The sequence below is a fragment of the Cetorhinus maximus genome, chromosome 7, assembly GCF_964194155.1.
Source record: "Cetorhinus maximus chromosome 7, sCetMax3.hap1.1, whole genome shotgun sequence".
NCBI lineage: Eukaryota > Metazoa > Chordata > Chondrichthyes > Lamniformes > Cetorhinidae > Cetorhinus > Cetorhinus maximus.
Genome location: NC_135885.1, coordinates 89,459,528 through 89,531,616, shown reverse-complemented (window position 1 = coordinate 89,531,616; position 72,089 = coordinate 89,459,528). Strand labels below are relative to the sequence as shown.

Genomic DNA, 72,089 nt, shown 5'->3' with positions numbered 1-72,089 from the left:
TTTTAATCCTATTTCTCTGTGAAGTACCTTGGGCTGCTTGTTTTTCCATTAAGGTGCTACTTCACTGCAAGTTTAGTTGGACCATCTCCAGCACTTGAACCTCTCCATACTTATTATGGACAACCATCTATATCAGGCAAATGTCACTAATCACATTATCAATTGCAAAGGTGATGTTATAAAGTACTTAGCATGATGACTATAGCAATGGGGACTATATTTTATGATTTTCCAAAATGATCAGGTGTACAGGAATTCGCAGTTCACACTTTGTTTAGTCAGGTTTTAAGGTTATTAATTTTAATTTCTATCTTCTATGAAGGAAACATTTCACTCACCAAATGGAAAGTCGTCTCATAATTCATGGATTTCAACAAATCTTTAGTACCTCACCACTAAGCTGTGTTAATTTGAGGTCCATGAGGAATCAATCCTATGTACTCACCCTTCCAGATTCCTCTACCACCATTCCTGGTTTTGTTTTATCTGATCAGTAGGGTGGACCTACCAGAGCTGGCACACAGGGATAAAGAGACAGGTGGGCATGGCACTTGGAATCTGCTGGACTGGCAGAATTAATGGGTGGAATTTTCCCAGATTTGCACTGTGTGGTAGTGGGTGGGTAAAATGATGTTTTACCCGCCAACCGCGATGATGGGTTTTCACACTGTTTCGTCTCAAGCCCGCCTCATTATTTATGCACTCCTGGGAAACAAGCCATTTCCATGGCGGGCAGGCTCTCATTCGCCCGCCAACCATCACCCAGCCGCCACATCATGTTGAGCGCCATGTTTGAAGCCCTGCCACAAACACAGCGCTTATTGCTTCCAGCTCACCACTGCTGCACAGAAGACATGGCCAGCAAAGGAAAAAACACCGCATCCCCCCACTTCAACAACCGGTCCCTCAAGCGACTGTTGGATGCCGTGGAGGCCCTCTGGGATGTCCTGTATCCTCACTCTGGCCACAGGATGGGCAGCAACGTGACCAATTCTGCTTGGTGGTCAGCACCAACGCCTTTCAGAAGAGGAGAGACACCCAGTGCCACAGGAGGATGAATGATCTCTTCCGTTCCACCAGGGTAAGTCACTCTTCTCATCACTCTCAACTCACACACTCACAAACCCAGCATACATCCACAGAGATCTCATTCACTGCCATGTCGAGGGGCATCACCATTCACTCTCTCTCACACACCTTCATTGTCTTCATCCTGTCCATGGGACCACTCACCACCCACACATGCCAGTCATACTTATCATCTGGCCTGGCTGGCCAGGACTTTGAAAACAGGGCCATCCAGCTGGCCGGTGGGGATCTGGACCGGTCCTGTGCTGACGGTGAGGTCAGTGGCGCTCAACCAAGTGAGGATCCAGCAGTGTAACATCCATCAGATAACCATGCTGTGAGTGATGAGTCCTATTTCACAGGCCACTGCCATGCACTAATTATCTCTCCTTGCTTTCTCAGGCACATTTGCCAAACAACCGACAGGGCCCATGACCCAAGGCCTCCAATCAAGCCCCAAAGAAACCTCTGAAGAGGAATCTGGAGGCACCCTCCCTAAAATCCCATCACAGCGCTCACCCACAACCTCCACCAGCACAGAGACACACACCTCGGTGGGACCTAGCTTTAGAGTAGCCCTGGGATCACAATCTGGTGAGCACATAGCACTGTCTGATCCACAGCAGGCGGTGACCGGGACTTCCCAGATCCCCAGCACTTGGAGGACTGCTGGAGGCCAGAACGTTGCTGAGTCCGAGTCAGAAGTTGAGCCTCTGGACTCGGTCATGTCACAGTTCCTGGAGCTGCAAAGGTAAGCTCGGGAATGCCAGGAGGGGATGTCCCCTGCACTCCTCAGATTGCAAGGCACGATGGAGGAGTCCGTCCGTCTTCAACGTGAGGTGATAATGCCAGCATTGCAATGCACCAAGGTCAACACTGTTAGGGTGGCAGCCACCATGGACACCTTGGTCCAAGACTTTGCTCCTGCACTGCTGCACGGGCTTAACTCCATTGCTGATGCCATAGTTGGCCTCCATCAGTGTGGAGGTGATGGGGCTGGCGGGCAGGTTGACCTCACTCCAGCTACCCCTGCTCCTCAAGGAGTCAGCCTGGGGCCCCTGGGCACCCATAGGGAGGAGGATCAGCAGGTGCACACTCCAGGCCCATCCATCCAGGTGACTCCAAGAGTGTCCGGCCAATCTGACTCCTCTCTTCCTGTGACCTCAGCAGTTCCAGCTCCACAGGCCAAGGAGGGTGCCACTGCCACACAGCAGGGCTCCAAAAGTAGGCCAGGGACCTCCAAGAGTAGGCCCTTCAGAGGACGCCCACCAAAGTCATCACAGACAGGGTGTCACAGTCAGCAGGCTACCTCCGCCTCTGCTGTGGATGTCCGGGGAGGAATAAGATACAGCGGCAGGGTTAGGACAGCTAAGGAGAATTAGTTGCACAGCCTGGGCAAGGGTGTTAATCACTTGTACATAATGTTCACTATTGTAAATAAACTCCCAAGAATGTCTCTCTGCCTGTAGCTCCTTGTTCTGATGAGCAGTGTTCTTGTCACTCAGATGTGAGACCTTTCTGCACAAGATAAAGGCAGGTGTCTCAGTCCAGGGCCTCTTCCCTGTGCTCTGTGCAGCCTTCAGACCACAGTGATGGTTCAGCCTCACTCCCTGGAAATGTTACTGATGCCTGCACCTCAGCAGTGCTGGTCATTGCTGCCAGAATGTAGTGGACAGGTGCCACAGAGTTCTCTCATTCTCTGGTGTGCTCTTAGCACCTGTAAGGAGGGGCTGTCCCCCATCTCTTCAGCATCTGTGACCAGTGATGCTATGCTCCAGCTCCTGAAGAGCTCAGGTGCTGAAGGTGAACAAAGCTTCAGAACTTCTAAAGTTTCATGGCTGCCTCGCTATGCTATGACCCTGATCACAGAGCGTAAGTGAGCTGCCCTCAGCCAGACAGGAGTCAGACTCTCTCAGAGGCTCTGTGAAGATTTATGGAGTGTCCTCATTGCATGTTGTCACCATCCTCCTGCAATCGAGCGACTATTAGGGCCTCCACCGCCTCTCCATGACAGGAGCATTCTCACAGAGGGTATTTGCGCTGCCTTAAGCCAGACTGGATTCAAATGCACACAAATGCCATGTGAGGATCTATGGCATCATCTCACTGCATGTCATCATCATCCTCCACAAATCCAGCAGCTATGAGGGCCTCCTGAGCGAGCCTACCTTGTCTAGCCAGTGCGAGGGCCTCATCCCCATTATCGTTGCCTCCAAAGACCTCCTCACCCTCATCCCCATTGACGTCCTTCTCATCAGAGGAAACGTGCAGCTCCTCCATCTCCTCCTTAGCCAGCTCGTCTCCCCATTGGAATGCCAGGTTGTAAAGGGCACAGCAGATGGCAAGGATGCATGACATTAGAATTCTTTGAGGAGTGTAACTGGCAGGATAGATTAAGGGGAACCGCTAGATGTAATATATTTGGATTTTCAAAAGGCGTTTGATAAGGTACCACATGTAAGGTACTTTAAAAGATAAGAGCCCATGGTGTTGAGGGTAGTATATTAGCATGGATAGAGAATTGGCTGACTAAAAGAAGACAGAGAGTTGGGGTAAGGGGGCATTTTCAGGATGGCAACCTGTAACTAGTGGAGTGCCACAGGGATCAGGGCTGGGGCCACAATTATTTACAATATATATTAATGACTTGGATGAGGGAAATTAATGTACTATCGCCAAGTTTGCGGATGATACAAAAATAGATGGGAAGGCAAGTGGTGAGGATGACACAAGGATTCTACAGAGGGATATGGACAGGTCAAGTGAGTGGGCTAAAAGGTGGCAGATGGAATATAATGTGGGAAAATGTGAGGTTATGCACTTTGGCAGGAAGAATAGAGGAGCTGAATATTATTTAAATGGAGAAAGACTGCAGAAGGCTGCAGCACAGAGGGACTTGGGAGTCCTTTTGCAAGAATCACAAAAAGATAACATGCAAGTTCAACAGTTAATAGGGAAGGCAAATGGAATGTTGGCCTTTATTTCAAAGAGAATGGAGTATAAAAATAGGGAAGTCTTGCTAAAACTATATAAGGCACTAGTTAGACCACACCTAGAATGCTGTGAACGGTTTTGGTCCTCTTGTCTAAGGAAAGATATACTGGCATTGGAGGCAGTCCAGAGAAGGTTCACTAGGTTGATCCTGGGTATGGAGGGATTTTCTTATGAGGAGGGGTTAAGTAGGTTAGGCCTGTACTCATTGGAGTTTAGAAGAATGAGAAGTGACTTTATTGAAACATATAAGATTCTTAGAGGGGTTGACAGGGTAGATACTAAGAGGTTGTTTCCCCTTGTGGGAGAGTCTAGGACCAGAGGGCATAATCTCAGAGAAAGGGGTCACCCATTTAAGACAGAGATGAGGAGGAATTTCTTCTCAGAGGGTAGTCAATCTGTGGAATTCTTTACCGCAGAGGGCTGTAGAAGCTGGGTCATTAAGTATATTCAAGGCGGAGATAGACAGATTTTTAATCAGTAAGGGAATCAAGCGCTATGGGGAAAAGGCAGGAAAGTGGAGTTGAGGATTATCAGTTCACCCATGATCTCACTGAATGGCGGAGCAGACTCGATGGGCTGAATGGCCCACTTCTGCTCCTACGTCTTATGGTCTTATGGTCTTATGGTCACCCTCTGCAAACTGTATTGCAGGGCTCCACCAGACTGGTCCAGGCACTGGAACCTCATCTTCAGCATCCCGATGGTCTGCTCCAGCAAGTTGCGAGCTGCAGCATGAGCCTCATTATAACTTCGCTCTGTTGCAGTCTGAGGCCGCTGCACAAGTGTCATTAGCCATGGCTGCTATGGGTAGCCCTTGTCCCCGAGGAGCCATCCCTGCAGCTTCTGTAGACCCTGGAAGACTCCAGAGATCTGTGACTGACTGAGGATGTAGGTGTCATGTACACTTCCTGGAAACCGTGCGCACACCTGCAGGATGTGTTTCTGGTGGCCGCATACCAGCTGCATGTTCAGTGGGTGGAATCGCTTGAGGTTGATGAAGTCCACTGAGTGTAGCGATAGAGACCTGAGCGCCACATGGGTGCAGTCAATCACACCCTGCACCTGTGGGAACCCCGAGATCAGGCCAAATCCAATGGTCCTTGCATCCTGGCTGTCCCGGTCACGGGCGAAATGCACAAAGTTGTGTGCCATGGAGAAGATGGCATCCGTGACCTCATGGATGCATTTGTGGGTGGCAGCTTGTGAGATCCCACAGAGGTCACCTGTGGAGCCATGAAAGGAGCCTCTGGCATGGAAATTGAGCGCCGCTGTCACTTTCACAGCCACTGGTAGTGGATGCCCTCCATGTCTTCTTTGTGCCAAGTCCTGCAGTAAGTGGCAGATGTGAACAATCAGGTCCCTAGACATGCGCAGTTGTCAGCGACACTGGTTCTTGGTCATCTGCAGGAATGACAGGTGACGTCTTTAGACCCTAGGTGTCGCAAGGTGCCGAGCAGCCACGGCTCGCTATTGCTCCTGGGCAGCGTGTGCAGAAGCCCCAGTAGCCCCTTCTTCCTGAGGTTGCTGCTCCTGCCTTTGTGTGGCAAAGTGCCTCAGTTGCTCTGTCCTCCATCTTCTCCACTCTGTAGGCCATCAGGCATACAGGTAGGTCACCAGGCTCCATGCTCCTGATGTGGTCCTCCTGCGGCATGAAAGAGAGAGAGACATGGTTAGCATGGGGGTACTTAACACCTCTCCTGGCCCTGTGCGACGGCCCCTTAACACTTCCCGGGGAGTGCCCCCGAACAACCCCTGACAACTGTTGCCTCCGACGCTGGGCATCAGTTGCCCCCAGACACCCCACCTGACAACAGTCACCTCTGCAGCTGGGCAGCAGTTGCCCCCGGACACCCCCCCTCAACAACAGCTGCCTCTGTAGCAGGGCGGCACTTCACCCCGACCCCCTGGCTCCCCTGAAGCCTGCAAAGCAACAGGCGACCCTGGCGAGCTCTGCAGAACGATGCTGTTCACTCACCTCCAGTTCACCCAAAGTGCAGGCCGCCAAGTGCACATCACCAGGGTGCTGTTGTGAAACACATCGATGTGCAGTGTTACAATGAGCTCCCTGACGGCCGTTGATGGGAAACGCAGCCCTCCGTTGGTGGACTGAGCGGACGATCGTGACCTGCCTTCCCGCCATCGTGAAACCGATGGTGCCGTATTGTCTGCGCATGTCACCTATCATGCCCGCTACCAGCGGGCACGGAAAATTCTGCCTAATGCCTTCCTTTCTGTTTTTTTTCCATCTGATCTTACTCTTCTGAATTGTTTCCTCCTTCCACTTGACTGCAACCCAGCCATGTCCCAACTGATTGTTCTGATCTTTTGTGTCAAAAACACAAACTTTTATAACTTGATTTTCAAAATAAATTCCTTCAATTGCATTTCAACCAATTTCTCTAATACACTGGCTTTCAATGTTTATGTACTGGGTGACAAATTAACTAATGGATCAGAGCAAAGCTCTCATAGCCTTACAATGTACAGTCGATAATGGTTATAGAAAGTCAGGCAACTAGCAGGAGGAGGAGATGGACCCATGAATATCCCTATCTTAAACCATGATAGAACCAAACACCAGCACAAGAAACTAGGCTATAATATTTGCAACTATCCTCAGCTAGAGGTGCCAGATGGGCAATCTTCTTCAGCCCCTTCCTGAGTTCCCTATGATCATATGCATGTCCACCTAATTTGGTTGTATGTAACGTTTTAAAAGCAGCTGACTGCCCTGGGTACAGGTTTGGATAACAGCCAGATTGTAGTGCTCAATGTCTTTAAACTCGATCAAACTGCCCCCTGACCAAGCTATTTAATGGTTGTTATGACATGAGCATCTACACAAAAATGTAAAAAAAAAAATCCCAATTTTGTTCTAGCAAGAAAAAGTAGGATAAATTCAACAGGGCATTCACCAAATATTATCAGTAGTGCCATCAAGCAAGACCTACCCACTAATAATCTGCTGAGGCTCAGTTTGGGTTCCACTCAGTTATAAAACTCATCACATCCTCAATCCAGTGTGGATGCAGGGATTTAACACCAGAAGAATGTGACTGTAGTTTTCCTTGATACCAATGTGGTTTTCAATTGAATATGGCATCCAGTATGCCTAGAAAAATAGAGGTTAATAGGGGTCAAAGAAAAATTCATTCAATGGAGTCATATCTGACTAACAGGAAGATGCTCATTATGTCAGAGGACAATTATTGCAGTCTCAGAATGCTGTTGCCACAGTTTCATAGGGGAGTGTCCTTTGCCCAACTATCATCAGTTGCTTCATCAATGACCTTTGCACTGGTATAACCTCAGAAGTTGGTTGTCCATTGTCAGTTCTCTCATTCTTCATAGGCAGCCTTTCAGGATTGAGGATGATTTGCTTCTACTCTGGTTCAATGGGTTCTGAGATGACTGGTAATTTCAATACACAATCTGCAGACTCTACCACATGCAGGGCAGCTGCTGCTTGAAGGGTCTGGGCAGACGAGGTGTTTGGATATTTGCGTGTTCTCTCTAGCACTTTGACTTCGCCCCTTCCTGTTCTCAGTGAAGACTCCTGATGTGCTCGGTGCCTTCCCAAATGAATCTTCTCTATTTCGGTTGTTCACAAGCCAAGAACGTCCATGAGTCGGTGAAGATGTTTGACCAAATCAGGGGTGCTGTGAGGAGAACACTAAAGCATTTCTGCTATCCTCCTGGAAGTGCCCTGCTGCAACCGAGCTCTGAGTAGAGCAGTTGCTTTGGGAGTCTGATGTTAGGCATACAAATGCCAATTCTATAGTGATCAACCCTATTCTCAATTCTCTCTGATAAATAGGAAGCCTACAGGAGGACGTGAATACCATCCAGTCTTCATTCATAAAATTATTACATTAGTATTTCAAATATACCAAGGCTACCAAAATTTAATGAGGTTCAGTAGATTGATATATGAAACAGCAAACATGCAAAAGAACCAGAAAAGCTTTTCTTCATGAGACACAAACCATCATTTGTCATGTGGAATGTGGATCATGTTGTAACATTAGCCAAGAATATTTCACACAATATTATTCACAAAATAGTGATAGAGTTTTGGCAACTGATCCAATCAGATGCCGGAATCTTTTGTCCCCCGTAGTAATTTAACCCCATAGAGCAAGTATCCCAGCCCTTCCTCTCCAATTCCCAACAGCAGCTTCGGACTGCATCTTTAATCTATTCTCAAACTACCCTGGGACTCTTCCCAGATATTCTTCAGATTGGCCCACTGGTTCCTAAGTATGCTAAGTTTAGACACAGTGCTGCTCTCGGCTGCAAGTGGGCCCCATCAGGGCAACCTTTGAGTTCTCATTGTTAACTTCAAACTGGTCCAATTAAATCCAATGTCATAGATCTGCTCCTATCGGTTCGGGAATTTTGTTACTGTTTATGACGTGCCTGTAGTCTTTGCCCTGACCAGCCTAGGCGCCCTCAAAAGTGATAGGGCACTGCTCGAAAATTCATGCTGAGGAGTCACTCCTGTTGCACCATAATAAGCACATGTATCTAATCCTGTTATTTAATGTTCATATCCCTGGGATTTATAATGGTGTCATGGCAGGAACAGGGACTTGCCTTTCTCCAGAATTTCTAGGCTTTTATTTTCAAAAGGACATCAATGCACTGGAGGAGATTCAGATGAGAGTGTTTCTGGGACTTAAAAACATATTTAAGAGCAAAGACTCACAGTTTTTATACTCTCTTGATAAAAGTTTGATGAGTATAATAATCCAAGCCTGTAAAATGCTGAAAAATAAAATAATACAGATGCAATTTGGTTGCATAATTTAAAATACGACTGCTGACTAGAAGATACAAATACAAATTAGGAAGCCTCAAACCTCAAGTGAGACTTGAGGGTAATTTTGGAGGGTAATTTTTAGCTTCATCATTTAGGCGCCTGCCTTTTAGAGGATCTGCCCAATTTTCATTCCATTGGCTGGGTGGTGAAGTTGAGAATTAGTTCCTAGATTCCCAGAGTGGTATAGTTGTGGAAGGCACTTACATTAAAAGTAATTCATGCTATATCAAACAGCTCCTTGAGAAAGAGTTAAATATCCTCACTTTATGTGTGGGACTGAAAGATCTCCAGGTAAGTATAAATAACAACTCTGGAGAACATGGTGGATCCAGTCCTGCTGGAGCCATGAAAACATTGGATGCAAATTTCCTCACTGTTTCTGTTATACTTACTCTGCTCGAATGTGTAAAATTGATTTAAAATGAGGAATACTCATGGGTGGAAGCAATTTCTTCCACTTGTGCACCTTTAAATCTCTTCCCTCAAGTTTCCTTGATCTTTCTGGCCCCATATAAGTCGCGATTGACTAACCTGGTTGAATTTTTTGAGGCAGCCATAAGCAAAGTGAACAGGGGAGAACTTAAATAATAGAATCAGGCCTAGTCCATACGGCCTCTCTAACCTGCTCCACCGTACAATATGATCGTGGCTGGTCTTCTGTCTCAAGTCAATGCTCCCAATATTCCTTGATTCACTAAGAGATCAAAAATCTGTCTATCGCAGCCTTAAATGCATTCAATGATGGAGCATCCACAACCCTCTGGGGTCAAGAATGCCAAAGATTCAACACCCTCTGCTTAAAGAAGTTTCTCCTCACCTAAATTCTAAATGATAAACCCCTTACCCTGAGACAGCCATATTTTCGTGGAGTTGGGCCAACTCCCCCAGTTGAATTTGTAACCTTATCAATTAAGTGCCTTCTGAAAGCCCATATAGACAACAACCATAGACACTTCGAGCTGGATTTTCACCATCGAAGCGGAAAGTTGAGTCAGGAAATTTCCTGACTTGGCAGCCCCATCTCTTTTAAAAGGACACCCAAGCTTTTAAAAATGGCAGGCAGGACCAATTCCAGCATTCCCTTCTAAACAGCTCACTTTAGCACTCACCCGCCTCTGTGGCTGCCCTTGAACTGACTCTGGAGGCAGCAGACCAGACTCCGTTCCAACCCTGCCTCCCCAGAATGAAAATATGGCAGGTGGGTGCCCTTTTAAAAGAGATGGGGCTGCCAAGTTTCCTGCTTTGATGGTGAAAATCCAGCTCGAAGTGTCTATGGTGGTTGTCTATATGGGCTTTCAGAAGGCACTTGATTGATAGCGTTACAAAGAGAGATTATTAACAAAAAATGAATGAACACAGAATTGGAGGTAATCTTGTGACATGGGTTGAAAATTGATTGGGTGATGAAAGCCATCAAGCCATCATATAGGGAATGTTCTCTGGTGGGATATGATCAGAGATCACCAATGATTTGTGTTGGGGCCTCTGCTTTTCATCGTATATGGTAATGAGTTGGCTGAAGGAATAAAGAATTACATATGTGAGCTTGCAGGTAACACTCAATTAAGAGTCGCTGAAGGTTGTGTCAATGGCAGCAGGAAATTTTAAAGTGATAGAGACAAAATAAGTGAGCGGGCAAAATGGTGCGGATAGAGTTCAATGTGGGGAGATGTAAGATCAACTTTGGAACAGGAGACTAAAAGAAAAGGACTTGCATTTATATATCTCACAAACTCAGGATATCCCAAAGTGCTTTACAACCAATAGAGCTTTTTAAGTTTAATCACTGCTGTAATAAGGCAGCCAATTTTATGTTCAGTACAAATAGCAATAATATACATGACCAGATAATCTCTGTTGTAGACTCTATGGTGGGTCTTGAATGCAGTACCTTCTAAATCAAAGTTGAAGGTGCTACTAATAAGCCAATTGAGGCAAAGCTGACAAATAAAAGCTGGCTAGGAGCTCTGGAGGAGCAAAGGAATTTGGGTGTGTATATGTATAGGCCATTGAACGCTAGAGCACAAAGATAATTGAATAGTTTAGAAGGATAATGACCTTTATCTTGTTGGGTTTGCAGTACAAAGGGTTTACAGGCTCTTAGTCGGACCCAATCTAGAGTGCTACATTTAGTTTTGAGTACTGCACCTCAGGAAGGATATATTGGTATTTATAATACACCAGAATTATAGCAGGGCTTAAAGGGTTAATTTATGAGGTCAGATTGAATAAAGTGGGTTTGTATATTTTTGAGTTTTGGAGGTTGGAGGGTGATCGAATCATAGGGCAGGATTTTGAGGTCATCGGGCAGGCGTGATGGGCGGGCCCTGGAGCGGCCAGGAAACGGCCCGCCGCCCACCATTGGCCCCCGACTGCGATTTCACGCTGCCTGCCCATTAATGGCCAGCCAGCGTGAAAGGCACGCTGAAAGGCTCAGTGCAGCTGGGATGGGGGTGGGAAGAGGGCGATCATTGAAGTCAGTGCGGGCGCGGGGAGTGCACAATGAAAGCTCCCTGAAGGCAGAGAGCTGCCTCAGGGAACTGAAGAATATAAAACCAACAAATAAGGGTTTAAAAATGCAGAAAAAAATTTCCACACATTGTACTCACTCACCTAAACATATGGGGCGGAATTTTCCCAAATTTGCACGAAGAGAGGTACCAGGCGGGTAGAACGATGCTTTATCTGTTGGTCACGATGGCGGGTTTCCACGCCATATTGTCCCAAACCTGCCGCATTATTTATGCATTCCCGGGAAACACGTCACTTCCATGGTGGGCGGGCTTTCATTCACCCACCTGCCATCACCCCACTGCTGAATCATGCCGGGCGCCATTTTTAATGTCCAGCCACAAACACACATCTCAGTGCTTCCAGCTCACCACTGCTGCATGGAAGACATGGCCCTGAAATTGAAGATGACTGCAGCCCCCAGGTTCAGCGACGCGTCTTTCGAATGACTTTTGGATGCCGTGGAGGCCCGCCAGGATATCCCCTACCCCCCCTCTGCCTGCAGGATGGGCAGTAACATGACCAATCCAGCTTGGGAGATGGTGGCAGCGGTGGTGAGTGCCAATGACCTTCAGAAGAGGACAGCCCCCCAGTGCTGCAAGAGGATGAATGATCTCCTCCGTTCCGCCAGGGTAAATCACTCTTTTCATCACTCTCAACTCACACTCACAAACCCATCACACATCCAGAGGGCCAGTTCAAGGGACATCACCATTCAGTCTCTCATACTCACTATCATTGTCCTCATCCCATCCATGGGACCACTCAACTCCCACACAGGCCAGGCACAGTTGTTATCTGGCCTGGCAGGCATCCTGCTTACACTTTCTCCATCTCTGTTCATGCAGACTGGTGGCGGAATGCCCGAAATCATGGTCCTCACGGACTTTAAAAACAGGGCCATCCAGCTGGCCAGCCACAATCTGGACTGTTCCTGTGCTGATGGTGAGGTTGGTGCTGCTCTATCAAGTGAGGATACAGCAGTGCAACATCCAACAGACAACCATGCTGTGAGTGATGTGTCCTGTTTGACAAGCCACTGCCATGCACTAATTATCTCCCCTTGCTTTCACAGACACACCTGCCAAACAGCCGACAAAGCCCATGACCCAGGGCCTCCAATCAAGCCCCGAAGAAACCTCTGAAGAGGAATCTGGAGGCACCCTCCTTGAAGTCCCGTCACGGCGCTCACCCACACCCTCCACCAGCAGAGAGACACACACCTTGGTGGAGCCTAGCCTTAGAGTAGCCCCAGGATCACAATCTGGTGAGCACATTGCACAGTCTGATCTGCTGCAGGCGGCGGCAGGGACTGCCCAGGTGTCTGGCACTCAGAGGACTGCTAGAGGCCAGCCTGGGGTCCAACAAATGCAATGTGAGGAACTATGAGGATACCTCACTGCATGTCATCATCATCCTCCACAATCTGTCAGCTATGAGGGCCTCCCGAGTGCACCTGCCTCATCTAGCCAGTGCGCTGGCCTCATGTCCGTCATCGTCGCTTCCGAGAACCTCCTCAGCCTCATCCCCATTGGCATCCTCCTCATTGGAGGAGATGTACAGCTCCTCCATCTCTTCCTCAGTCAGCTCGTCCCTCCTTTGGAGCACCAAGTTGTAAAGGGCACAACAGACGATGACAATGGGGAGAGGGGCAGGGTTGCTCTGCAGAACCTGGTGGCACTTTGATGCTCCTGCATTGCTTGAGTGGGCAGATAAGTTAGGAGTCCAACACCAACAATATCAATGTGACTGCACCTGAACTGGCTCAATTGCAGGGGAATGGTCACTTTCTATAGGTTTCCTGAACGTGTGGCCAATTCTCTCGCCCATCCTACCCCCCTCCCTCCATCCCAAATGCTTGTGCGCTATATTCAATGGCAGGGCTGCCCTTACCTCCCCCTCCCCACTCCAGCACTAGTTGCCTCGACGGAAAGGCTGCACTTGCCCCCACCCCTCACAAGTCGCCTCAGAGGCAGTCCTGCACTTGCCCCCCTGCTTCCCCTCACCCTCAAAAGTCACTCCTAAGGCAGGGCGGCACTTAACCTTGACCCCCCGGCGCCCCTGATGCCTGCAAAGCAACAGGCGACCCTGGCGAGCTCTGCACAACATTGCTGACACCTCACCTCAAGTTCACCCAAAGTGAAGGCCACCAAGTGCACGTCACCTCTGTGCTGTTGTGAAACATGTCGGCTTGCTTTCCCACCGACATGGATGGACGATCCAGCGAGGGTGCAAGAGTCTGGCGGGATGCCTGCTAATGATATGCTGACATATTACAATGAGGTTCCCGATGACCGTGGCAGGAAATGCGGCCTGCCATCAGCGGGCTGAGCGGACAATCACAACCTGCCTTCCTGCCGTCATGAAACCTATCACGCCATATTGTCTGCTATCATGCCCGCTGCCAGCGGACACGGAAAATTCCGCCCTTAGATAATAAAAATTCTGCCCAAACATTTTTATTTAAAAAAAAATTACTATCAGAAACCTCATCCCGCCTTTGGATGGGGTTTACTGAAAAATGCAAAGGCTGCCTGGCCAATATGCCCGGCGCCAACCGTAACTTTGGATGGGCAGTGAAAAATCAGTGTCAATTGGCTTTTTAATGGCCTTAATAGGCCTCTTAATTGTCGGTGGGTGCACTGCTGACATTGGCACATGTCCGTCCAATGAAATATCGCACGAGTGTGCGATGACATCGGGACACTCACCCAACATCATCGCGTGCGATTTTATGCCTGATTGGGTCAGGCACATGGAACATGCCTTGTTTCAGCCATTCAGTGAAGGAAGTGAATGTGCCAGAAACTCTTAAGCAACAGGAGGAACTGCATGTTGCCCGCAGGACATAAAATTCTCCCCAAGGTCTTTAAAATGATTAAGGAATTTGATAGGGTATATATGGAGATATTATTTCCTCTGATGGCTCAATTGAGAATAAGGGGGAATAATGTTAAAATTGGAGTGACGCTAAAATCAGAAAGCTCTTTTTCACACAAAGGGTACAAGAAATCTGGAACTTTCTTCCCCCAAAAGGCTGTAGATGTTGGGTTAATTGAAATTTTCAAGCTTTAGATTGATAGATTGTTATTAGGCAAGGTTACCGAACAACTTGTATCAAAGATGGTAAATAGAGTGATCAGCCGTGATCAAAGTTAACCCTGAATGACCTATTCCTAATCTTCTGATGTCCCACTGCTTCACCTGGATTTTCAAATCCTCTTCCTCCTGTTGTTTAAGAGATTCTGGCACATTCACTTCCTTCACTGCATGGCTGAAACAAGGCATGTTCCATGTGCTACTGTTTCTTGTTCCTCCACCAAGACAAGACATCCAGTCTGATACTCTTTATGTCCATGCAATAAGTTCTCAAATTCCAATGCCCCAACTTTCCAATTCCTCAACGCTGACATGTGGGCAAGAGAACAGGGTGGAGTGTTAAAATGGCAAGCGACAGGGAGGTTTGGGTCTTTCTTGCGGACAGACCGCAGGTGTTCCGCAAAACGGTCGCCCAGTTTGCGTTTGGTACATTCAACAACAAGTGTGAGGAGCTCATGGAGCTTCTTTGTCACTAAGATTGAGACAATCCGATCAGCTGCCTCTGCTGCTTCCCTCCCTTCCACTCACCCACCGGGACAAACTGTCTCTAAAATTCCCCCTTGCCTGAGATCTGACCTGACCATCTTTCTCTGCCGAACCTGCATACCCAAATTCAGATTGGAGAGAGGGTTTAAATGTTTAGGCTGTGACAAGAGCTTTCACAACCCACATTCACTGATGGTTCACAGTGAGGAGAGGTCATTCACCTCCTCCATGTGTGGGAAGGGATTCAATGATTCAATCAACCTGTTGACACAGCAGTGAGTTCACACTGACAGAAGATCTTTTAAATGTCTGGATTGTGGGAATATCATTAAAGTTCTGTGAAGCTGACGTGCCATCAATGTGTTCACATTGACGAGAGACAGTTTATGTTCTTTCACTGTGGGGCTGGGTTCAGGTGTTCATGTGAGCTCAGTGTCCACTAGCGCACCCACATGGGGGACAGAGATCGTTCACCTGTTCCAGGTGTGGGAAGAGATTCATTCAGTCGTCCCACCTCAATACACATCAACTTGTTTACACTGATAAAGGAACCTATTCAAAGTTCTGACTGTGAGCGGCGATTTGAAAGCAAAACGGATCTGCTGAAACACAAATACATTCACACTGGGGAGAGGCTGTTCACCTGCTCCGTGCGTGGAAGTGATTCACTCAGTCACCTCACCTACTGACAGACCAGTGAGTTCATAAGTGACTGAATGAGTTGGATACTGCTGTGATTGCTGCTGTTAATCACATCCAGGACTGAACACTGATCATTCTGACAATTGGGGTTTGTTTCTGCTGATGTTAATCGTGCTTGTAACCGGGCTGGAGTTTAATATTCTGGATAAATTTCAAACAAATCAGCTTTGTTTTGAACACATTGTTGTAGTTTTTTGCCTTTCCCATCTGAGTATTTAACAACACATTGTCACCACATTGCCAGAAGGATATGGAGGCGTTGGAGAGGGTGCAGAGGAGGTTTACCAGGATGCTGCCTGGTCTGGAGGTTATTAGCTATGAAGAGAGGCTGGAGAAACTCGGATTGTTCTCACTAGAGCAACGGAGATTGAGGGGTGACTTGATAGAAGTTTACAAAATTATGAGTGGCATGGACAGAGTAGATAGTCAGAAGCTTTTTCCCAGGGTGGAAGAGTCAATTACTAGGGGACATAGATTTAAGGTGAGAGGAGAAAACTTTAGAGGAGATGTGCGGGGCAAGTTTTTAACACAGAGGGTAGTGAGTGTCTGGAATTTGCTGCCAGAGGAGGTGGTGGAAGCAGGTACGATAGTGGTGTTTAAGAGGCAGCTTGACAAATACATGAATAGGATGGGAATAGAAGGATATGGACTCCGGAAGTGCAAAATGTTTTAGTTTGACAGGCAATATGATCGGCGCAGGCTTGGAGGGCCGAAGGGCCTGTTCCTGTGCTGTACTTTTCTTTGTTCTTTGTTCTTTGATGCCACAGACTCCATCTCAGCACATTGTGACATATGATGTTGCAAATCCACTATCTTTTTTAACATATACAAGATAGAACCCTGAACATGAGAGATAGAGGTTAAAAAAGGCCATATATCACCCACATTCCTAAGGTCACAAAATGACGGGCAGGAATTGCACATAGCCTCTTCTCTTAGGCAGTCCCTTGGGATTGTGTATGATTTACTTTCACTCCAGTTGGATGGGTTCTGAAATGGCTGAAAAGTCCAACGCACGATTTGCAGATTCTGCCACGTGCAGGGCAGGTACAGTGCTTGAAGGGTTGGGCAGATGAGGTGTTTGGAGTTTTGTGCACTCCCTCCAAAGCCTCAACTTCATCTCTGCCTGATGAAGTCTCTTGATGTGTTCAATGTCTTCTGGAAGAAATAAAGCCAGGGGACTCCCATGGGTCAGCAGGCAGGGATGTTTGATCTCTTCAGGATGCTTTGAGGACATCCCTGGTGGTCTCCTGTACCAACCAAATTCAAAGTAGAATAGTTGCTTCGGGAGTCTGGCGTCAGGCATATGAACGATATGTCCCATCCAGCAGAGCTAATTTTCAGTGATTAGTGCCTCAATGCTGTGCATGTTGCCTTGGGAGAGGACAAAACCCTGTTGGACCACCTTTCTTGCCACTGGTCTTGGAGGAATCTTGCAAAGGCACTTCTAATGGTACTTCTCCAATGCTTTGAGGTGCCTGCTATAAGCTGTCCAAGTCTTCAAAGTATATAGGTGCACTGTGTTCACTGCTGCTTGAGAAGCTGACCTTAGTCTTGTATTTGAGGTCCTGGTCCTCAAATACACTTTTCCTCAGGTGGCCAGAGGCTGAACTGGCACATTGGAAACAATGATGAATTTTGTTACCTATGTCTGCCTTTGTCAAGAGGAGGCTCCCAAGATACGGAAAATGGCCCACATTTTGCAGGATCTGTGACCTTATTTGATGTGGGGAGGTGTGCTGTGGGAGCTGGTTGAAAGAGGACCTTAGTTTTCCAGATGTTTAGCGAAAGGCCCATTTTCTCATATGACATGCATATAATGCCCACCTGACCAGAAGTGTGCTGCCCTCCATATTGGATAAGGAGAAACAAGTGGCATTCTTTACCCATGCAATCAATCCTGCCCAATGCAACTACCACCCACCCCACTATGGCACCTAATGCCGACACTAACCCAGTGATCACTCTCCCCCAGTTCCTGATGCTCATTCTGAGGTCAGGATATTCACACCCCAGTCCTCCAATCCCTCTTCAGAGGCTCCAATCCCAAATTTAAGTTTCCCATTCCCACATGCCCTGCTGTGGATTGTGAGTTGCTCCTCAGTCCCATGCCTAAACTTGGAGCATCCACTTCCTATCAGAGCTCTGCCTTCATTATGATGAGATCTAAGACCCAATGTTTGGGGTTTAAAACCTCAGGCCTTATTATTTGTGCATACAGAAATATAGCTGCAAGGGGCTGGGGATGGGAGGGTGTGTCCAAATGTTGTCACTCCTGAGACCCTGCTGTTTGGGTATCATTTAAATAATGAATTAACATAATGCTTACTTCACAGTTAGTTAATGCTGAATAAAGCCTACAATTCATTTGCCAAATATTCACCAGCAACTATTTTTCCTTGCAAGAAAATGTTGATTCCCTTCTGGGGTACAGTGCCTTACCCAAGCATTATCATCCAAATGCAAATATTCACAGTGCACTTTGGTAAGCTATCCTTCCCTGAGGGACATTACAGCTAAACCTGATTCTGTCTTCATTCAACAAATACACATTTCTAATCTGGAGCAGAAAGAGTCCCGACTGTCTTTTCCCTCCTTAACCTTTGGCCTTTTGAGGCCTTTGTGGTTGCTGCATCATCACTAGTTAACCAAAGAAAGGGTGGGGATCAAATCTGGAACCTATCTAGGCTGTAATGTTCAGCTACTCAATGATGAATCAAGAAAGATTCTTTTGTGTACCTTTTGGTCATTTAAAAAAAAATCCTGGCTTCTTCTGTTGCCAACTTGTTTTTACTGATTGAAAAGGACTGCTTGTCCTACAGATAAGAAAGTTTTATCAGTACTGCATCATCAGTGCATCAGCAACATAGTCAACTTGGCTTTATTAAAACCATCTAATTGCACATGAACAATGTTTATAATTATCATATGTGTAGGATATTTCCCAATTAAGGGGACTTACCTGCATTCAAGAGCATGTCAGCCTGGGCCAATGCTTTTTTAATGAATTATACACCCAATTATTCTTACATCATTCCCCTCCCAATTAAATTGTAAACTTTCTTTAACAAGAAATGAATCATCAAGGTTTTAAATAATTGACTGCAGGAAGATTTCCAGCCTCAGTAAGAAATGGTTTAGTTCATTAGGAACAGCACTGAAGATGAAGAGTCTTTGTTTTTCACTTTCTTTTCTTTTTGTGAACATTGTTTCCTCTTTGCCTGTCTTTCCTCAAAGTGAAACTAATGAAATATCTCAAAGTGACTTGAACTATGCACAGGTTTGCAACATTTAGCAAACATTTTTAAATGTGTTGAGAGGCTGATAAGTTTTATATCATGATAATTTTGCTTTTTAAAAGACATAAGAGGGATCGATGAAATAGATTTGATCTGATTTTTTATTCTTTCAAACAGAAATATATTAAACAGTTCTATACCTTGGGAGATGGCTCTGAAGGTCTCTTAGAAAGTAAGGACTCCCTATCTGGAAAGATTAAAGAAGTGCAACAATTCTATGGACTGCAAGAAACAGGGAAACTGAACCAGGGAACTATGGAAATAATGAAAATGCCTCGATGTGGATCTCCTGATCTTGCTCAATATAGACTCTATCCAGGAAGACCTCGATGGAGAAAACCATTTGTCACATACAGGTAAAGAATTCAAGCAATGTACTTCTTTCTATTTTAGATTAACAAACAAAAAACTACAATGATAAAACTATGTTTTTCCTTCGTAAAGAATAGTGAACTATGTACCTCAACTAAGCTACTTTGAAATAGAAGATGCCATATGGAGGGCTGTGAATGTTTGGCAAAAAGCAATTCCAATGAATTTTGTCAGAGTCCAACATATTGAAGCTGATATCATGATTTCATTTGAACAACGTGGTATGTTACTGTTTTTAAACTTGTTGCTCGTTAGCAAGGGAGTAACTTATCTGTTCATTTTTTATTCATTTTCTTTAAATTCACTTCACAGTAACATAGACTGTTTAGTAAAACATATTTATTTTATGGACTGAGTCTATCTGAAATTTAGTTATCATTTAATAGTAAGTATTATTATTGATAGTGTATGTCCTTGTTCAGTGTTTGTCACAATTGAGTTAAATTTGAGTACATTGTGTCTTTTGAGGAAACTAGCAACATTTTCAAAAACAACAATGTCATCTGAGAGGGTAATTATGGATTCATTGTTAGTTGCAAAGGCTCGCCCTATGTGATTGGAGTATTTACCTCAAGCCCAGTGCAATAATTTCAAGGATCATTGTGATGATCTTGTTGGAGAAAATGGTAACCTTTGAATAAAAGACTAGGGAAATCACCAGTAATTTACTAACAATGGAATTTCTTATAGAGGCATTGTCAGACCTGTTTAATGCATTCACAGCATTTTTTTTAACAATTGTAGTGACAATATTCACTCTGACAATGCTAAAAGCCTAGAGTGTTTTTGGTTGTTTGTGATATAATGGACAAAAATAATTTATAACTTTGTTAAACTATTTTGCTTCCCCAAATACTAATTTTTAAGGACCTTAATAGCACCCTCAGTAGTAATGATGACACTTTTTAAGGAGATGAGAGCACACTTTGGCTTCCTGCTGTTAATAGATAGATTTCATAATGGCCCTGGTCCTCTTAGCAGTTGAAAGTGATCATTTGAAATCACACACAAAGCCGTATCATACCATATCATAAATCAACTTTGAAATTGCGATTGTTGTGCAGTAGCATCATTTTTGGTATTTTCTAATTAATGACAATAATAAAAACTTTGGGGCAGAGGTATCACCAGGTCATGCTTTCTTCACCCATAATGTGAAAGTGTGAAAGGTCACTGAATTTCAAAAGGGTGTTACATCCAGTGCAGATTGAGTTTCTGTGATATCTTCCATTGGTTTAAAAAACATTGTGCTGGAATCCAGCTCTGCCCATGACTCTGGCCACACCCCTAGTTTGAATTAATGAGTCGGGCGAGTTTTCGACAATTGTGCCCGTTTGCAGCTCTTTGAAAAGTTTCTTCAAACTGGTTCATTTTAGGCACAAAGGTATTGTATCAACCTTTTTTTTTGAAGAAAAATAAATGCTAAAATGCATTCAATTTACTGAGGGACTAACTAATGTATACCAATTAAATTAGTAAATGGTGCTGCATATTTCTTAAAGTCATTTTTAATCTTTTAAATCAGGATATTTAAGCTGGTGGATCTGACAGAAGAATTTTGCAGGATCCGGGTGGCGGGGTGGACATGGGTGAAGGGGCCGGGAAAATAGCAGGGACCCATGTCTGGATGGCCTCCCGATGAATCTCTGCCAGTGGGGCTGTTGCCCCAGGGTGGGCCAGAATGCAAATTTGCTCCAGTTGGAAGGCTGTGGGAAGCCAATCTGCACTTTCAGCCCTCAACATTTACAGACCATTTAGAGCGACTGGCAGCATTCAGCCACTTAATGGAGGTGGCCTCCTTATGCCAGTCGAGAGGGACTTTGGAGCTGGAAGGTCCATCCCATAAAGAAGGATCTGCCAACTCCATATGCTGCTGCCGGATCAGCCGGGCCTGCCCCCTTGGTCCCTTTGTAACATTTAATTATTCTTATGCCTCAGAGGGGCACCTCTGTCTCAGCATCTCAGTGGGGCTGCCGAGGATCTAGAGCTGCCCACCCTATGACTAGGCCCACAGCTTCGGGAGCCTGCCTGCTGTCCTTAATTGGACGGTGAGCTCGGAGGAGGCCAATTAGGAGCCACCTCCGGGAAATAACAACCTGGTTTGGCTTCCGGCAAGTGCAGGCTTGGGACCCTAATTTAGACCTGACATTGGGATCCCAAAGCCTCTGGGAAAATCCTGCCTTCATGCTTATTTTTTGTGATAAACCTAATTTCAACTGCATTAATAAAAAATGCACCAGGTTATGAATTTTAATTATATAATGGAATAATGAAAGTAATTTGAAACTATGAAAATAATTATAGGATGGAATATTTTTTAATGAAAGGGAGAAAAGCAATTATGTTCTAAAATGCTGTCTGATTGTGTGATCCAAGGAAGATTTTATATTTGTGATTATAGAAAGGAGCTTGAGCAGAAATCTGCACCATAACTTTACTACGGAAGATGGCCCCAGTTTGTTGATTGCGCCCAATGTGGAGTCTTTCGTCGTTACTATTGTAACAGCTACTGGTTCACTAGAAACTATGCAGAAATTTGAACTGGGATTGGGAAAATTATGGATATTAGTCAAGACTTTCTATTACAATCTACCCGAGATTTGTAATCAGACAGGAGTCTGTGGGAAATGGGGTGGAGATCTGTGACATTCGGTCTTCACCCACTTGAGTGCCCATCCCATTTTCAGCTCCCATTTCTGGTGGCTGGGGAAGTTCTGATCTTAAAAGGGCTAAAACAAAATGTAAATATGTTGGTCTGAGGCATCCTGCACATCATTTCTCACTATCCTGTCATGCAGGATAACTCCAACTTAGTTCCTGTCAATCAGCCTGGCAGCAACACAATGTGGATGTATAGTTTCAAAGGTCTGATTTGCTAAGTTTTTTAGCAATTCACTGAATATTCAACTTTGGAATAAAGATTTCATGACAGAGTTTACTTACAAGCCATGGAAACTGGGCTAAGTGTAAAAAAGAAGCTGAATTTCCAGCAATCTGCAGCTGCCACCTATCTAACTGCGTCCTTTACTCCAGAATCCTCCTTCCCCAAGATTTTAAGAGATTCTACCTCGTGGGAGTGAGAAAGTCAAGGTTTAGATGGCAAAACCCTCTTTCTCAACTACTATGAGCTGTCTGTTCCTTGAAAAGAAACACAAAGTGAGAATTATCTTTGTTTAATACAAGATGCAGTAAAACATCCAGACTCGCAGAATGGTTATAGTACAGAAGAAGGCCATCCGGCCCATCATGTCTGTCCTGGCCCTCTAAAGGAGCAATTCACCTAGTGCCGCTCCCCTGCTTTTTCCCCATAACCTGCAAGTGCTCTTTTTCAGATAATGATCCAAATCCCGTTTGAAAGCCTCAGTTGTCCCTTCCTCTACCACACTGTCAGTCAGTGCATTCCAGATCCTAACCACTTGCTGGGTGAAAATGATTTTCCTTGTGTTACCATTGCTTCTTTGTCAATTAGCATAAACCTGTGTCCTCTGGTTCTCAATCCTGCTACAAGTTTCTCCCCATCTACTCCATCTGGACCCCTCATGGTTTTGAATACCTCTACCAGATTTCCTCTCAACCTTTCCCTCTCCAAGGAGAACAGTCCTAACTTTTTCAATGTTTCTTATGTAACTGAAGTACCTCAATCCTGGAACCATTCCCATGAATCTTTTCTGCACCCTCTTTAATGCTTCACATCTTTCCTAGAGTGTGGTGCTCGGAACTGGATGCAATATTCCAGTTGAGGCCGAACCAGCATTTTTAGCAGGTTTAATATAACTTCCTTGCTTTAGTTAGTTTAAATCCACCCCAATAGCACTTGCAAATCATCTTGGCTCTGTCTAGGTCTGGACTGTACAAGTCCCATCTTCCTGAAAAGGGACCCTAATGTCAAAAGAATGTAAAGCCCTCCCTCCTGCACCATCTCTTTAGCCACACATTCACCTGCTCTATGCTTCTATTTTTATATTCACATGTGAGGTACCGGGAGCAATCTGGACAAGAATTTTCCCGTTGGTGAGCGGGGGCGGGGCTCGCTCACCGACGCATAAAATGACGCGGAATGACGTTGGGCGGAACTCTGGACGTCACCCCGCATCATTTGCATTTTCAGGTTGGTGGGGGCGCAGCTGAGTCAGCTGTGCGCCCGCCGACCTGCCAACGGCCTATTGAGACCATTTAAAAAGCAATTAAAGCAATTAGTGGACCTGCCCATCCAACCTTAAGGTTGGCGGGCAGGCCGGGAGCGCTGGTGGCCACCTGAAAAAGCATGAAACCTCATCCACGGGTGGGATGAGGTTTCATGACTGAATTAAAAAATTAAGATTAACTATTACTTAAAGTTAAGTCCATGTCCCAACTCATGTGAAATTGTCACATGAGGTGACATGGATGGTAAATGAAATTTTCGAAATAATAACTTCTTCACTTTGGGAACCAATCTCCTTGAGGCAGCACTTAATCCACATTTGCCATTCCCCCCCCAATTGCACAGGGAGCGCATAGCGCTTCCGTGCGGACGTCACGCTGGGCGGACCTTAATTGGCCCGCCCACGAAAAGTGGAGGTGTGCCCCCGATTGGGGGCGTTGATTGGAGAGCCACCCACCCACGCCCACTCCCGCACATCCCCCCTGATGGGGGGAAAAGTTTGCCCCTGGAGTTTGCTTTTGAGGCCCTGCTTTCTAACTTCCTACCTAGCTCTCTAAATTCTGAATGCAGGACCAGATCTCGCTTTCCTCCTATGGTGTTGATACTGAAGCGGTCCACGACTGTTGGCTGTTCACCTCTGAACAGAATGAAATCCTTGAAACTGGCACCAAGGAGGGAACGTAACACCCTGGATTCACGTCTGCGGCTGCAGAAACGCCTGTCCGTTCACCTAACAATCAAACCTCCAGTCTTCCTTTTACCCTCCTTTACAGCTGAGCCAGCCGTAGTTCCAAGGAGTTGGCTCTGGCTGCAATCACCAGACAAACCATCACTTTCATCAGTATTCAGAACTGAGTGCTGGTTGCAGAGTGGGATGCACTAAGGGGACACCTGCACTACCTGCCTATTTCTTCTTAACTGTCCGGTTGTCACCCATTCTCTCTGTCCCTACCTTCTCTTAAGCTAAGGGGCGACCACATCTATAACTGTGCTATCCACAAAGTTCTCAATGTCACGGATGTGCTGCAGCGACATCAGTTGCTGCTCAAGATCGTAAGCCCGGGGCAGAATTTTTCCCTCCGAATGAGCTTAAATAGACTTGCCTCACAGTGATCCTGACCTGCTTCACACTGATTCCCGACCTGATTCACAGTGATCCTGATCTGATTCCCGACCTGATTCATAGTGATCCCGACCTGATTTGCAGTGATCCCAACCTGATTCACACTGATTACCAACCTATTTCACAGTGATACCGACCTGCTTCCCAGTGATCTCGACCTTCTTCATTATGATCCTGACCTGCTTCACAGTGATCCTGAACTGATTTACAATGATTCCGACCTGCTTCACTATGATCCTGACCGGCTTCACTATGATCCTGACCTACTTCACTGTCCTCCCAGTCTGCTTCACAGTGTTCCCCACCTGCTGTACACTGCTCCCAGTCTGTTTCACAATGACCCTCATTTGCTTCATAGTGAGCCTGTCCTGCTGCACACTCCTCCCAGTCTGCTTCACAGTAATTCTGAGTTGCTCCCAACACCTCCCGGTCTGCTTCACAATGATCTTGGACTGTTTTACATCCATTCTGTCCGTCCTAGCTTTGAAGTATGCAGACAGAAATTACATTTCATGTGGGCTTCCACTGGGTTAATTTATGTCAGTGTGTAAGTGAAGAAGAGTCATTTTGGTCTCGAATCGTTAACTCTGTTTCTCTTTCCACAGATGCTGCCAGACCTGCTGAGTTTTTCCAACATTTTCTGTTTTTATTAGGTTTCCAGCACCTGCAATACTTTGCTTTTATTGTGTAAGCGTTCCAGACAGGAGGGGGTTTAATTTAAACAGCCCTGATTTCCCCTCTCACCACCCATCCGTAAACAGAAAGGTGTATTGATTTCCCCCTTTATAAGTGGTGGTGTATTTACCAATCCCTCAGTTTTGGTGTGATCCAATTTCTATCACAGCAAACTCAAGTTAGGTAAACTTAGAGTGTAAGTTTATTTGGGCACGCTCAAAACGCAGGAGAGGATGTGTCAGTACATAGTCTCTGGTGCATTCATACAATAAGAGAGGGCTAGAGAAAGAAAGATTTACAGGACAAAGACCACAGATCAAAGAATTATTGTTTCACGTGAGTCAAGAGTCCAGAATTGAATCCAATGGTGTATTCTTTCACAGAGATTGGCAGGTTAAAGGCTGATGCTGGATAATCCATGTACTGAGTAGAAATGACTTCCATGATGGGATAGGCACGTAGAGATGAATTAGTATTCTAGGTGCTGGTACAGAAGTTCCAGTAGAAACAGTGCAGATGAGGGCCATTCATTCTCCTGGACCGAGCCCTTGTTCTGAGCTGCTGCTTGCTAAGTGGAAGATGGTAGACTAATTGGCAGTACAGTAATACAGTGTTACAGGTTCCTCCAGCTTGGGAGTCATGTCACATGGCTCATACCTGTCGTCTTTGGCTTTGACAAAAGATGTATATTCCTTTGTCTGGATTCTTGACATTAGCCAACCAAGTGGGTTTTTATGACAATCGACAATGGTTACATGGTCATCATTAGACTTTAATTCCAGATAATTATTGAAATCCAATTCCACCCTCTGCCATGGTGGGATTCGTACCCAGGTCCCCAGAACATTGCATTGTCCAGAGCATTGAAAGGAAAGGTGCTGGGTCCTTTGTCCTAGCACATTGGTAGTCTTCATTGGCCAGGCCAGGCTCAGGAAATGTAGATGACTTTTGCATAATTCCCTGTGAAATTGACCTCTGCAGCCACAGGAGGCCATTAGCATCTCTTCAAGGTAACGAGGTGTCAGCTTTTCAGAAAGCTGTTTATTCAGAAACCTTTTACCAGAAAGTTCCTTTTGTTCAGGCAGACATAGCTTCAGCCTTTTTATAGCCTTTGCCCCATTTTAGAAATTTTAGGAAGTAGCCATGTTGAAAAATGTATATTTCATAAGAATATAATGTGAAGTCTTAGCTTTGTGACATCACTCACTGCCTCGGAGGAATAAAATGAATTCTATTTCCATTTTTGTTTTTATGTGCTCTTATGAAGGAAGAATAGGAAGTGAAGAAGTATACATACCTTCTCTCATTTGTACTGGCACATCAGGCACACAGCTGGCAGGGACAATGGCAGCTTCGTGTTGCATTTTCTTTTGAGGTTTTTGCCCTTGAGAGGGCATCCGCAAGGACATTGTCCTTTCCAGCGATGTGGGTGATCGTGGGTTGAAAGGCTGTAAGTCTCCAGTGACACAGCCGCACACTGGTGGCTTTGAATTTTCACCAAAATTTCAGAGGATTGTGATTGGTGTAGATTAGGGTCTCCTGGAGCCCATGGCGAATGTAAGTTTCAAAGTGCTGGAGTGCTTGGAGGAGACATAAGGTTTCTTTCTCCACTGTGGAGCATCTTTTCTGGTGTGGTTGAGTTATTTTGAAAAACAGCCAATGGGACTCTTGATGTCAAACTCATCTTCCTGGAGCAAGATGACCTGCACCCTAGATCACTGGCGTCTATAACTACTCCGAAAGGTTTACTGGAGTTGGGGGCTGCTAGTATTGACTCGTTTATCAGGTCAGCTTTCAGTTTTTCAAAAGTCCCTTAGGAAGCCTTTGTCCACACCACCTCTGAGTGCTTTTTTAGGGCATCAGTTAAGGGGGCGACTAGAGTGCTTAAGTTTGGAACAAACTCCCTATAGACCCCACACATTCTTAGGAAACACTTGGTTTTCCTCTGGTTTTTGGGAGCGGGGAAATCTATTAGGGACCGCCCTTTAACCTCACAAGGTAGCACGCTCCCTTGTCCCAACACATTTCCCAGGTAAGTTACCTTGGCCTGGGCGAACACTCTTTTCTAAGTTCACCACCAAGTTGGGTCTCTTCAGACCCTGGAACACTGCCTCCAAGTGGATCACGTGATCTCTCCAGGTATCACTGTAGATGATCAGATCATCCAGGTACACTGCACAATTGTTGAGGCCACAAATGTTGGTCAGTCTCTGAAAGGTAGCAGGGGCATTTTTAAGGCTGAACAGCCTGACTTTACATTGGCACAGGCCATCTGGGGTAACAAATGCAGAGATTTCTCTCACCCTGGGTGTCATGGGGACTTGCCTGTACCCCATTAAAAGGTCAATCTTGCTCAGGTAGGCTGGGTGACCCACCCTGTCTATGCAATCCTCAAGGCATGGGATTGGGTTGGAGTCGGCCTTGATTACTGAACTGAATTTCCAGTAATCGATGCAAAGCCGCTTTAACCCATCTGGCTTCGGGACGAGCGCAATGGGAGAGCTCAAACTACTCTGGCTGGGCTCAATTATGCCATTGTCCACCATGTACTGGATTTCCTGTCAGACCTGAGCCAGCTTGTTGGGGGTCAGCCAGCAAGGTGTTGTTTGATTGGTGGGGTGTTTCCCATGTCCATGTCATGGAATGCTAGGGTAATACACCCATGCTGGTCCCTAAAGAGCTCTCTAAAGTGTTCTAGCAGGACTGCCACCTTCTCTCTCTGTTCCTGAGTCAAGTGGACGAATTGGGCATTAGGCCCTTCAAGACCCTGGCAGTCAGGGGATCAACTGGGGGACCCCCCAGTCACTCCTCCTCAGTGGATACCTCTTAGCTGTTCTCGCGTTCTTCCACCTACTGGCAAGTACCCACAGGCTCCCAGCTGCAATACCTTTTTAACAGGTTAAGGTGGTATAGCCGATGCTTTTTCCTCCTATCTGGGGTGTGGATCAGGTACTTTACTTGGGTAATTTTTTTTTTGGCATATCTGTCTGCGTGCCTTTTCATTGTCTGTTGGGAAGCTTTCAGATGCTCTCTACCCATTGCACAGGCATTGAACAGTCTTTCTCGGAAGTTGGAGATACCCTCCAACATGGAGGTGTCCTCCCTGGGTTCCAGGAATTTCTCCTTTAGCCAGTTTTAGGTGGCTCCGCATCTCATGCCCGTAAACTAATTCAAAGGGACTGAAGCCAGTGGATTCATTTGGGGAGTCCTGGGTGGTGAACAACAGGAAGCCCAAACTCTTATCACAGTCGTGGGAATATTCAGTGCTGTAGGCATTAATCATGGTTTTCAGGGTTTGGTGATATTGCTCTAGTGCCCCCTAGGACTGAGGGTGATATGCTGAGGACCTCTGCTGGGTTAAAGCTAAGCTGTGCATAACTCCCTGGAACACTTGGGGCGGAAGGTTAGTGTCCTGATCCGATTGGATCTCTCTTGGCAGGCTGTACCAGGTGAAGAACTGGATCAGCCCTTTGATCGTGGCCTTGACTGTGATCTTCCAGAGGGGAATGGTTTCAGGGAACCTGGTGGCTAGATCTATTATGGCTAGGAGGTATTGGTAACCGGTCTTGGTTCTGGGTAGGGGACCCACACAATCTATCAGTATTTGATCAAAGGGTTCACTGAATGCTGGGATGGGCTTGAGGAGGGCTGGTTTAATAGCGGCCTGGGGGGTTTCCTGCAAACTGGCAGGCATGGCATGTTTTGCAGTATTCCGCCACAATGGACCACAGGGTTGGCCAGTGAAAATGCTTAATGATGTGGGCTAAAGTTTTACTGGTGCCAACGTGTCCAGCCATTGTGATGGCATGGGAAATTTTTAGAATTTCCTGACAGTATTCTGGGGGCAAGCAATCTGGTGGAACACTGCCTACTCTCCATCTGCAGGCCTCCCTCGGGGTCTCCACTCCTGTATTACTATCCCACTCTGGCACCTGGTGGCTTCTGCTTCTGAGCAGGCAGTCTGTGCTATGTGCCTGACCTCCGATCCGCCTGCTGGGCTTTAGTCAGGGAGGTTCAGCTGAGCACATCCTCCCCTTCAGTCAGACTTCTAAAGAATGTTTCTGCTGGCCTGACTTCTGACATCGTGTAGGGACTCTGGCTCTTCGCTGATTGAGCTTTCCTAGCCTTGGATCCGCTCACTACACAACCTGGGAAAATCCCTTAGATGTCCTCCTGTAGCCATTCAGTTTCTTTCTCTTCATTTAGCTGGTCTAACATTATAGAGGAGGTGACCGCCTTGCTGCCCTTACCAGCCAAATCGTTCCCGAGTAGGAAGTCAATTCCAGTCACTGGCAGTTCGGGGATGATTCCCACGATCACTGGGCCCAAGACCAGGCCACACTGTAGATGGATCTAATGGAAGGGGACAAATAGGTATCCTCTTCCCACTACACTAATCAGTGTCTTGGCTTTCAGGGAGGATTTGAGAGGCAGGCTCTTTGAGGCCTGCATCATTGGATGCAAAACCAGACCTCCTTGGTCTTACTTCACTAGTGGTAATTTGATAGCTCATCTTAGCACTATGGGCTTCCTGACCTGCCTTAGGCTTCCAAAATTTGCCAGCCAGCTTGCTGCTATGCTCACAAGCCACTTATTTAGAACGCTTACCTTAGCCTGTTGCAGGTATTAAATCCTACAAAACTTTGTTGGTCCTGCCCACCCCAAAAGGAAAATTATGAATTCCTAACATTCCTGATGCCTGGAGTTTGTGTCAAATCCGTTAATTATATTGATTCCAAAAGCAACAGTGAAGACAGCCCACCTGACTTTGAATTTTTGTGTACCTTTGCTAAGGGTTTTACCCAAATGGAAAACCTTGCCTAAATTGTCCCTTAACAATTGAATGTTGCCCTATTTCTAAAGGAGCAGACCAACTAAAACACTTAAGGGTGTGAATTTCCAAGAGGGCTTTCCTGTTCATCCATTGTAATTTTGACAGAGGATTTGCAGAAATCTCAGACAAACGGCTCAAACAATCTTTAAGTCCTTTCTCCAGCATTGACGTGGATCTTCTGCCGAAGTCATATTGGACTAGCAGGAGACACTACATGGGTATAATTCCCCCCATGTGCAGAAATTGGGCCAGATTGAACTGCTTGATGGGAACAGAAGACAACAGGAGAAAAATGAAGAGCAGAGAGAAATAGAGGACAGTAAAGAAAGAAATACAAATTATTCAACTGGAAATGTTGAGAGAACATTTGTATCACATCAACCTTGAAAATCAACAGCTCATTCCAGCATGCGTCTGAGTTCACTTAACTTCCTCAAAACTAACTCCAGGAACCAAAAATGCATTGGCCCCAGCCTTACACTGAATTTCTTGGGACGTTCTCCATGGCTTGAATCCAACATGGCCATTGTCAATATGGCAAGGCAACATCAGGAACAGGAACTCCCTGCAGGGCTTCCTCAGCTCTTGGCCTTCTGCCCAGGTTTGTGATTGCCTGGCAAGAGGTGGAAGTGATTCATAGACTAGACTTCCGAAGGTGGTCAGGCACACTAAGGGCTCACAATCACAGCCACCTACAACGTGGATTCACAATGTAGAAGACCCATTATGTGTCCCTAGGGCATGGACAAACATTAATGACAGATAAATGAGAAATCTGCTACCAACCCAAAAAAATCTGCTGGAGCTAGGCAGAGATTCCCAGTGGATGTATTTGTATCCAGCCAAATGCTACACACAACCCTGTTCCAAATCTCGTAGTGGAGTTATATACATTCTTGGGTGTTTCATTGCCAGATGTCTGCATCCTTCTCATCAGAAACTCATAAAATAATTCTGCCCCAATGATGGGAGAAAGGTTCAGGAAGAGACCAATAATACAGGTCCAATGTTTCTTCTTTGGAATGGAGCTGGGGGCACATGTGGTGCGGATAATTGATTCCTTCTAAGATCATTTAATTTTTCATGTTGAACAATTGGGCTCTTTCAAAAGTTGTCTATGGTACTTATGCCCACACTGAGCTACTGGGATGTCCATTGAGGCCTACCAAGGACATACTGGACTGAATTCCAGCAGGATCCTGGGAACTTCTTCATCATGTCCTGTAGATATCAGGCGGTAAACAGAAGATACACCCATTCCTCACCCCACAGGAGTTTCTGCTATGGGTACAAATGGAGCAGAATCACGGCCAAACTGAGATCTGCCCCATTTCCACATTGGTCTTCATCGGAATTTTGGTAATGTTAGACTTATTCATAGAGACATTTTTAATTTAAAACCCTAACTGTGTTCGTAATACAGCAATGCAAAAAGAAGCTGCATTTATCCCATCACAGTTGAAGATCAACTTTTTCATCGTTTCTTCACATTCCATGTTTGAATCTGTCCAATCAGGTTTTCACCCCTGCCACAGTCAAACTGGCCCTCATCAAATTCACAAGTGACATTCTATTGATTGTGACAGTCAAAAGTGACCCTATTTGAACACTAAATGAACCCCTGTTTGTTCTTGTCCACCAGTCTGGAGCCTTTGACATGGTTGACCATACCATCCCTCTCCAACATCTCTCCATGCGTGTCCAGCTTGGTGAGACTGCTCTCACCTGGTTCCATTCTTATCTATCTAAATGTAGCCAGAGAATAGCCAAGAAGGGGTTTTCTTCTTGCTCCCGTACAGTTATTGCTGGTCTTCCCCAAGGATCTATCCTTCCATTTCCATGTATACACTGCCCCTTAGCACATCAAAAACACAGTGACATCTAGACTGCAAGTATACTGCAATGCCCAGTTCCACCCCACCATGACATCTCTTGACTTTCCATTGTCTCTAAATTGTCAGACATCCAGTGCTGGATAAGCAGACATTTCCTTCAACTAAATATTGGGAAGACAGAAACCATTGTTTTTGGTCCCCAACACAAAATTTGTTCCTTAACCATTGACTCCAATCCTCTCCCTGGCAACTGTCTGAGGCTGAAACAGACTATTCACAATCTTGGTGTCATATTTGGCCCTTTGACCCATAGATCTACGCCATCTCCAAGACCATCTATTTCCACTTCCTTAACTTTGTCTAGCTTCACCTCTAACTCAGCTCCTTTGCTGCTTAAACCCTCATCGATGCCTTTATTACCTCTAGACTTGACTATTCCAAAGCACTGCCTGCCAGACCCCCACATTCTCATCTACATAAACTTGAAGCCATCCAAGTCTAACTCGCACTCATTCATCCATCACCCCTGTGTTCGCTAACCTACATGGACTGCTGATTAAACAATGCCTTGATTTTAAAATTCTCTTCTTTGCTTGCAAAGCCCTCCATGGCCTTTCCCCTCCCTATCACTGTAATCTCCTCCAGCTGCATAACCCTCTGAGTTCCCTGACTTCTTCTAATTCTGGCCCCTTGAGCAACCCCAATTTTAATTGCTCCATCATTGGTGGCCATACCTTCAGTTTCCTGGGCCATAAGTCAAGGAATGTCCTCTCTAAACTCTCCACCTCCCCTTTTAAGACATTCCTCAAAATCAACATCTTTGATCAAGTTTTTGGTCATTCACCCTAATATTTCCTTATGTGGCTTGGTGTTTTTTATATATAATGCTCCTGTGAAGCACCTTGGGCTGTTTGGTTATGTTAAAGATGCTATATAAATATAAGTTGCTTTTGTTATTAAACTTATTCCTAAGTAGTTTGGTTCTGTCCAATTAGGTTTTGCACCAAATGTAATACAACTATGCAGTTTGAGGCGGAATAAACTGAATGCAACTGTAATACTGAAAATGAATGAAGACTAACATTTTTCTCCTTGTCATTAATCAAATCGTATAGTGATTCAAGGCAATGTCTTGGTCTATAGAACATCTTAACTGCTGTTTACTTTCTGACATTGCTCTGTTCTTATTTCACCTCTTTGTTAGTTCACGGTGACAATTTTCCATTTGATGGGAATGGAGGGACTTTGGCTCATGCGTTTTCACCTGGACCGGGTATTGGAGGGAATATTCACTTTGATCGGGAGGAAAATTGGACAGTGAGGCGCTATGGTAAAGATACTGAATATTCACTAAAGGCAGATGAAATCTAGGATTTATAGTGAGGGCTAAATATTTTGGGGTCTATCCAACTTGCACAGGTATAGACTAATCTAATTGATTCTGCTAATCTATTTAAGTCTTCTTTTAGCTAGGTACCTCCACAATAAAATGTGCATTGACCCCTTGCCCAGATGAGTGGAAAGTTTCTTTCTTGGAAGCACTGGCAAGTGCTAGAAGCAATCTGAATTCCCCAGCCTCCTTTAATCTGTGGCTCTCACTCTCAAATTGCTTTATTGTCCAATTTGAAACCCTTTTAGTTGGGTTTGACCTTGTTAGGAGCAAATTTCTGTTAATTTGGACATTTTGATTTTATGTCAGTTTTGCATTGCAGCTCTTTTGATGAATGCTAATTGGAGCAGATGCCATGTATTGTGGAAGAAATAAAGGAAACAAAGGCAGTAAAAATTCCAAGCTGTAGATGTATTATTATTCAGTGCAAGTCACACATTAAACATGATACAACTAAAGTGCAGCATGAGCAAAAGATAAATTTATTGTAAGAACTCACTATCACAAGGAGCAGCTGAGGCATTGATCCATTTAAGGGGAGGGGGAGCTGGTGTTAAGCATAAACACTGGCATGGACCTGTTGAACCAAATAGGCTGTTTCTGTGCTCTAAATACTATGTGAGACTAAAACAAAACCAGAATTACCTGGAAAAACTCAGCAGGTCTGGCAGCATCGGTGGAGAAGAAAACAGTTGACGTTTCGGGTCCTCATGACCCTTCGGCAGAACTAAAGTATAGTTAGGAGAGAGGTGAAATATAATTACCAATATCCATTACAAGTCTACCGACTCCCACAGCTACCTCGACTACAGCTCCTCACACCCCGCCTCCTGTAAGGACTCCATCCCATTCTCTCAGTTCCTTCGCCTCCGTCGCATCTGTTCTGATGACGCTACCTTCAAAAACAGCTCCTCTGACATGTCCTCCTTCTTCCTTAACCGAGGTTTTCCATCCACAGTCGTTGACAGGGCCCTCAACCGTGTCCGGCCCATATCCCGTGCATCCGCCCTCACGCCTTCTCCTCCCTCCCAGAAACATGATAGGGTCCCCCTTGTCCTCACTTATCACCCCACCAACCTCCGCATTCAAAGGATCATCCTCCGCCATTTCCGCCAACTCCAGCATGATGCCACCACCAAGCACATCTTCCCTTCACCCCCCCGGCGGCATTCCGTAGGGCTCGTTCGCTCCGGGACACCCTGGTCCACTCCTCCATCACCCCCTACTCCTCAACCCCCACCTATGGCACCTCCCCATGCCCATGCAGAAGATGCAACACCTGCCCCTTCACTTCCTCTCTCCTCACCGTCCAAGGGCCCAAACACTCCTTTCAAGTGAAGCAGCATTTCACTTGCATTTCCCCTAACTTAGTCTACTGCATTCGTTGCTCCCAATGCGGTCTCCTGTACATTGGATAGACCAAACGCAAACTGGGCGACCGCTTTGCAGAACACCTGCGGTCTGTCTGCAAGAAAGACCCAAACCTCCCTGTCGCTTGCCATTTTAACACTCCACCCTGTTCTCTTGCCCACATGTCTGTCCTTGGCTTGCTGCATTGTTCCAGTGAAGCCCAACGCAAACTGGAGGAACAGCACCTCATCTTCCGACTAGGCACTTTACAGCCTTCCGGGCTGAATATTGAATTCAACAACTTTAGATCTTAAACTCCCCCTTCCCCCCATCCCCACCCCGTTTCTTCCCCCTCCCCCTTTTTTTTCAATAATTTATATAGATTCTTCTTTTCCCACCTATTTCCATTATTTTTAAATCTAAAACTAAAACTTTGTTAGTCTTTCCACCCCACCCCCCACTATAGCTGTACCTTGAGTATCCTGCCATCCATTCTTAATTAGCACTTTTCTTCGATAATATCACCACCTTCAACACCTCTTTGATCCTTTTATCTGTGACATCTTTTGATTATCTGTTCCTATCACTGCTTGCTTATCCCTACAACCACCCCACCCTCAACTTCTCTCTCTCCCCCCGCCCCCCACCTTAGACCAGCTTATATTTCACCTCTCTCCTAACTATACTTCAGTTCTGCCGAAGGGTCATGAGGACTCGAAACATCAACTGTTTCTTCTCCACCGATGCTGCCAGACCTGCTGAGTTTTTCCAGGTAATTCTGTTTTTGTTTTGGATTTCCAGCATCCGCAGTAGCTTTTAGCTTTTTGTTTTTAACTATGTGAGACTATGTGAGAAAATAACACACAAGCTTCAGTTTTTGCAAGGATATAAATAACAGTGCATAGATGTGTTTTAAAAATTAGAATATTTTCTTGGTAAAGGTATATTTAAAAAATGTGCACTCTAATTATCAACTCACTCACCCAGAAATTATTGCCAGCATGATTGTACTAATTAATTTCAAATAAATGCTTGTGTTAATATAGCAGACTGAGAAATGTCATATCAACATGTTACATATTCTTCTGCTGATTTGGATAAGCGTTATCTAGGCTATTACTTCTTATCGACCTTTATATATTTTGAATTTGTTCATAATGCAATTAATTATTTCCTCTGCAGGTGTCAACTTATTTCATGTTGCCACCCATGAACTTGGTCATGCACTGGGACTTGGTCATTCCAGATATCGATCTGCTGTGATGTATCCCACATATAAATACCATCAATCAAATATGTTGTCTCTTTCATGGGATGATATAAGAGCAATACAAAACCTGTATGGTATGACCAAATAGTTTTGTGATATAACAAATTGAAAAGTTATAACGCTTGTTAAATGAATATCTATTTTTCAAAACTATTGATTTTCCAATTGTTACTTCCTGATTTTTGCATATTGAGTAGGCATAACTAATAGGGAAGCTAGATGGATATCTGTTGCAAAAGATCCCTAACAATTATTCATCTTGCAGTCATAATTTTCATGGTTCCAAAATACATGCTGCACATGTCCCTTATTTGAGGACTGATTCATGTGCTTGATGTGAAAATAACATGACAATATCATGGACTCATTTTCTGTCATTTTTACTTGGTTATCACTATTCCCATTACTCACCCATATAAACTGAGCATTTAGGGTTTCTAGATGCTGAATTATATATGAACGTGAGTTTAAAGAAGCACAGTAAGAAGGCTGTCAAATCGCCTGGTTATATCTCAACTGTTTCTCTTGCTTTCCCTTCCTGAATGCATTTGTGACAATTGTTATGGTGTTGCCTTTCCCTCAGTTGCTCCATAGTGCCAAAATGCACTTTCCCATAGGAATTCCCTTGTACAAGGGGAGGTGGTGGCATAGTGGTATTGTCACTGGGGTAATGCTCTGGCAACCCAGGTTTGAATCCCAGCATGGCAGATGGTGAAATTTGAATTTAATAGCAATCTGGAATTAAAAGTCTGATGATGACTGCCAAACCATTATCAATTTTTGTAAAAACCCATCTGGTTCACTAATGTCCTTTAGGGAAGGAAATCTGCTGTCCTTACCTGGTCTGACCTACAGCAATGTGGTTGACTCTTAAATGCCCTTTGAACAAGGGCAATTAGGAATGGGCAACAAATGCTGGCCTAGGTAGTGATGCCCACATCCCATGAACAAGAAAAGAAAAAAAAATTCCCTTGTAAATGTGCTTTTTTGGAGGAGGAATAATAGGATCAGTTTATATCAGAATGATTTTTCACCCTAGGCCTTCCACAATTCCTCACAACAGAATCTACAGACTGAGTTTGTTAGGGGAAGTGTGCTTATGGAAACTGATTGACAAGGTGTGGTACGATGCAATGTTATCACATGTTCCAACCAGACCTGCAGTCTAAGTTTTCCACAGGCAATGAACTGCCAATGGCTGTCAAGGTCAGAACCACCCTATACTCTTACACTTCAGGATGGTTTCCAGTTGTATTGAGAACATCAGCAACATAAGCCAATCAGGTGTCCATCAATATGTAAAACTAGCCTCTGATTCTTGGGGTGGAATCATCTCAGATTTGCACTAAGTGCAGCAGCGGGCGGGGAAAACAATGTTTTACCTGCCGGCCGCAATGGCGGTTTCTCATGCTGTATTGTCCCAAACCCGCATTAATTATGCATTCCCGGGAAGCACACTGTTTTGATTGCGGACGAGGTCTCATTTGCCCGCCACACCATCACCTCGCTGCTTCATCGCGCCGTGCGCCACATTTAAAGTGCAGCTGCACGCACACCTCTCAGCAATTCCAGCCCATGACTGCCGCGCGGAAGATAGGATGGCCCCGAAAGGCAAAAAGAGTGCAGCCTTCAGGTTCAATGATGCATACCTTGGGTGCCTTTTGGATGCCATGGAGGACCACCATGATGTCCTCTACCTCCGGTCTGGCCGCAGGAGGGGCAGCGGCGTCACCAATCCGGCTTGGGAGGTGGTGGCAGCGGTGGTCATTGCCAATGCCCTGAAAAAGAGTACAGCCACCCAGTGCCACTACAGGATGAATGGTCTCCTCCGTTCCACCAGGGTAACTCGCTCTTCTCATCACTCTCAACTCACACACTCACAAACCCATCACACTTCCACAGGGATCTCACTCACTGCCAGTTCAATGGATATCACCATTCCTTCTCTCACACACACGTTTATTGTCCTCATCCCATCCATGGGACCACTCACCACCCACACAGGCCAGGCATACTTATCATCTGGCCCGGCAGGCATCCTGCTTACACTCCCTCCATCTCTATTCATGCAGGGCAAGTGGCACACAACAAGAGGGAGAGGTCGCAGGCTGGTGGAGGAATGCCAGAAATCAAAATCTTCACGGACTTTGAAAACAGAGCCATCCAGCCGGCCGGTAAGGATCTGAACTGGTCCTGTGTTGACGGTGAGGTTGGCGGTCCTCTGCCAAGTGAGGATCCAGCAGTGCAACAGCCATCCGACAACCATGCTGTGAGTGATGTGCCCTGTTTCACAGGCCAATGCCATGCACTAATTATCTCCCCTTGCTTTCGTAGGCACATCTGGGAAACAGCTGCCGGAGTCCACGGCCCAGGACCTCCAATCTAGCCCCGAGGGAAGCTCAGAAGAGGAATCTGCTGAAACCTTCACTGAAGACCGGTTACAGCGCTCACCCACACCCTCCACCAGCGCAGAGACACATACCTTGGTGGGGCCTAGCTTTAGAATTCCCTTGGGACCACAATCTGGTGAGCACATTACACTGTCTGATCCACAGCAGGCAGTGACAGGGACTTCCCAGGTTTCTGGCACTCGGAGGACTTTTGGAAGCCAGAAATTTGCTGAGTCCGAGTCAGATGACGAGTCTTTGGACTCGGTCATGTCACAGTTGCTGGAGTTGCAAAGGCAAACTCAGCAACATCAGGAAGGGACGTTGGCTGCACTCCTCAGATTACAAGGCACGATGGAGGAGTCTGTCCACCTTCACTCTGAGGTGATGGTGCCAGCATTCCAACGCACCGCAGTCAACACTGGTAGGGTGGCAGCTGCCATGGAGACCTTGGTCCAGACGTCACTCCTGAACTGCTGTGTGGACTGAACTCCATCGCTGACACCATAGTTGGCTTCCAACAGTGTGTACATGAGAGGGGTGCGGGGCAGCTCGATCTCACTCAAGCTTCCCCTTCTCCTCAAGGAGTCAGCCAGGGGCCCTTGGGCACCCAGAGGGAGCATGCGGGCATGCGATGAAGATGGAGGCATGCCCACCACTAATTAACGGGCCAGTTAAGGCCCTTGAGACACCAATTGGCTCAGAGTTTACATAGCCTGTGTGATTTTCAGGCCGTCGCATGGGCGCAACGGGCAGGCAGGTAGGCCACATTTTCAAAAGCCTCATCCACGGGTGGGATAAGAGCGTGAGTGGGCTCGCTAATGCGAGTAGTTTATACTTTAGCTTATAACTTGCTGCTGTTTGCTTGCATGAACAGGACATCTTCATTTCGCTTCAGAGCTGCTTTGACAGAAATAAGAGGCTTCAGTTCGGGACTCTGGAGGAGTCATACCACTCGGGGCCTTCCAGGTGTCAGACAATCTTCCCTTACCTGGGAATGGGGATTGTGGTCTCCACTGGAGGCACCACCTCTGAGGAGGAATGGAGGGCCAGAAGGGGGAGGAGGCCAGGTGTCCCTATTCAGCCTGAAGGGGAGCCACCTGTGGGAGGAGAGGCACAGGCATAAGGGCAGCAGGGCCAACAGGAAGTCCAAGGCGGAAGGGGCCACAGAAAATGTCACTATCCTGCTGCCAGGGTTTACAGGCGGCGATGCAGTTACTTCAATATGTCTGAGCTATAGTACCGAAGGAGGCTCCATCTCTCGAGGGAGACAGTGACATCCATCTGTCAGAGGATCGGCCCTGAGATCAGCTGACTGTCTAGGTGGACACCCCATGCCAGTGACTCTGAGGGTCACAGTGGCCCTCAACTTCTATGCTTCTAGCTCTTTCCAGGGGTCAGTGGGTGATTTTTGTGGAGTCTCCCAATCAGCTGTCCACAGTTGTGTCAAGCTGGTGACAGGCGCTCTGTTCAGGCGTGCATTGACTTTCATCCACTAGCTCATGGACAAGGCCAGCCAGACAGAGTGAGCCAGAGGCTTCGCGGCCATTGCTGGCTTCCCCCGCGTCCAGGATGCAATAGACTGCACGCATGTGCCCATCAAGGTACCAGCAGGTGAACCTGGTGCCTTCGTCAACAGGAAGGGCTTCCACTCCATGAACGTGCAGATAGTGTGTGATCACAGGATGCTGATTCTGCAAGTCTGTGCAAGGTACCCAGGCAGCTCCCACGCCTACATCCTCAGACACTCCTAGGTACCAAGGCCCTTCAGTGCTCCAGCCCAGCTGGATGGATGGCTGCTGGGTGACAAGGGCTATCCCCTCAGAAGGTGGCTCATGATGCCTCTCCGCCATCCAAGAACAGAGGCCGAGCAGTGGTACAACAGGAGCCACGCCTCCACAAGGGCGGTGGTAGAGAAAGCAATAGGTCTTCTCAGGATGCGCTTCCGATGCCTGGACTGTTCAGGGGGCGCATTCCAATACCCCCAGATCATGTGTTACTGATATTGGTTGCATGCTGTGCTCTCCACAATCTGGCACTGGAAAGGGGGGACATGGTGGAGGAAGAAGATATTGACGCAGCTGCTCTGGCAGCAGACGATGAGTCTAGTAGTGAGTCCGAGGACGAGCATGCTCAGGAAAATGCTGAGGGGATAGACGTTGACCTGGGCAATCTCCAGGGAGGCAGGGACACCCGGGACACTTTGATCCAATGCTCCTTCAGCTCGCCTACCAAATAAGAACCACCACCACATGCCAGGGCTGCAAGCTCCATACTCGATACCTGACAGGAACATTTGCTTGGTGAACAACATGCACTATGTGCCATTTCAATAAAGTTCAATGAGAAACAAGTCACTCATAACATCATGGGTTACCCTTCACCTGCAGAACTAACAAACACCCAGAGGCTTGTTGTACAAAAACACATTTAATGACATGGTCCCTGGCATACATAATACAAATGAGATTGAGAGATGTTATACATCACACCAATGAATATTTAGCCCGTGTTGTGCTTAAGGTGCTTTAAGTTTTCGCTTGCAGGTGCTATGTCTAGGTGCTCCCCCTTTGCTGGCACTGGCATTGGAGACAGCCTGCTCACTCTGCTGTCCTGTTGGTCCTGATTACCTTGGCGGGTGTCCTCTAGCCTGTGGAGTCTGTGCTGGCTCTACCTGGGAATGAGCAGCCAGTAACACTAGTAGAGTGGTTGCCATCATCCAGAGAGCCCTGAGAGGAGCCGCTAGAGATGACAGGCAGATCGTGCACCAACATGAGGTTGTTTTGGACCTCCCTGCTCGCCATTGATGGGTGGACACCTAGCTGGGATACTGGGTGCCCAATCCATCTTTAACACTGACACTGACCACCTGAGGTCATTGCCGGTGTGAGGGCTTGCAGACCCGAGCGCATCCCCTGGAACCCCTGATTGTTCTCCTGGAGGAGCCTCTCCATGAGGGTCGCCACTCTCTCCATGGAGGAGGCATTGCGCTCGGCCATGAGGGTCATTGCATTGCTCACGCTCTGCAAGGACTCCTCCATAAAGGAGACCATGGCACGCATTCCCTCATGTATCTCCACCAGATCCTCCCGCACACCCTGCTGGACTTCCAGCATCTGCTGCCTCAGGGACGACTCCAGAGGCTCATCATCAGCCACTGACTGAGCACGTCCCTGGTCCCCAGCAGTCCTCTGACTGCCGGTGCCCTGGGCACTCTCTGCCTCCGCCTGCACCTCAGGTGAGTGTGAAGTGCCCTCACCAATGTGCACCGAGATAGTAGCCACCGATCTAATGCCCACAGAGGTGCTGGTATCTGCGCTGGTGCCTGCCTGGCTGAGACGGTGTGACGCAGGCACATTGTGATGGTTGCTGTCCTCTGGGGTGAGCATCGGGCCTTCAGGCTCCTCACCTCGATGGGCTGCTGGTGAGCCTGAAAGGAAGAACAAGGACATGTCATTAGTTGAAGTCATTCCACTGTTACTGTGCATGCCTGGCACCCAGATCAGGGTGCCCTCGTCTTTCCATTATCAATGGGGATTCCATCAATATAGAGAATACAGTGGAATGGTTGCTGTGACAGACATTCTCTCCTCAGTGCACTGCACTCTTACCTCCCTGTGGCACCCCAACCTCACTGCGGCCAGTTGACCTAGGCGCATGGGGCCTCTCCAGCTCCAGGGCCTCTTGCTCTTGTCGAGTGAGGATGAGTAGGTGGGACAGTCCACCACCAGTCCGCAACCTTTCTACATTGTTATGGGATGTCTTCTTCTGAAAGGAGAGAAGAGCATTGATTAGTCCACCCTGTACCTGCAGCGCCATTGCAGCCTGGCCAACCCCACCTGAGGAACGCCTTGCAGTCGATTCATAACCCTGGAGCCACAAAACACTCATTCCAAGCAGCCAGGGCTCACCCCCTTGCCCAGATGCTGCCTCATTGACATTTGCCACCCACACTCTAAGAACTCTGAGGTCCGGCAGGGCAGGGGGTGTGGGGGGAGCGCTCCTAACTGCTGTGCTAAGTGACCCAATCCAACACAGTACTCACCCTTCCCAATCGCAGGAGGTCAGTGAAGCGCTTCCGGCACTGCACCCATGTGCGCCTCACCACATCATGGGAGCTCACCCTGGATGCCACCTCCTCCCAGGCATTTTTGGTAAGGTGAGGACAAGGGTCTCTCTCCGTGCTGCCATCTCCTCCAGGAGGGCAGCGAGACACTTCAGAGAAACGTGGGCCCGACTGCCCCGCCAACCTGTCCTCCCACCTGCCATGTCCACCCGCTACGCTCTCCATCACAAAGTCCATGTCCTTCACTGGCAGCCATCGAATGGCTGCCACTGCTGCAGCCGCTTTTGAATTGGCTGCTGGGTCGCCATTGGACCCGGTGGACATTGAGCACCTGCCTGCCCCTTCTTGCTCATTCCACCGCCGTGTCTTATGCTGGGTGGGCATTAATTGACCCATACGTGTAAAATCGCGGTGCGGAACCGATCGCGGGTGGCGGTCGGCTTCCTGACCACCCCTGCCTGCTCCACCCGAGCCTGCCCGACAAGGGAAAAATTCTGGCCTAAGAGTGTCCTGCCTATCCGAATCCCCTCTCCCTGTGACCCCAGCAGCTCCAGCTCCACAGGCTGAGGAGGGTATCACTGCCACACAGCAGGACCCCGAAAGCAGGCCTGAGCCCTCCAGGTCTCAGCCTTCCATAGGACACCCATGAAGGTCATCACAGACAGGGTGTAGCAGCCAGCAGGCTGCCTCTACCTCCGCTGTGGATTTCTGCGGAGCACCAAGAGGTGGCGGCAGGGTTAGGAAGTTTAAGAAGATGTAATTACACAGCCTGGGTACGAGTGTTAATCACTTGTACATAATGTTCACTATTGTCAATAAACTTGCAACAATGTCTCCCTGCCTATGGCTCCTTGTTCTGATGAGCAGTGTTCGTGTCACTCAGATGTGAAACCTTTCTACCAAGATAAAGGCAGGTGTCTCAGTCCAGGGCCTCTTCCCTGTGCTTTGTGCAGCCTTCTGATCAAAGTGATGGTCCGGCCTCACACTCACTGGACACATTACTGATGCCTGCACCTCGATGGTGCTTGTCATTGCTCCCAGAATGTTGTGGGCAGGCATCACAGAGTTCCACCATTCTCTCTGTGTGCTCTCAGCACCTTTAAGGTGGGGCTGGCCCCCCCATCTCTTCAGCATTTGTGACCAGTGACACTGTGCTCCTGAAGGGGTCAGGTGCTGAAGGACAAAGGATCTGGTGCTTTTAAAGTTTCATGGCTGTGTCTCTATGATATAACCCTGATCACAGAGCGCAAGTGAGCTGCCCTCGGCCAGACAGGAGTCAGACATTCTCTGAGGCTATGTGAAGATCAACGGAGCGTCCTCACTGCATGTCATCATCATCCTCCTGCAATCAAGCGACCAATAATGCTCCATGACAGGAGCATTATCACAGAGGGTATGTGTGTTGCCATAAGCCAGACTGGATTTAAACATTCACAGATGCAATGTGAGGATATATGGTGTCTCCTCGCTGCATGTCGTCATCATCATCCTCCACAAATTTAGCAGATATGAGGCCTCCCAAATGCGCCTGTCTCCTCTGGCCAATGCAAGGGCATCATCACTGTCATCGTTGCCTTCGAGGACCTCATCACCGTCAATGTCCTCTTCATCGGAGGAGACATTCAGCTCCTCCATCTCCTGCTCAGCCAGCTCCTCTTCCTGTTGCAGCGCCGGGTTGTAAAGGGCATAGCAGACGACAACGATGATGCATGACACCCTCTGTGCACTATATTGCAGGGCTTCACCAGACCAGTCCAGGCACAGGAGCCTCATTTTCAATCATCGCGATGGTTTGTTCCACCAAGTTGCGAGTTGCAGCGTGAGCCTTGTTATACCTTCAGTCTGCTGCAGTCTGAGGCCAATGGACGGGTGTCATTGGCCACTTCCTCTGCGGGTAGCCCTTGACCCTGAGGAGCCATCCCTGCAGCCTCTGTGGGCCCTGGAAGACATCAGGGATATTTGATTGACTGGGAATGTAGGAGTCGTGGACACTCCCTGGAAACTGTGCGCAGACCTGCAGGATGCATTTGTGGTGGTCACACATCAGCTGCACATTCAGCGAATGGAATCCCTTGAGGTTGACATAGTTGACCATGTGTTGTGATGGAGACCTGACTGCCATGTGAGTGCAGTCGATTGCACTCTGCGCTTGTGGGAAACGCGAGATCTGGGAAAACCCAATCGCTCTTGCATCCCGGCTGTCTCGGACCCAGGCGAAATGCATAAAGTTGTGTGCCCTCGAGAAGATGGCATCCGTGACCTCATGGATGCATTTGTGGGTGGAGGCTTGTGATATCCCAGAGGTCACTTGTGGATCCCTGGAAGGAGCCACTGGCATAGAAATTGAGAACTGCGGTCACTTTCACAGGCACTGGCAGTGGATGCTCTCCATGCCCCTGTGGCACCAAATTCTGCAGCGGCTGGCAGACGTGACTGACCAGTCTTCGGCAGCATTGGTTCTTGGTGCACGAAAGGCGGTGTTTATAGACCCTGGGTCTAGCTACGCGCCAACTAGCGACGGCTCACTGTGGCTCTTCAATGGTGTGTGCGGGAGCCCCAGCTGCCCCTTCTTCCTGAGGGTGCTGTTCCTCCCTCTGTGCAGCCAGGTGCCTCCATTGCTCTCTTTTCCATTGTCTTTGCTCTCTGTACACCACGAGGCATACAGCTAGTTCGCCAGGCTCCATGCTCCTGATGTACTCCTCCTGCAGGATGAAAGAGAGAGACGCGTGGGTTAGCTTGGGTGTTCTAAGAACCTCTCTTGGTTAAGTCTGAAGGCCCCTTAATGCATCATGGAGAGTGCTGGCCACCTCTTGGATGGGCAGAGATTAGTGCGCTGCATGGCTGCCCGAAACCCCACCCACCTCCGCTTCACTCCACCTGACCAATTGGCAGCAGCTTTGCCCGCTGGACTGCATGCTGTGCTCTCAGCTCAGGCACAGGCATTCTCCTAACCTGCGCTGCAAGGCTGCACTGTTAGCTTGAACCATGGGGGAGGCTGGTCCAAACCGGGATGATGACATTGCAAGGGGCTGTGAGCACCTCCACCAGTGGCTGCTCCATGGCCAGCTTTAGCAAGGAGATTGTACAACGTGCCCAGTCGTCCAATTGTTCTGCAGTCCACTAAAATGTTCCTTAGTTTGTAGTCTGTGCCTGAGGGGTGAAAAACTCTGGAGCACTTGGTGGCACTTTCATGCCTCTGCATTGCTTGAGTGGGTAGATAAGCTAGATGCATGTCAATGTGGCTCTGCCTGAACTGTCTCCGCCGCAGAGGAATGGTCATTTTATACAAGGTTTCTTTAATGCACGGCCGCTTCCCTCCCCCCACCCCACACATGCTTGTGCACTACCTTCAACCGCAGGGCAGCCCTTGCGCCCCTCCCTGCAACGCACCTTAACCTTGAAGTCCAATGACTTCAGGAGACCTTCATGAGCACTGCGCAACATTACTGTGCACTCACCTCCAAGTTCCCCTCAAAGTGCAGCCTGCCAAGTGCACGCCTTATATATGCTGTTGTGAAACACATAGGTGTGCAATCATGCCGAGAGGCTGTTGAGCAGTAATTTTTAAATTTTCCAACGGTTTTACATTGAGATTAAAAATGTAATGGTCAGAGCTTTCATCAGTCAGTGATTTATTATTGATTGTACTCTGCAATGAGTTCAGCAGCATACCCCTTGGAGAAGTGTAGAATCACTAACAGCAACTTTTGGATCTCCACATTTAACTGCACATGTGCAGGCTCCAGAAATTGCTGTCTCTTTCAGAGGAGTAATGATGTTGAACACTACAAATTTTGCCAACATTACACTTGCAAAATCCAGGCTAATGAGATGCTGGAATCTATCAGGGCACTCACTGCGCTGTTTTAAACCTCATCCCATCCATGGATGAGGATTCCTAAAAAGTGCAAAGGCCACTTGGCCTTTTTGTCTGCCCGCCAACCATAAGGTTGGACAGGCAGTGAAAATTTTAAATTAATTATCTTTTTGATGGCCTTAATAGGCCTTTGAATTGTGGGCAGACGTGCTGCCGACCAAAATATCGTGCGACTGCACGGTTACGTCAGGACGCTTGCCCAATGTCAATGCGCGTCATTTTACGCTTGAGTGGGTTGGGCGCATGACCGCCCACTGAGGTAAAAATTTTGGCCAATAGTTCGGAAGAGAATCCACAGACTATTGACCCTCTGAGAGAAAACAGTTGTCCTCAACTCTGTCTTAACAGGGGGACCTCTTATTCTTACACCATGTCTCCTGGTTCTAGTCTACTCCACAAGAAGAAACACCCTCCCACCCTCCATTATCAAGTCCCTTCAGGATCTTTTTTGTTTTAATTAGGTCACCTCTCACTCTTCTAAACTCCAATGGTTATAGGCCCAACCTGTTCAACCTTTCCTCATAAGATAAGCTCCTCATCACAGAAATTAGTTGAGCGAACCTTCTCTTACACCCAGAGAAAGAAAAGAGGAAGGCATCTTACCATCTTGCCCTGATGAACAACCTCCATATATAACTTTAAGCAGATGAAATGATGTGGTAAAGAGCTTCAGTATATTTCTTCATGGCAACTAAACAATGAAAAAAGAGGATGACAAGGCAGAGCAGCAGAGTTTGATATTGAAGCCTGATTTTGAAACAAATCTGCAATTTTCTATACTGTTCTGCTTTATTGTTTCTCTTCCCAAGATTTAAAGGACTTGTTCCTCATGTTTTAAAGTTAGCAGGTCCTTCTCCTTTAGAGCCTGTCATGGTTATTATGGGCTGTCTATCCCTATAAGAAGAACTAAAGAAATGAGAAGTTAAGATGACATGCAATAATAACCAAGCATCAGCACACAATCCAGAATGACTGTCATGTGTATGCATCCGTCGGTAATATTAGATGGGAAAATTTTTTAAATATTTCTTTTCTGAATATGGGTGATGTTGACAAGATTAAATTTATTGTCCATCTAGTTTCCCTGAGAAGATGGGGCTGAGCCTTCTTCCTGAATTACTGCAGCCCTAGCTGCAATGATGCTGGTGTTTGGTAGGGAAGTCCAGGATATTACCTCAGTGATAGTGAAGGAATGGTGATATAAATCCAAGTCGTGTCACCATTTTCAGTAATTTTGTAGTAACTTTATTTTTTTCCATTGTTCTAAACACTTCATTTCCTCTTTAGGAACCATGCAAATATATAACCAAAAATCTGCAGAATCACGAATACCAGATAAATGTGATCCCTCTATATCATTTGATGCTGTCACCAAGGCACATGGAGAAATTTTGCTCTTCAAAAATGAGTAAAGTTTTTACTTTTTATGTATTTACCTCGCATAATGTGGACATTCACACTGTACCTTAACCCAAGTAGTTAATTTGATGGCATTTGTCTTTTGACTGTTGGTTAGATACTTCTGGCATACATACCAACAAATGGCAGATGCCAAGTTTACCTCTATCCAAGATGTCTGGCTCAGCCTCCCATCAAATATTGATGCTGCTTGTGAAATTCCTGAAGAAGATACTATTTATTTTTTCAAAGGTGATGCAAGTTATTCTATTTTGCTTTCATGTTAGTGATGAATTGAAACAGTGTAATAAAGCTAGCACTTAGAAAGATTGAGACTGTTATTACAGGATATTATGTAAGAGTTTCTATTTAATTGTACAATGCATGAAACAAGTATGAAGTAGTGGCAAAGACTATTGTGGTCCATCTGACTAATTCCAAGATCAAAAAATACAATGACACTAAAAAAAAATTAACTTGGGATACAAGATGGGTGTTGCCTGTTGTACCTACTTATATACACTCCACCTTATATTTCTTAAAATATATATATTTTTTTTCATTTGCAGGATCAAAATTTTGGACCTACACCCATTATGAACTTGGCCGAAATTCATCTCAACCTATTTACCTATTTGGACTTCCAACATATGTGAAGCAAATAGATGCAGTAATATATATTCAACAGACAAAGAAAATAATATTCTTTGTAGGAGATATGTATTGGAGGCATGTATTATTAACTTTATTGCTTTTAGCTGTTTAGCCCTTAGTCTTGCGTTGACCAGGAAACATTTGCAGCTATCAATGTCCTCAATCACTCCCGCTCCTTGTTGATGCTCTTGTCCCCAGTGAAACATTTACTCTCTCATTTCCTGGTTATTCTCTGTGGTGTGACCCCAACTTTGTTTTGTCACATGCAAGGGGCGCAGATCTGAGCATGTCTGCCACAGTTTGTTCAGCTATCTATTATTAGATCCATCTGAACTAATCAAGTGCTAATCAAGCCTCACTAACCTCTGTTAAAACCAACTGCTCCCCCAGGGCTATCCTGTAGTGTAGAAAAAACCCTGCACTTTCTAGTTTCCATGACTGTCTGCTTAAACGCCTCTCCCTTCCTCTTTCTATCCTCACCTTCAGCAAGAAGTACAAGGAGCTCATGGAATTCTCTGTCACTCTGATAGACAGTCTCCATCAGAATCCATCTCTCAAAACTTTTCTAATCTATGAAACCATCCTGCTTCCTTGACTCCATTCCCACTATACTGTTGACCATCTCCCTTGCCTTTCTGGCCCCATGCTGGCTGATATTATAAATTAATCCCTTTCCTCAGGTACTTTATACTTCACTTTCAAAAATGGTATGAGCACATCCCTCTTCAAAAACATCTACTTTCAATCCCTCCACTCTTGTAAACTACCATCCTTTTGCAACCCGCCTTCCATTTCTAAATTCTGCAATGTTTTATCACCTTTTAAACCTGTGCCCATCTTCTCTGAAACTCCATATTTGAGTCTCTTGAATCAAGTTTCTCCTTCAGCCTTAGCACTGAAATGGCCCTAAATAAAATCACAAATCCTTTCCACGCCAGGTGTGTTTATTTCTTCCTCATGATCCACATTTACTTCTCTGCATTCTTTGACCTGTTCACCTGCATCATTTTCTCCAATGCCTCTCCTCCATTTTCCATCTTAGTGGGACTGCCCATATCCAGACCACCTTGCATTCTCACACCCTTGCCTCTAGAATCTCCCAAGAATCAATCCTTGGTCCTCTCCTCATCTTCTTTTACATGCTGCCCCTTGGCAACGTCATCCAAAGATATGGTGATGGATAGATGGGGGAAGGCATCTTGCACATATAGGGCTGATTGTTAACTATGGAATACCATCCCTGACATCGGACCTGGAACTGTGTACCATTTCTGCTTTCTTGCTTTTTCCTGTTTCCCACACAAATACAATTAAAGTTTAAATTTAAATTCTATGCATTATAAAGGACATTGTCCAAAATCACTCTCATTGGGGCTGATTGAAATGTTGTGGGTGAACTCAAAGCCCTGTAAGGACTCTGCTAGCTAACACCCTGAGATGGATCCACATATGAATCTTGACTGACTGTCCCACCACCCCACCCCAACACCCAGGAAGCCAAGCCCTTTCCACTTCATTCCTCCATGCCCTGGACAGCCCTCTGTCCTCCCTTGGACCCCACTTCCACTCCTCCATGCACCAAGCTTTCAGACAGCAACCACACTGCCCTCACCCCCTGACCCGCCCTTGCGGGTCCCAAGCCTCCATGCAAATTGCCATTTTCCTGGTCCCTCCCTTGTGCCATAGAGTTCAACAAGGAAAACCGCTGACCTCAGACATAGCTGCACAAAGCTGACTGGTGCACACCATCATGAAACAAAGATGAACCGGGTGCCCTGAGTATATTGTGCGCCACTGATTTTATTTTTAAGGTAGGATGTAATTAAAAATGTTTCATGCTGAAGATTGCGAATTCACGGCTGCAAATGTATTGCTAGTTTGAACCTACCACAGGCCGGCGTGAGGGTTGACACGCCACAAACATGCTGCTGATGTAATCTCTACATCTCAACACGCTATTGGGAAATTTCAGCTCCTGCTTAATCTAGTCACCCATCACGCCATGTTTCCCACTCTTGAAGGTTCCAGAAAATCCTCCCATACAACACACAGCTTTACTTCCATCATCTCTTCTCCACTCCTCCACTACGTCTGCGGATGACACAAAGATTGGCCAGGTGGTTAACAGTGAGGTTGAGTGTCTTGGGCTACAGGAAGATATAGATGGGATGGTCAAGTGGGCAGATAAGTAGCAGATGGAATTTAACCCTGAAAAGTGTGAGGTGATACACTTTGGAAGGAGTAATTTGACAAGGAAGTATTCAATGAATGGCATGATACTAGAAAGTTCTGAGGAACAAAGGGACCTTGGTGGTGTGTCCATAGATCTCTGAAGGCAGAGGGGCATGTTAGTGGGGCGGTGAAAAAGACATATGGGACACTTGCCTTTATCAATCGAGGCATAGATTACTAAAGTAGGGAGATCATGCTGGAGTTGTATAGAACCTTGGTGAGGCCACAGCTGGAGTACTGTGTGCAGTCCTGGTCGCCATATTATAGGAAGCATGTGATTGCACTGGAGGGGGTGCAGAGGAGGTTCACCAGGATGTTGCCTGGGCTGAAACATTTAAGTTATGAGGAGAGATTGGATAGACTTGTGTTGTTTTCGTTGGAGCAGAGAAGACTGAGGGGCGACCTGATCAAGGTGCACAAGATTATGAGGGGCATGGACAGGGTGGATAGGGAGCATCTGTTCCCCTTAGTTGAAGGGTCAGTCACGAGGGGACATAAGTTCAAGGTGAGGGGCAGGAGGTTTAGGGGGGATGTGAGGAAAAACTTTTTTACCCAGAGGGTGGTGACGGTCTGGAAAGTGCAGCCTGGGAGGGTGGTGGAGGTGGGTTGCCTCACATCCTTTAAAAAGTACCTGGATGAACACTTGGCATGTCATAACATTCAAGGCTATGGGCCAAGTGCTGGTAATGGGATTAGGTAGGTAGGTCAGGTGTTTCTCATGTGTCGGTGCAGACTCGATGGGCCATAGGGCCTCTTCTGCACTGTGTGATTCTGTGATTCTGTGTGATCTGTGCTGTCAGGCTGTTTGTCTGACATAAAGTCTGGGATGAGCTATAATCTCTTTGTTAGCATTATCTCTGGGTCTTGCCACAAACTGTTTTCTCTCGCCATTGATTCAATCTCCATCTCTGGCTGCTGCTTCAGTTTAAACCATACTGTTAGTGATTCTATTTAACCTAAGCTGTGCTCCTGACCTCATATCCTGTTCACCACAATGATTGCTTGCTTCCACCTCCATAACATCAGCCACCTCAGCTCACCTGCTGCTGAAGCCTTTATTTATGGGCAGGATCTTCCGATTGGTGAGCGGGGGCGGGGCCCACTCGCCGACACGTAAAATGATGCGGGATGATGTTGGGTGGCACTCCCAACATCACCCCACGTCAATTCCATTTTCAGCTGCACGCCCGCTGACCTGTCAATGGCTTATTGAGGCCATTGAGACACTAATTAAAATCATTAATGGACCTGCCCGTCCAACCTTAAGGCTGGTGGGCAGGCTGGGAGCTCTGGTGGGCTTCAGAAAAAGCATGAAGCCTCATCCACGGGTGGGATGAGGTTTCATGAGGGTATTTAAATTTTTAATAAAGGTTTCAGTTAAAGTTATAGACATGCCCCAACTCATGTAACAATGTCACATAAAGGGACATGTCAGGGAAATTTTCCTATCATTTTTATTGCAAATTTTAATTTGGAGCTGATCTCCTTGAGGCAGCACTTAGCCTCAGGGAGATCAGTGCGCTCTTTCGCGCACATGTGTGAAAGAGCGCACTCCCAGCTGAGGGCATCCCCCCTCACCCACACAGGGAGCACATAGCACTTCCTGGCGGATGTCACGCTGGGTGGGCCTTAATTGACCCACTCATGTAAAATGGCGGTGCGCCCCCGATTGGGGGCTCCAATCGGAGGCACTTCCCCCCCAATGGGGGGAAAATTTTTCCCCATGTCTTTGTTAACTCCAGAGTCGACTATTCAATGCCAATTCATCATTTTCAACCACCAGAAACAATGGCTCATCCAAAACAATGCCTCTTGTGTTCTATTCACCATCGAGTTCACACACAAATCACCCCTGCCCTGGCTAACATACACTAGGGCGTGGATTTTACGGCCCCGCTGTGGCATGTTTCCCCCTGGCGGATGCGGCGAGCCTTTTAAATCTCCTTTCAGTTTGGCAGGACTGTTATATTCTGCTGGGCAAGAGGGGCTGTAAAATCCTGGCCTGGGTCCTGATCCTCCACTGTCTTAAATTTAAAATGCTCATTCTCATGTTTAAATCCCTTCATTGCCTTGTCCCTCCAGCTTTCCACATCCTCCAGCCCTACAATCTCTGCCAGTATCTCTGTTCCTCTGACTGGCTTCTTGTGCATCCTCTCCTTCCTATAAATGTTAACAAAATGAAACATTTTTTAGACATTGACGTACATTTCAATAGCTTGTGTATAAAAGGAACCTCCCAGCAAAAAGCTCTAAATCAAAGTGCAAAATGATCTGACTTGTATTACTGCGCTTAACAGCTCTATTTCCTTTCTTCCTCACAAAGCAACCTAGGCACTCCTGATAATAAACTCATTTTATACTACAGCGATGCAATCTAAATTTTTGCAGAGTCATTGGACTGGATTTGGTAGCGGATGAATGAAAGACACCAGAACATAAAAAAGCTGGAAATACTCAGCAGGCCAGCCAGCATCTGTGGGGAGAGAACAGAGTTAACATTCCAGGTTGATGACTTTTCATCAGAACTGGGAATAGCTAGAGCTAAGGGTGGTTGGCAAAAGGGACAAAAGGAAGGTCTGAGATAGGGTGAAAGACAAGTGAGGATGAATGACAGGAGTTAGTCTTCCAGGGCCAAAGAGAGTGGTGATGGGACAGGAAAAGAAACAAAGGAACAAAAGATGTGCTAAGAGCAGGTGTGCTGCTTCCTGAAAGCAAAAGATAAAAGAAAAATCGAAACATGCAAATAAAAGGAAACAGAATGGGAGTAAGAGATTAAAGGCTGAAATTGTTGAGCTCAATGTTGAGTATAGACCAGATTTACTCTGCCCCATAAGTCCCTGGAATTCCATTATGAATACTTGTTTCCATTTATGTGCACATGTGCAAAGTAGAGCAAATAATACGATACAGTATATTGAATAAGCATGCCTTTCACCCTATCTCAGACCTTCCTTTTGTCCTTTTTGCCAACCACCTTTAGCTCTAACTATTCCCAGTTCTGATGAAAAGTCATCAACCTGGAATATTAATTCTGTTCTCTCCCCACAGAAGCTGGCTGACCTGCTGAGTATTTCCAGCTTTTTAATGTTTTGAATTCAGATTTCCAGTATCCACAGTACGCTCCTTTTCAATTTCTTGTCTATACATCCCTTGCACACTCAAAGATGATACCTGAACTCCAGGAACCCAACGTTATGCTCCCACTAATGAATTTGCAGAGTCAAGGATGCATCCTTGTAAAGGGTGAAAATTCCGCTTTGTCGAAGATACAGCGGAAACCATGAAACAGTGGAACTTCAGCCATATTACGTTTACTATTTTACACCAGTATTTTAAAAAAAACAAAGATAAATTCAGTGATCCCAATCTCCCAATGGAGAGCTGCACTCAAAAGGAGCATGGGCTGCAAATATATTACAATGCTGCAGAGCTAATTCTATGACTTTTGCTCCCTGGGATAACTGCATTTAGACAATGGTTATAAGAAGGAAGTAGTATGATAGGTGAAGTGGGATCAAAGCCGATGCACTCTGCCCTTATTGTTGAATTGGAAATTCAAATAAATACAGCATTATTCCTGCATTAAGTTTAAGCTCAGAAATTCTGCATTGTTTTAATAGAGTAGATCAATGTACAAACCAAAGCTTGAATGGTATTAATTGTGAACTGGAATGCCAAGTTTTAGTACTAGAGCTTTCTCGAGCATAGTCTTCAAATAATAATGCGTAATATTATTTATCTACCTAGTAATATTACACAGTATGCTTTGAGACATTTTTACTAAAGGTATTTTATTTTTTGCTGTTCAGTTACAATGAAAAAACAAAGACTATGGACTATGGCTATCCAAAATGGATAAGAAGTAACTGGCCAGGAATCAATGACAAAATAGATGCTGCCTTACAGAATAATGGTAAGTGTATCCATAGTAGCAAGAGTTTCTTAAAATTTAAAATGGACAATAGGATACTCTGTCATGTATTCAAAATTGCCACTTGTTAATTTAAATTCTGCTGGATAAATGAGAGTTCTGTATAATTAGCTCAACAAATGGCATGATAACCATTTGGACGGTTGATGAAACACAGAGATTATTGCAAATAGGACTAAAAGACCAATTGTATTCTCATCCCAAATTTATTAAAGCAGTGCTTTTCTGTTTTTTCCTAGAATTATTTTACTTCTTCAGTGGACCACGAGTGTATGAGTATGACAGCTGGAGAAAAGAAACTGTTCGCATTTTAAATTCTAACATCTGGCTGGGGTGTTAAGTATCTGAATTCTGACCCACTATATAATGTGCATTTTAAGCTGAAATCCAAATTTCAAGGCTAGACCTTTGAAAAAAAGATGCTGCTACAGGATTTGAATTAATTAAATGATACCTGAATGCTACAAGTTCTTTTACTGCATCTTACATTTTAGCACTTTAACTGAAATGATTAATCAATAATAAATATATTAGAAAGCATGGACTGGGAAATGGCCTTTCAGTTTATTGAGCTTGTTTCTTTCACAGGTCACCAATGTATTGTTAGATTTCAACACATATAAATACAGCAAAAGTAGGATTGGAGACTTTGTTCATTATCGGGTTCTTCTCGCTGAACAGTGCCTTTTGTCCTAAATTATATTTTTCAAACCATTTCCTTTTTCTATTAAGAAAATCTTTCATTTACTGTCAATTCCAAGACCTGGAATTCAATTGGAATGGACTAGTGTAGTGTTGCAAATGTTTCAGCACTGGGGCCCAGCTATTTACAATCTATATTAATGACTTAGCTGAAGAGATGAAGGGTAATGTATCTACGTTTGTTGATGCTGCCAAGCTAGATGGGAATACAGCTGTGAAGAGGACACAGAGAGGCTGCAAAGAGATATAGACAGGTTAAGTGAGTGAGCAACAAGGTGACAGATGGAGCAACTTGTGGGGAAGTGTAAAGTTATCCATTTTGGCAGTAAGAATAAAAAAGCAGAATATTCTTTAAAAGGTTTGAAACTTGTGAATGTTGATGTTTAGTGCACTTGGATCAAGGAACAAGGAAAGTTAGCATGCAGGTACAACAAGCAATTAGGAAAACAATGGCATGTTGGCCTTAGTACAAATGGCAGGAATAAAGGCCCAAATCTTCCGAGGTCCAGAGCAGCGAAATCTGGACTTCAGTTGCTGTTGTGTGTCAGAACCCTGCAGAAGACCATGCGCTGAAATTGCCTGGGAAATTAAAAAATATAATGGGCTGATTTTGGCAAGTGTCCCTAACATTGAGCTCAGGGTAGGAGACGTAGGCTAGACACACTGGATTTACTTGGATACTTACCCTGGAAATGTTACGCTGGTTAATATTTAATATAATTAAGTGATTAGCCAGCATAACTGCATTGAGAACTGCAACTGGCCCCAATCACCCCCACCCTGACCTGATCTGACTACCCATCCTACACAACCCGATTGCCCCCTGTCCTGACTACCCGCTCTCATCCAACCACCCACTCACTCATTCATCCACTCATTTACCCATCTACTCACCCACCACTCACTCACCCACTCACCCACCCACTCACAGATACATCCACCCACTCATCCACTCAATAACCCACTGAAAGACTTGAGACCTTTAAAAGTCTAATGGAATATGGCGACTAGTGTCTTTAAAATGGGACATGTCCTCTCTTTGCCCTGCGCTGGTCGGCCTTCCATGGGGATGTCTGGTTTGACCCATTGCTGCTGCAGCTGGGACCGGATGTCCTGGCTGACATAACTCAATATGGCCGTGGCACAGAAATCTTCGTGGGCAGCGGCAATCGCCAAACGGAAAGGTACCTTATAATTCATAGATGTCAGCAAATCTTTAGTTCCTCACCACAAAGTTGTGTTAATATGAGGTCCATGAGGAATCAATCCTATGATTGATTATAATCAACCCTCCCGGATTCCTCTACCACCATTCCTGGTTTTGTCTTATCTGATCAGCAGGGCTGGCACAGGTGGGCATGACACTTGGAATCTGCTGGGCTGGCAGGGTTAATGTCTTTCCTTCTGTTTTTTTCCTTCCGATCTTTCCCTTCTGGATGGTTTCCTTCCTCCACTTGACTGCAACCCAGCCATGTCCCAACTGATTGTTCTGATCTTTTGTGTCAAAAACACCAACTTCTATATACTTGATTTTCAAAATAAATCCCTCCAATTCCGTGTCAACCAATTTCTATGATGTACTTGTTTTCAATGTTTATGTACTGGCTAATAATAGTGATATAAGGATACCATAGATGGCCATGTCAAGCAGTTAGAATGAACAAATTCTTCATTGCTTGAGGAGAAAAGCCAGATTGACCCTTAAACTGCAACCTGTTTATTTTGTCTGATCATCAACTCCTATAGAAAAGAGCCATTCCCCAGGACAATTTGCAGAAAACACTTATTTTTTGTTGCCATATTCAACAACAGGGGGTAAAAGTAAAGGATAACTACTCTTGTGGTCATCAGCACATAACCTTGTATTCTCTTTTGACAAGTTAAGCATTTTTAGTTCCAGTACACAATTGCATTCAGATGCTAACTGGAAGAGAGGTAACTTTTCTCATAGTATATACACTAACTTGAAATCCCTGGTTCTCAGGGTTAACTATTTCTATTTTCCATCTTCAGCTGCTTCATCAGTGACCTTCCTTCCATCATATGGTCAGAGGTGAGGATGTTTGCTGATGATTGTATAATGTTCAGCGCCATTTGCGACTCCTCAGAAACTGAAGCAGTCCTTGTCCAAATGCAACAAGACCTGGACAACATCCAGGCTTGGTCTCACAAGTGGCAAGTAACATTAATGTCACACAAGTGCCAGGCAATGACTATATCCAACAAGAGAGAATCTAACCATTGCCTCTTGTCATTCAATAGCATTACCATCACTGAATCTCCCAAAATCAACACCCTGGGGGTAATCATTGACCAGAAACTGAACTGGGCTAACCATATAAATACTGTGGCTACAAGAGCAGGTCAGAGGCTAGGAATCCTGTGGTAAGTAACTCACCTCCTGACTCCCCAAAGCCTAACCATCATCTAGAAAGCACAAGTCAGGAGTGTGATGGAATACTGTCCAGTTGCCTAGATGAGTGCAGCTCCAACAATACTCAAGAAGCTTGATACCATCCAAGACAAAGCAACCATTTGATTGGCACCCCATCCGCAAACATTCATTCATTTCATTCCTGATGCACAGTGGCAGCAATGTATAAAATATATCACCATTCCTTCACTGTCACTGGGTCAAAATCCTGGCACTCCCTCCCTAACAACACATGGACTGCAGTGGTTCAAGAAGGCAGCTCACTACCACCTTCTCAAGGGAAATTAGGGATGGACAATAAATGATGGCCTAGCTAGTGACACCCACATCCCATGAATGAATAAAAAAAGTTACTTGGGATTCATGAATGTGATTTTAGGGCACTTGTCTATAAAGCATGTCTTAGACTGAGGCACCAAAATAGCAAAGCTCCAACAGAGCTCCCCGCATTCTAAACGCCAAAAGCAACAGAATTTAGACAGAGCTAAGCAGTCCCACAACAAGTGGATCAGAGCAAAGCTCTGTAGCCCTAAAATATCCAGTTGATAATGATTATAGAAAGTCAGGCATCTAACGGGAAGAGGATGTGTCCCCATGAATATCCCCATCTTCAACCATGGTAAATCTAAACACATGAGTGCAAGAGCCTAGGCTGCAATATATTTGCAACCATCTTCAGCCAGAAGTGTCAAATGGACAATCCTATTCAGCTCCTTCTGGAGTTCCCCACAAGCATAGGAATGCAAAACAAAAAAAATCAGATGAATATGTGTTGCATTTTAAAAGCAGCTGACTGCCCTGGGTACAGAAAAGCCTATGGGTTCTGATAACAGCCAAACAGTAATCCTCAATATCTATAAACCAGATCAAACTGTCCCCTGGACAAACTATTTCTTTGTTGTTACGACATGAGCATATACCTAAAACTGTAAAAAAAATCCTAGTTTTGTTCTAGCCAGAAATAGCAGGACAAATTCAACCAGGACAATAACGCCAGATATTGACAAACTGATGGATGAATTTACCAACAGTGCCATCAAGCAACATCTACTCACTAATGACCTGCTGACTGAGGCTCAGCTTAGGTTTCACCAGAATCGCTCAGTTATAAAACTTATCACAGCCTCAATCCAATGTGGATGCAGAGATTGAGTGCCAGAACAAATGTGAGAGTAGTTTCCCTTGACATCAATTCAACTTTCAACTGAGTATCCCTAGAAAAATTGAGGTGAAAAGGGCTGAAAGGGGAAATCCTCCAATGGAGTCATATTTGACAAACAGGAAGATGAGCATTATGTCAAAGGACATTATTGCATCCTCAGGAGCCATCATCGCAGTTTCACTGTCACATTCCTTGGCCCAGTTATCTTCGGTTGCTTCATCAATGGCCTTTACACTGTTATAATCTCAGAGGCTGGTTGTTCATTGAAATTCCATAGTGGTCAGCTCTATTCTTAATTCTTCTGATAAAGAAATGGCTCACGCCTCCCTACAGGAGGGCTTGATACCATTCAGGCTTGGGCTGACAATTGGCAGAAATAATCATACCATTTTAATGGTAAGCAATGGCCACCTCCACCAAAAGAAGACCTAATCACTTCCTCTTGACTCCTCTGGCCATGATCATTATGCTCACCATATCCCCTTCTATTAGCCTCCTGGAAGTCACCATAGACCAGAAGCTTAACTGGACCAACTGTATCAACATGGTTACTACAAGGGCAAGATAAAAGCTGACTAATATGTAAAGAATGGCTCACCTACTGACAGCTGAAAGCCTCTCTGCCAAATCTAAGGCCCAAGTCATTTTGGGCAACATTTAAGAAACACAACACAATCTTCTTGAATAGCGTTCCTGCCCCTGAACTCAATACTTATCCCCTCCAATACTGACATGCTATAGCTACAGTAATTCCTATCCACAGTGTTATGTTAATAAGGCATGAAAGAAATCCAAACTATACATCAGACATTACTTTTCTTTTTGTTATTTTTAAAATGGATTTTCTGCTGAACCCAAAATGGCTGCTACAAGTCACATGACTGCAGAATTGACGCTTTGTTCTGGAAGCTTCCAGCAGGAGTTACAAGAACAAAATGATTCTGCTCTCGTCATTATGGAATCTCACACCTAATTGTAAAGACATTATAATCATGAAGCCAGGGGATTTACATGGATCAAAACTTGTTATTCTTTCCAAGGTGCTAACAGACCTATCTTGCAATTGGAACTGCCAAGGTCCATTTCAAAGAGGGAGCGTTGAGGAACAATGGTCGTCATTTGCATCTTCATAAGCTGACCCCTCCAGTGGAGTCAGAGGATCTGCCTAGGCAATGTCTTTCTGACACAAGATCCTCAATATGGAAGGTGACTCTTTCAAATCTAATGGCTGAGACATTATCAGTCCTGAAGCCAAAGCCACTCCCAGACACTAGCTAAACATCCCTTTTGAAATCATTGTGGGGGAAAGTCGTGTTTGAGAGACAATTTTGAAATCTCTATATTTCCTTTGAGAACTGAGAAACCCTCAGCCTACTGAATTACCAACTAATCAAACAGTTCCATAGCAGGACTCCCAGCTGACCAAACAGCTGGTTACCGTGTCTCAATTCCTCAAAGCCTTTATCTGATCAAAGCCTGCCAAGCAGTCTAAGCATAGAAATCCCCTAGTGTATCATCATAATTCGCTGCAAAATGACTGTCACACTGCTGTCTCCAACTAAGGACTTATCTGAAGGAAACTCATTCTGGACTTTGACCACCTGTACTCTGGAAATCACATGAACCAATTTTACAGTTGTTGGTCATCGTCGTAAGTCGTAAATCTTCCTCCCGTGTGTGTGTGCATGCGTGCGTATGTGTGTGCGTATGTATGTGTGTGTGTGTGTGTGTGTGCATGCATGCGTATGTATGTGCGTATGTATGTGTGTGTGTGTGTGTGTGTGTGTGTGTTTGAATGTGAATAAACTAACCTTCTGAGTTAATCATAAAGGTAGTTTGCTGTGTGTTACCTTTAAATTTGGATCACACAATCTGAGGGTTTGGGGAAACACGCCACAGCCTACTTTAAAAATAATTCAAAAACACCTCTGCTTGCGAACAGATGGTGAAAGGATAAAGAAGTTCAGCTTGCCTCTCTCCTGTCCATAATAACAGGATGAGCTGTAACAATTCACCGAGGCACACTTCAATGTCTTTTATCGCCAAGAATATAAGGGAAGCTACATCATGTGAACAGTGTAATGGCCAAGTTCTCCCACCAACACAGACTTGGAAATACATTGACAATCCTTCATTACTACTGAATCAAAGTTCTAGAATTCCCTATCTAAAACCACTGTCAGAGCACTGACAATCACAAGTACAGCAGTTCATGGATAAGGTTCACCACAATATTAGGCAAACTAGTGATTGGTAACTGAAGCTTTGCCAGCATTGTCCAAATCCAAACATTATTAGAAAGCTGGGAGTTGGACTAAAAGAGCAGAAAGATTGAAATTAAAAAAGCAAACAGCAAATGCATTACAGAAAAATACGAATATATGACTGTGGGTCAGTACATGACTCGTTCATCCTGAGAAAGATGTAAATGGGAACGGTACCATAGGCCAGAATTTTCCCGTTGACATGTGGGGGTGGGCCCTGCATGCCAACCCGTAAAATGACGCGCGGTGACATCGGGCAAGCGTCTCGACGTCACCACGCGCCATTGTGATCTTTAGGCGGGTGAGCACATGATGTTCTCGGATGTGCACCCGCCATTAATTATTCATGTAGTTAAGGCCCCTGAGGCAGCAATTGTCTGCAATTTTTCAGGGCTCGTGCCATCTTCAGGACGTCGCATGGGCGCAACGGGCAGGCGGGTAGGAGACATTTGTATAAATCTCATCCACGGGCGAGAGAAGAGGGGTGAGTGGGGTCGCGAATGTGATCGTTCAGGTATTTAAGTGTGAAAGTTACTTATACTTGCCTGTGTGAGCAGCAATACTTCAAACCTCATACCAGCTGCTTGGACAGGAGTAACAGCCTTCAGGTCAGGAATCTACAGTAAAGATCATTTTTGGGCCTGCAGCTTTCAGGGAGCCTTCCCTTAGCCTGGGAATGGGAGTTTTGCTATCCACTGGAGGCACCTCCTCTGAGGAGGAAGGGAGGGCCAGAAGCAGGAGGAGGCCAGCAGTCCACATTGAGCCTCCAGGGGAGTTACCTTTGGGAGGAGAGGCGCAGGCACAAGGGGTGCAGGGCCAACAGGAAGTCCAAGGAGGTAAAGGCCGCAGAAGACGCCGCTATCCTGCTGCCAGGGTTTACAGGCGGCGAAGCAGCTACCTCAATATGTCTGAGGTGCAGTGCCGAAGGAGGCTCTGTCTCTCAAGGGAGACAGTCACTTCCATCTGTCAGATGATAGGCCCTGAGATCTCCGCTAACTGTGTGGGTGGGCACCCCATATCAGTGGCTCTGAAGGTCACAGTTGCCCTCAACTTCTATGCCTCTGGCTCCTTCCAGGGCTCGGTGGGTGATTTTTGCAGAGTCTCCCATTCAGCTGTCCACCCTTGTGTCAAGCAGGTGACAGATGCCCTGTTCAGGCGTGCATTGACCTTCATCCATTACCACTGGGACGAGGCCAGCCAGACAGAGCGAGCCAGAGGCTTCGCGGCCATTGCTGGCTTCCCCCGTGTCCAGGGTGCTATAGACTGCACACATGTGGCCATCAAGGCGCCAGCAGGTGAGCCCGGTGACTTCGTCAACAGGAAGGTTTTCCACTCCATGAACATGCAGATAGTGTGTGATCACAGGATGCAGATTCTACAAGTCTGTGCAAGGTACCCAGGCAGCTCCCATGATGCCTACACCCTGAGACAGTCCCAGGTGCCGTGGCTCTTCAGTGCTCCAGCCCAGCTGGATGGATGGCTGCTGGGTGACAATGGCTATCCCCTCAGAAGGTAACTCATGATGCCTCTCCGCCATCCAAGAACAGAGGCTGAGCAGCGGTACAATAGGAGCCACGCCTCCACAAGGGCTGTGGTGGAGAGAACCATCGGCCTTCTCAAGATGCGCTTCTGATGCTTGGACCGCTCAGGGGGCGCACTCCAGTACCCCCCAGATCGTGTCTCGGTGATAGTGGTTGCATGCTGTGCTCTGCACAATCTGGTGCTGGAAAGGGGGGACGCAGTGGATGAGGAAGACGTGGACACAGTTGCTCCGGATGCACACAATGAGTCCAGCAGTGAGTCTGAGGATGAGCACACACAGGAGAATGCTGAGGGGGTAGACACTGACCCGGGCATACTCCAGGGAGGCAGGGACATCCAGGAGGCTTTAATCCAAAGAACCTTTAGCTAGACACCACATATGGATCTTCAACACACGCTAGGGCTGCAGGCTCCATACTCGATACCTGAGAGCAAAATCTGCCTGGATAGTAACATTAACTTGTCAACAAGTAACATTAACTTGCCCTTGTCAATAAAGCTCAATGTCAAACAATTCACTCATAACATTATGGTTCCCGTCCACCTGCAGAAGTAAGGAATCAGCCTGAGGCCTGGTAACATCTCAAAATTTATTGAGACAACAAATGTAACTTCATAAACCAAAGCAAAAAGGTGTTGCACATCACACCAAGTCTTCAATAAACTACTATGGGATAACATAAAAGCCCCAGTGAGAAACCCGTGGTGTGCCTAAGGTGGCTTAAATTCACGCTTACTGGTGCTATGTCTAGGTGCTCCCCCCTCGCTGGCACTGGCATCTGAGGCAGCCTGCTCACTGTGCTGTCCTGTTGGCCTCAATACCTTGGCGGCTGCCCTCTGGCCCATGAAGCCTTTGATGGACCCGTCTGGGAGGGAGCGGCCAGTTCCACAGCTGGCATCTCCCCAGTCGCCGCAGCCTCATCGGATGCCACAGTCACTGCCAGAAGGGCGGAGGAGCTGTTGCCCTCACCCTGAGCTCCCTGACAGGAGCCCGCAGAGACGACAGGCAGCTGCTGTGCCGACGTGAGGTTGCTTCAGACCTCCCTGCTCACCGTGGATGGATGGGCACCAAGCTGGGATACTTGGTGCCCAAACCATCTTCCACTCTGGCAATGACCAGCTGAGGTCAATGCCAATGTGAGGGCTTGCTGGTCAGAGCGCATCCCCAGGAAGCCCTGATTGGTCTCCTGGAGGAGCCTCTCCAACAGAGTCGCCACTCTCCCTATGGAGGAAGCATGGCGCTCGGCCATGAGGCTCATTGCATCGGTGATGCTCTGCGTGGACTCCTCCAGCATGGGCATCATGCCACGCATTGCCTCATGTATCTCCGCCAGATCCTCCCGCATACCCTGACGCACTTCCAGCGTTTGTGAGAGGTAGCTCCTCTGTCTCCTCCTCCCGGTCCTGCTCCCGTGATGCTGAAAGGAAGAACAAGGACATTTAATAAGTTACAGTGCAGATAATGTCAATGTGCATGCCGGTCCCCTGGATTATTATGCGCTCATCCATCCATAATCAATGGTCGACCCATATTGCAAACTTCAGTCACTGAGCATTTAGCAGTGCCATGGCTGCTGGGACACACATGGTGACCTGAGTGCTCGGCAAACATACCTCCCCGTGGCACCCCAGCCTCACTGCCACCGGTGGACCTGGGCGCATGGCGCCTCTCCAGATCCATGGCCCGCTGTTCAAAAGGAGTCAGAATTGCCAACTGGGCCTGGCATCCGCCAGTCCTCATCCGCTCAGCGGAATTGTGTGCAGTCTTCTCCTGAAAAGGAGAGAAGAGCATTGATTAGTCCACCCTGTACCTGGAATCCCATCACATCCCTGCCACCCCAACCAGAGTGGGACATTGCAGGACTCTAGTTCTTCGTCACCCCGCAACTGCTGCACACTCACACAAAGAAGCCAGGGTTGACCCCCCCTTACCCAAATGTTGCCTCCTTCACATGTGGCACCACAAGGTGAAACCTTGCTAAGCAAGCAGGCACAAGCATGTGGAAGGCAAAGGCCAGCAAATGGATTGGTGCCCCGCCACCTGGAAGCTCCTCTCCCAGCATGTTAGCACCCTGACTTTGACATGTTTCCCAGTTCCAGCACTCTGCCTAGGTGCAAATCCTTGAGTTTAACCCACATTCTATGCTCTGGGTGTCAGTGTCACACATGCTGCGGATGCAGAACCCATCCATGCTCAACCAGCATGTGCCACAACTGGCACACCCAGCGAGGGAAACATGCCATGAAGGATTCAAAGCCATTACTGTACTCAGAGTTGCGGGGGTGGGGAGGGGTCAGTGGTTGGGGGAAGGGTGACAGCTGCATTAAGTAACCTCAGCCAACATAGTACTCGTCCTTCCCGAGCACAGGAGGTCGTTGAATCTTTTGTGGCACTGGACCCGTGTGCGTCGCACCACATCATGGGAGCTCACACTCTTGGCCACCTCTTCCCATGCACGTTTGGTCAGGTGGGGAGGCCTCCACCTCCCGTCCCTTGGAATCAGGACCTCCCACCCTCCTCCAGGAGGGCAGCTAGGCACTCACCTGAGAAACGAGGGGCATACTGCCCCGATGGCCTACCCTCCGGTCTGGCCTGCCCCGATGGCCTACCCTCCGGCCTGGCCTGCCCAGCTGGCCTTGCAAAGGCTGCCAGGCCTTCATTTAAACAGGCCACCGGGTCGCCATTGGGCCACTATGCATGCCCGCCGCTGCCCGCTCACTCCCACTATCCTCAGGAGTCGAGGAATATGCTGGGTGGGCCTTAATTGGTCCGCCCGCGTAAAATGATCGCGTCCGGCAATCGGGCCCGCGCCCGCCCATGCCTGCTCCAGCTCAACCCACCCAACATGGGGAAAATTCTCCCCAGAGTGTTTACCTTTACTGGGCTTGTAATTCAAAGGCCTGGACTAAAAATCCATTGATATTAGTTCAAATTCCACCATAGCAAGAGAGGAATTTAAATTTGATTGACTAAATAAATCTGGAATTAAAATGCTAATGCCAATAATTATGATTCATGTAATACCAGATTTTTGTAAAACCCCATCTGAATTACCGATGTCCTTTCGGGAAAGATAGCTTCTGTCTTTATCCAGCCTGGTCTATATGCAAAGCTAGGTCCTTAGCAATGTGGTTGACTCTTAACTGCCCACTGAAATGTCCTAGAAAACCAGTCGGTTGTATTCAAGAAGATGGCTCAGCACCACTTTCTCAAGGTCAATTAGAGACAGGAACTTGGTTCAGATCAGCAGCTCATCTCAGGAACAAATAGTTATGAACACGCAGGCAACTGCCAGAGAGAAAGATGGAGTTGGTGGCTAGGAAATGGATTTTGAAGTGGGGACCAAAGACAATGGAAATACAAAAGATTTTATGACAGATATAGAAAAGTTGTTGGTAACAGGGGTTCCATTTTTGTTATTTTACATCAATGGAATGATGCTGTCAATTAAAATAAAGAAATAAATCCCAGAGATTATTGAAAGAAATTAAACAAGCAATTTAGCCTTTGTGATACGTATGTTTAAATCTTCAGTTTATGCTCTCAGAAAAAGCTACATGGAAAACTGGAAGATCCATTCATTCATTGTTTGTTTGAAGAGCAACACAGCAAAATTTATAAGGAGCAGCTATGTAATTAAAATTGTTGTTCATGATCAACACATATAAAGACATTAGTACTGATTATATGTTTTGTGTAATGTTAGCTATAGTAAGACTAATTGATAGTTTATAACAGGGAGTTGCCTATAAAATGAAATGTTTATTGGCAAATCCATATCCTCCATTCAGTCATAATCTCTGCAATTGCTAGATCTGATTCTACGTATAAAATGCCTAGAAATTTGAAAGCATGAGTTCAGCAAATACAAGCTAGCAGAGACCATCATAGTACTTCAAAACAAATAGCTTTATTTTCCTGGAAAAACTCAGCAGGTCTGGCAGCATCTGCGCAGAGGAGCACAGTTAACATTTCGAGTCCATATGACTTTTCAACAGAACTGAGTAAAAGTAGAAAAGAAGTGAAATATAAGCTGGTTTAAGGGGGTTGGGGGTGGGAGGGTGGGGGGAGGGTAGAGCTGGATAAAAGGTCAGTAATAGGTGGAGATAGCCAAAAGATGTCATAGACAAAAGGTCAAAGAGGTGTTGAAGGTGGTGATATTATCTAAGGAATGTGCTAATTAAGGGTAGAAAGCAGGACAAGCAAGGTACAGATAGCCCTAGTGGGGGTGGGGTGGGGTGAAGGAATCAAAATAGGCTAAAAGGTAGAGATAAAACAATGGATGGAAATACATTTAAAAATAATGGAAATAGGTGGGAAAAGAAAAATCTATATAAATTATTGGAAAAAGGGGGATCGGAAAGGGGGTGTGGATGGAAGAGAGAGTTCATGATCTAAAATTGTTGAATTCAATATTCAGTCCGGAAGGCTGTAAAGTGCCTAGTCGGAAGATGAGGTGCTGTTCCTCCAGTTTGCGTTGAGCTTCGCTGGAACAATGCAGCAGGCCAAGGACAGACATGTGGGCATGAGAGCAGGGTGGTGTGTTGAAATGGCAAGTGACAGGGAGGTCTGGATAATGCTTACGGACAGACCGAAGGTGTTCTGCAAAGCGGTCACCCAATCTGCGTTTGGTCTCTCCAATGTAGAGGAAACCGCATTGGGAGCAACGAATGCAGTAGACTAAATTGAGGGAAGTGCAAGTGAAATGCTGAACAACAATCCCCATCCACCATTACTCTCCTCCGTCTGGCTGAACTTGTTCTCATACTGAACAATTTCTCCTTAAACTCCTCTCACTTCCTCCAAATAAAAGGTGTGGCTATGGGTACCCGCATGGGCTCCAGTTATGCCTGTCTCTTTATGGGGTATGTGGAACATTCCTTGTTCCAGTCCTACTCCGGCCCCCTCCTACAACTCTTTCTCCGGTACATCGATGATTGCTTCGGTGCTGCTTCATGCTCTCGTCGGGACCTGGAAAAATTTATTAATTTTGCTTCCAATTTCCACCCCTCCATCATTTTCACATGGTCCATCTCTGACACTTCCCTTCCCTTCCTTGACCTCTCTGTCTCAATTTCTAGTGATAGACTGTCCACCAATATCCATTACAAGCCTACCGACTCCCACAGCTACCTCGACTACAGCTCTGCACACCCCGCTTCCTGTAAGGACTCCATCCCATTCTCTCAGTTCCTTCGCCTCCGTCGCATCTGTTCTGATGATGCCACTTTCAAAAACAGTTCCCCTGACATGTCTTCCTTCTTCCTTAACCGAGGTTTTCTACCCACGGTGGTTGACAGGGCCCTCAACTGTGTCCGGCCCATCTCCCGCGCATCCGCCCTCACACCTTTCTCTCCCTCCCAGAAACATGATAGCGTTCCCCCTTGTCCTCACTTATCACCCCACCAGCCTCCGCATTCAAAGGATCATCCTTTGCCATTTCCGCCAACTCCAGCATGATGCCACTACCAAACACATCTTCCCTTCAGCCCCCCTGGCGGCATTCCACAGGGATCGTTCCCTCCGGGACACCCTGGTCCACTCCTCCATCACTCCCTATACCTCAACCCCCTCCCACGGCACCTGCCCATGCAACCGCAGAAGGTGCAACACCTGCCCCTTTACTTCCCTTCTCCTCACCGTCCAAGGGCCCAAACACTCCTTTCAAGTGAAGCAGCATTTCACTTGCACTTCCTTCAACTTAGTCTACTGCATTCGTTGCTCCCAATGCGGTTTCTTCTACATTGGAGAGGCCAAACGCAGACTGGGTGACCGCTTTGCAGAACACCTTCGGTTTGTCCGCAAGCATGACCCAGACCTCCCTGTCGCTTGCCATTTTAACACTCCACCCTGCTCTCTTGCCCACATGTCTGTCCTTGGCTTGCTGCATTGTTCCAGTGAAGCTCAACGCAAACTGGAAGAACAGCACCTCATCTTCCGACTAGGCACTTTACAGCCTTCCGGACTGAATATTGAGTTCAACAATTTTAGATCATGAACTCTCTCCTCCATCCCCACTCCCTTTTCTGATCCCCCCCTTTTTATTTTTTTCCCAATAATTTATATAGATTTTTCTTTTCCCACCTATTTCCATTATTTTTAAATGTATTTCCATCCATTGTTTTATCTCTACCTTTTAGCCTATTTCGATTCCTTCACCCCACCCCACCACCACTAGGGCTATCTGTACCTTGCTTGTCCTGCTTTCTACCCTTAATTAGCACATTCCTTAAATAATATCACCACCTTCAACACCTCTTTGTCGTTTTGTCTATGAGATCTTTTGGCTATCTCCACCTATCACTGGCCCTCTATCCAGCGCTACCCTCCCCCCCACCCCTCCTTAAATCAGCTTATATTTCACCTCTTTTCTACTTTTACTTAGTTCTGTTGAAGAGTCATATGGACTTGAAACGTTAACTGTGTTTCTCTCTGCAGATGCTGCCAAACCTGCTGATTTTTTCCAGGTATTTTTATTTTTGTTTTGGATTTCCAGCATCCGCAGTTTTTTGCTTTTAGCTTTATTTTCCTCTTCACCCCTCTTGGTGTCTGAATTGCAGGTAGCTGTCTGGGCAGAAGTGGTGATCACACCGAGAAGTTGGCGAAGAAGCTGTGTGATTTTCTGAGTGTACCCTCATTAGCATGCTAGAAATAATCTGCCTGTAGAGAATTGGCCAAATAGGAGGTGAGGAATCTGACGGTGTGGCTGCTATTTAAGGGCTTTCTGCAGAAGCTTAAATGGAAAGTGTATTTTTTTCATGGGGAACAGAAAGACTGACCACAGTGGAGTAGCCGGCAACAAGAGTTTCAGCAGCTTTTGCAAAATATCTATGGCGATCTAGGTAGAGATCAGGAAAGGAGGTCTTTTTACACGTGGATGAGCAAAGGCACAATAACAAATTAGTAAACAGGCATGGAGAAAGGAGCTACAAAATGTGAATGTTACCAGTATTGTTTTTTTCAATAACATCACCAGCAGTCCCAAGGTAAAATTCATCTTCCCATCACTCACACTTTCTGCACCACCTGCAAGGCACTTGCCATTGCCTCAGCACTATCAATGTCTCCCTTCCCAACTTCTCATCATTCCCCTTAAGTCAATGCAAAAGGCTTCACTGCATCTCCTTTCTGCTTGCACTCAAACCCTCAAATGCTGCTGCAGAATCACGGATTAGCCACAGGACAAAGGAGGCCTCACAGCCCATGGTGTCTGCACCAACTCCCCGATTAAGCAATTCACTTAATGCCAGTCCGCTGCCTTCCTCCCACAACCCTGTATATTCTCTTTTTTCAGATAACAGCCTAATCCCCTTTCGAATGCCTTGGTTGGACCTGCCTCCACCACACTTTCTGGCAGTGCAATCCAGATGTTAACCACTCAATTGTGTGACAAAGGTTTTTCGCATGCATCATTGCCTCTTTTGCCAATTACTTTAAATCTGTGTCCTTCTGTTCTTGATCCTTTCATGCAAGTGGAAATAGTTTTCTCCTATCTACACTGTTCAAGCCCCTCATGATTTTGAATACCTCTGTCAAATCTCCTCTTCGTCTTCTCTTCTCCTAGGAAAGCAGTCCCAACTTCTCCAATTTATCTTTGTAACTGAATTTCCTCAGCCCTGGAACTATTCTTGTGAATATTTTCTGCACTCTGCCTTCACACCTTTCCTAAAGTGCAGCACCCAGAACTGGCCACAATGCTCCACCAGATTTCACAAATGCCTTTTCCCCTTGGTCATGCTTGTTGCTTCTTCTTGTTTATTTATTATGGTAAGTTACCTTATATATGCCAAAAGTCCTAGCCCATGTTAACCCACTTCCACTTTTCTTGCAGAAGAAGTTGACACACAACAACAACTTATATATATATGGTACCTTTAATATTATAAAATCTACCATTGCAATTAAAAGGAGCATTATAAAACAAAATATGATACTGAGCTACATAAAGAGATAGATTACCAAAGGCTTGGTCAAAGATGTAGGTTTTAAGGAGTGTCCTAAAGGAAAAAAGTAAGGTAAAGTGACGGGGAGGTGAAGGGAGGGCATTCCAGAGCTTGGGGCCTGGGCAACAGAAGGCACAGACACCAATGATGGAGTGAATAAAATCAGGGATGCTCAAAAGACCAGGATGAGAAGAGTGTATTATCTCAGAGGGCTGTGGGGCTGGACAACATGAGGGAGCAAGCAAGTACAGGAAGAGGTCCTTCATTCTGGAAAAATTGACTTCTATGGAAGAGACCAAGATCACTGTGAAACAGGTTGGGAGCAGAGTGAAGCAGATCAGTGTCACTGTGAAGCAGGTCAGGATCACCTTGAAGCAGAGCAGGAGCAGTGTGAAGCAGACTGGCATCATTACAAAGCTTGTTGGGAGCAGAGTGAAGCAGGCCGGGATCACTGATGTGAGGGGGGAAAAAAAATTCACACTGTGACATCACAGGAAGGTCATGAGTTGATTGGCTGGCAAATACTGTAGCTTTACTTCTCTTTCTCCAAAGTTAGAAAGTTAGTTTAAGGAGCTAAGAAATTAAAAATGTTAAAGTATTTTGGATAATAAGGCATAAGTAAAACATTTCAATTAAACTCCCTATAGTTAAGTGATGTCAGCAGAAGAGGAGTAAGTAGCTGTTATGTCTTTGTCATTTTCAGTAGGATGTCTTACTACCTAATAGAAGAATGACAAGGAATTTCTGACTCATGGATTGCACACCCTGTTACATGTGGGAACTAAAGGATGTTTAGCGTGCACTGGATAATCAAATATGAAGTAAGTGATGTTAGTTGCAGAAGCTTGAGCTCTGTGTTTTGAAGCTTAAACAACAGCTGGCAACACTGTGGTACATTTGTGAGTTTGAGAGCTTTGTTGGAAACATGATTATAGATGTGGTCACCCCACAGTTTAAGAGAATGTAGAGAGAGAATGAATGGGTGACCACCAGGCAGTCAAGGAGAAATAGGCAGATAGTACAGAAGTCCCCTGAGTTCATCTCACTCTCCAACAGTATTCAGTTCTGAATATTGATGAAAGTGATTATTCATTTGGGGGGTGCAGCCAGCGCCAAGTCCATGACACCATGTGTGGCTCAGTGCTCAGGAAGGCATGAAGGAGGCTGGAAGAGACATAGTGTTAGGAGGTTCATTGGAGAAACAGACAGGTATTGCTGTGGCTACAGCAGTGAATCCAGGTTGGTATGTTACCTTCCTGGTGCTAGAGTCAAGGATGTCACTGAACGGTTGCAGAGCATTCTGAATGGGGAGGATGAACATAAGTATCAATGACATAGAAAAAAAGAGGAATATGGTCTTGCAATCAGAATTTAGAGAGCTAGGTAGGAGATTAGCAAAAAGACCTCAAAAGTAGTAATCCCCAGATCACCCTTGGCACCACGCAGGAGTGAATATAGAAATAAGAGGATAAAGCAAATGAATGCATGGCTGGAAAGATGGTGCAGGGCTTTAGATTCCTGA

General features: G+C 46.1%; 1 protein-coding gene across 1 annotated transcript; it reads left to right on the top strand.

Moving 5' to 3' along the window:
- The first annotated feature begins 18,813 nt into the window (after positions 1–18,813).
- LOC144682929 (collagenase 3-like) lies at positions 18,814–54,986 on the top strand. The gene is made up of 10 exons (XM_078545834.1): positions 18,814–18,962; positions 19,099–19,337; positions 19,426–19,574; positions 33,169–33,294; positions 35,887–36,048; positions 47,592–47,712; positions 47,821–47,954; positions 48,272–48,431; positions 54,398–54,501; positions 54,759–54,986. Exons 1-10 carry the CDS (start codon positions 18,846–18,848, stop codon positions 54,857–54,859), a joined length of 1,413 nt encoding a protein of 470 aa, XP_078401960.1. The 5' UTR covers positions 18,814–18,845; the 3' UTR covers positions 54,860–54,986.
- Positions 54,987–72,089: the final 17,103 nt, after the last annotated feature.

Coding starts and splice junctions, on each gene's coding strand:
- LOC144682929 (XM_078545834.1), top strand. CDS start 18,846: ATGAAGAGTCTTTGTTTTTCACTTTCTTTTCTTTTTGTGAACATTGTT. Junction 19,338..19,425: donor AAACCATTTGTCACATACAG/GTAAAGAATTCA, acceptor TCCTTCGTAAAG/AATAGTGAACTATGTACCTC. Junction 33,295..35,886: donor TTGGACAGTGAGGCGCTATG/GTAAAGATACTG, acceptor TTTCCTCTGCAG/GTGTCAACTTATTTCATGTT.